Source organism: Otolemur garnettii, unplaced genomic scaffold (assembly GCF_000181295.1).
Source record: "Otolemur garnettii isolate 467f Iridium unplaced genomic scaffold, OtoGar3 scaffold00122, whole genome shotgun sequence".
Classification (NCBI taxonomy): domain Eukaryota; kingdom Metazoa; phylum Chordata; class Mammalia; order Primates; family Galagidae; genus Otolemur; species Otolemur garnettii.
In genome coordinates, this window is record NW_003852517.1 from 3123995 (window position 1) to 3176456 (window position 52462).

General features: G+C 39.3%; 1 protein-coding gene across 1 annotated transcript; it reads right to left on the reverse strand.

The window, feature by feature from the left end:
* Positions 1-16361: 16361 nt before the first annotated feature.
* On the reverse strand, positions 16362-38721 carry USF3 (upstream transcription factor family member 3). The gene is made up of 6 exons (XM_023517863.1): positions 38690-38721; positions 36973-37037; positions 35981-36009; positions 33444-33526; positions 26157-26253; positions 16362-23176 (listed from the first exon to the last, which is right to left on the reverse strand). Exons 2-6 carry the CDS (start codon positions 37017-37019, stop codon positions 16728-16730), a joined length of 6705 nt encoding a protein of 2234 aa, XP_023373631.1. The 5' UTR covers positions 37020-37037; positions 38690-38721; the 3' UTR covers positions 16362-16727.
* Positions 38722-52462: the final 13741 nt, after the last annotated feature.

Consider the following 52462-nt stretch of genomic DNA (forward strand, 5'->3'; position numbering starts at 1 on the left):
TCGAGAACTGCTTATCAAAGTTTGCATTGTTGTCAGGCCCTGCCCTGCCCGTCCCCTGCCCCACCCCCCGCCCCGCCCCCGTGGCCTGTGGTCCCGCCTTACTGATGTTAAAATCTGGTCACCCTATCCAAAACTGCCCTGAACACTCGTCTGTGCCGGCCCAATTCATCAGCCAGAATCTGCAGTTCTCACAATGGTCGGACCATCTTTGTTCCCGGTCACTGGGCCAAGCTTTCTCCTCCTAAAAGGTAGTACTTTCATCCCAGCCAAATTTAGGTAGAGGAACTAGTTACATTGGGCTGGAATATTTCTTCATTCAAGGTACAATGATAATAATGATGAATATCTGTAAGTTTATTCAGAAATAAGACCAAACAAAAGAAAAAAGAAAAACAATGACTTGGTTGGGAATACTTACATGCTAACGAATTCTCATCTGTACTAAGCTGTCTGTTGGGCTTTTTTCTTTTTAGATATTTAACACGAATTTGCACATTCACCCTGTAGCAGCATTCAAAAAGTGGGATTTAACCTAACTGAATCATGAATTCCCAGAAAACTTCGCAAAGCAATTAAGTTCTTCACAACTACAATTTGGCTACAGCCTCCGTCTAAACCACAGATCTGAACGTGATTAAGCAATGTAAGAAAACACCAACAACAACTAGAACAGCACACCACAAACTTGGTTAAAAGCTGAATTTTCACGTCTTCCACCAAATCTGTAGCTTACTTAATCGTATGACAAATTAAGCAGCACACTGATACTGTTTAACCAAGCTACCTGACTCTGGAGCTTATCTAAGAAGCACATTAGCATCCTCATCTTTGTTTCTCATAGGAAGAAAAAAAGGGCAGAGGAGCTGTTGACAATGACCGAATAAATACAGCAGAGGCTGCGTTTCAGTCTCATTGTAGGGGGGGGTGGAAATGAGGGCAGTCATGGAAAAGAAATACAGAACCTCATTTGTCTTTTCCAACAACCCTGTGATAGAGGAACCACAAGTCACAATAACAATGAACAGGTAAGAACAACAAACTGAGACACATAGAAGTTGTGTCATTTGTCCAAAGTCAAAGCCTGGTGACAGAGTGTGTGTGTCGGGGGCAATTACTATTTTGTGCAATGGCCTTTTATTTTTCTAAAGAATGACAGTAAAATATCTTTTGGATACTATTGCCTGAAGGGAAATTTATGGAGAGATAACTACTATCTCTTCAAACTTCCAGAGGTAATTTTTTTTTAACATTTTTGTTTAGGTATAAAATACACAAGATAATGGATAAAAGGTACACTAATCTGAAGTGTATTAAGATTGGTGACTTTTTTCATGTGTATGTACCTACGTATATGCTCAGGGGCACATTCACCAATGTGACCACCATTAAGATGCAAAACATTCCAGCATTCTATGCACGGTTCAAGTCGATCCCTCCCCTCAAGATAACCACTCTTCTGACTCTCCTCTCCACAGATTAATTCTGCCTGGTCTCGAACTTTATGTAAGAGAATTATGTGGATGTACTCTGTTTTGTCTGCTTCTTCATTTGACATAATGTCTGTGAGATTTCTCTGTATCTGTAAGTAGCTTCACTTGGTGAATATATGACATTTATCATTTCTCCTATTGATGGACATTGGTGCTATTTCCAATTTTTGTCTATTGTAAAGAAAGCAGCTATTTACATTCTTACACATGTCTTTTGGTGAACTGTTTCCAGGGTATATACTCAGTACTATGCAATTCCTGAGTTATGAGGGAGTATGTCTATATTATCAAAAGATACTACCAAGAGTTTTCCAAAGTGGTTAGATAAATTTATACTCCTATCAGAAAGTCCCAATCATTTCATATCTTTGCCAGTACCTGATATCTGTCAGGTCTTTAAAGTTTAAGTGAAAATTAAGTGGTGTCTCATTGTATTTTAGGTTGCATTTTTCTGATGCATAGACTTCTTGGCCATTTGTATGAAGGATTTCTTCAAGTTCTTTGTTCATTTTAAAAACCAGTTTATGAGTGCGTTTCTTTCTGACATATAAAATCTTTGACACTCCATGACTTGATGAAGAGAAATTCTTAATTTTAATGAAGCCTAATCTAACAATTTTTTCTTCTATGATTATAATCAGTCAGAGACAGATACTTCCTATGGTTACCTTTAAAACACTAGCTCTCAAATCTTTTGGTCTCAGGGCCTGTTTATTCTCTTAAAAATTATTGAGGACTCCAAAAACATTTTGTTTATGGGGGTTATACACATATCTGCTAATATTTACTATATTACAAAAAAATCAAAGATTTAGAAATATTTATTAATTTATTTAAAGATAAATTCATTACATAACACAAATCCCATTTTATGAAAAATAGCTATATTTTCCAAAACAAACAAAAATTGTAGGAAAAAGTGGTATTGTTTTGCATTTTCCTTTTTTTTTTTTTTTTTGGCCAGGGCCAGGTTTGAACAGGCCACCTCCGGTATGTGGGACCGGTGCCCTACTCCTTGAGCCACAGGAGCCACCCCACTTCTTTTATATTTTTGTAATCTATTTAATGTCTGACAATATATAATAGTTGGAGTCTCCTATGGGTTTCTGCATTTATTCTGCTGTAGTATATGTTTTGCCTGAAGTACAGTCATGTCATTTAATGACAGGGATACTGAGAAAGGCGTCATTAGGCAATATTGTCATTGTCAAACCTAGATGACTTAGCCTACTACATCCCTAGGCTGTGTGGTAGAGACTATTGCTCCCAGGCTATAAACCTGGGCAGGATGCCGTACTGTAGGCAACTGTAACACAATGGGAAGTATTTGTGTGTATAGACATATCTAAACAGAAAAGGCACAGTAAAAATTACAGTATAAGAGATAAAAATGGGCACCTGTATAGGGCACTTACTATGAATGAAGTTTGCAGAACTGGAAGTTGCTCTAGGAGAGTCAGTGAGTGGATGGTGAGTGTTGTGAAGGCCTCGGACACTGCTGTGCACTACTGTGGACTTTATAAACGCTGTACACTTAGGCTACACTGAATTTATAGATTTTCTTTCTTTCTTTGACAATAAATTAATTTTAGCCTAGAAACTTTTTAATTTTTAAACATTTTGACTCATTCATAATAACAGCTTAAAACACAACAATGTGCAGCTGTATGAAAATTCTTTATATCCTTGTTCTGGAAGCTTTTTTCTATTTTTTAAAATTTTTTGTTTTTCCTTTTACTTTTTAAAACTTTTAGTTAAAAATGAAGGCACACATACATTAGCCAAAGCCTACACAAGGTCAGGATTGTCATTATCACTGTCTTCCACCTCCACCCATTGTCCCACTGGGAGGTCTTCAGAGGCAGTCAGATGCACGAAGCTGCTATCTCCTATGACAACAACGCTTTCTTCTGGAATACCTCCTAAGGGAACTGCTGAAGGCTGTTTCACAGTTTATGTTTTTTATATAAGTAGAAATAATCTAAAATAATATCTCATCAATACGGGGGAGGGTAATACAAATAAAAGAAGATAATGATAAAAAGTATGGTATAGTAAATACAGAAACCTGCAACATAATTATTGATTATCATTATCAAGTATTATGTAGTATTATACTTGTATGTGCTATAGGGTTGTTTTTTTTTTTTCTGCCATAAACATGTGACTAACGAGTTGAGCTAGGACATTGCCACAGTTACAATATCACTAGGCAATAGGAATTTTTCAGTGCCATTATAATTTTACAGGACCACCATTGTGGATATGCAGGCTACTGTTGACCGAATAGCATTATGCAATACATGGTTATATATGAAGAAAATTTAACTTCACAGGAACAAATAGTTGGAAAGAGAGGAACGTTTTAGTAGCCCTTTTAGATAATTGTATATATTCTCCTTTGATACCATCCCAAGACTCTACAAAATGGTATTTCTCCAAGATTAGTTGCAATGTGGAATTTGAAACCATATGAGTGAACTTTTCATATTTTGTTTCTTTGAAATCCATTGGTCTATCTTGCACTTGAATGGATTTTGTTTTTTTAACCTATGCATGACTGTGTTACAGTATGTCTTGTCCGTTTGGAAAATATTGGTTGACTGAATTATACAAACATTCCAAACATTGACACATTTTATTATATATATTACTAATAAAATATGCATATACTATTTGCTAATATCACCACTAATTTCATCAGAGAAGTCTTACTGGGAAACTGTCAAACTCACAGTGATATATACTCTAATGGGTTCATTTTATTCATTTTTGGGAAAATGTCTGCCAAATACCCCAATTCTGAATCACCATAGGTTTTAGTCATTCTTTCAGCTAAAAATAGAATCCCATGAAAAAAAGCCACTATTTCCTTCCAGAAGTCAGACGATTGCACTAGTGCTTTTCCTGGCGCTCACCATTACACTTTGGTTTACCATCAAAGTGCTTGGTGTCTGCTTCCCATGTGGGCACAGGATACAAAATATTAATGCAGTGTTTAAAAAGAATATTAAAAGTATATTTAGAGAGGTCATGATGGGCAGCAATAGGACATCTGCCAGCAGGATCACCCAGATAGTCAAGCCACACACTTCATTAATAAGATTTCATGACAGAAGAGACAATCCTAAACCTAACACATCAGAAGCTTTGAGATCAGCAGAGCAACCATCTCACTCTTCTTCAATTCCCAGATTCTAAGGGAAGTAAATCATGAGATTCACTGATCTATCAGGGTCCACCAGACACTGCAAAAATAATACATTACCTCAGAAATACAGAAGGGAGAGCATGGTGGCTTACACCTGTAATCCCAACACTCTGAGAGGCCAAAGTGAATGGATTGCCTGAACTCAGGAGTTTAGACCAGCCTGACCAAGCGTGAGATCCTCTGTCTAAAACTAGCTGGGCATTGGGGCAGGCACCTGTCATCCCAGCTACTTGGGAGGCTGAGGCACGAGGATCACTTGAGCCCAAGAGTTTGAGGTTGATGTGAGCTATGGCACCGTGGCACTTTACCCAGGATGACAAAGTGAGACTCTGTCTCAAAAAAAAAAAAAAAGAAAGAAAGAAATACAGAAGGTAACTTGTGTCTCAAGAAGAAGTTGAATATACGTACCATGGAGGTTCAGAGTAATCACTGTGGCTGCTGTTTGTCATCAGACAAAAGAACTATCTTTACAGTAATATGACTTCTAAAATGAAAAATGAGAAATTGTGTATTAAATGACTTTCATAAATATTCTATAAAAAAATGAGATACAGAAAATTCAGATGGACCCTTGTTATGTCCTAATTTATGTATCTTGGTCAACTTCTCCATAAGCTTACCTGATTATTTATATACTTTATCCTTATGAAAGTATACATTTATTTTAAAAAGTGTATTTGAGTCAGGATTTAATAAAATTAATAAATTTTATTACTTTATCAAGGAAATTCTGAAGTGAATTGGCTTTTCTGTTTACCAGGAGTTGACAATGATTGAGTCACTCTTACTTAGCACAGTCGTGGTGCCACTGCCTTGATTCATACTTAAGACCAGAAGTTTTACTTGCTATTGTTTTTGCACCAATATATGAGTTGACACTTGCTCCGGCACATCTTAGTACTATCATAAAAATACTTTTGACCTTATAGACTCACTAAATGGGTCTCAGAAAACCCCAGAAATTCTGGGGACCACATTTAAGAATTACAATTTGAGATGCTTTAGTGTTTTACCTTTCACAATTAAGTCTCTGGTCCATCTTTTTTTTTTTTTTCTTGACACAGAATCTCACTCTGTTGCCCACATGACAGTGCAGTAGCATCAATCTAGCTAATAGCACCTTCAATACCCTGGGCTCAAGTGATCCTCCTGCCTCAGCCTCCCAAGTAACTGGGATCACAGATGTCCACCACAATGTCCAGGTCTGGCACAGGCTGATTACAAACTCCTGAGCTCAAGGGATCCTCCCACCTGGCCTCCTAGAGTGCTAGGATTGTAGGTGTGAGCCATGCCCCCAGACCCTATGATCCATCTTAAGCTAATTCTTGTATGTGGTTTAAAGTAGGGGTCTAGGTCCCCTTCCTCATGGATATCCAGTTGTTCCAGCACAATTTATTGAAAAGACCATGTTTTATTCCCAGAAATGCAATTAGAACCTTTGTCACTAATCAAGTGACCCTGTAGGGTAATCCATTTCTGAAACCTGTTTCCTTCCATTGGTCTGCTATCATTGTGCCAATATCACACTGTTTTAATTATCAAATTTTACACTTAATTTTTGGTAGTTTAAGTTTTCCAAATCTATTCTTCAAGATGGTCTAGGCTATTCAATGATCTTTATAGTAATGTAATTATTATATTCAATATTACATACATTTTAGAATAAGCCTTGCTCAAAAAAGATGTGCAGTAACAAGAAGATACCTTGGGATAAAGACTCCCTACTCAATAAATAGTGCTGAGAGAACTGGATATCCACATGTAAAAGAATGAAACTGGACCCACACTTTTCTCCACTCACAAAAATTGATTCAAGATGGATAAAGGACTTAAATTGAAGACATGAAACAATAAAAATCCTCAAAGAAAGCACAGGAAAAACACTGGAAGATATTGGCCTGGGGAAAGACTTCATGAAGAAGACTGCCATTGCAGTTGCAACAACAAAAATAAACAAATGCTACTTAATTAAACTGAAACGTTTCTGTACAGCTAAGGAGACAACAGCCAAAGCAAATAGACAACCTACACAATGGGAAAGGATATTTGCATATTTTGAATCAGACAAAAGCTTGATAACTAGGATCTATAGAGAACTCAAGTTACTCCACATGAAAAAAGCCAACAATCCCATATATAAATGGGCAAGAGACATGAATAGAACCTTCTCTAAAGAAGACAGACAAATGGCTAACAAACATATGAAAAAATGCTCATCATCCCTAATTATTTTAAGAAATGCAAATCAAAACTACCCAGAGATACCATCTAACCCCAGCAAGAATGGCCCACATCACAAAATCTCAAAACTGCACATGTTGGCGTGGATGTGGAGAGAAGGGAACACTTTTACACTGCTGGTGGGACTGCAAAGTAATGCAACCTTTTTGGAAGGACGTATGGAGAACCCTCAAAGAACTCAAGCTAGACTTCTCATCTGATCTTGCAATCCCATTACTGGGCATCTACCCAGAAAGAAGAGAATTCTTTTATCATAAGGACACTTGCACTAGACTGTTTATCACAGCTCAATTTACAATTGTCAAAATGTGGAAACAGCCAAATGCCCACCAACCCAGGAATGGATTAAAAAGCTGTGGTATATGTACACCAAGGAATACTGTTCAGCCATTTAAAAAAATGGAGACTTTATAGCCTTTGTATTAACCTGGATGGAAGTAGAACACATTATTCTTAGTAAAGCATCACAAGAATGGAAAAGCATGGATCCTATGTACTCAATTTTGATATGAGGACAATTAATGACCATTAATAAGACAGTGGGGGAAGGGGAGAGCAGAGAGAGAAAGAATGAGGAAGGGGTGGGGAAAGGAAGAGAAGAGAGGGAAGGGAGGATGGGGTCTTGGTGTGTGCCACACCTTTTGGGGGCAAGACACAATTGTAAGAGGAACTTTACCTAACAAAAGCCATTAGTGAAACCTGGTTTCTTGTGTCCTCAATGAATCCCCAATAATAATAATAATAATAAAGACCTGCGATGATTTAAGTTGCAACTGTGTGAATCCATTAAGTTGCAACTGTGTGAATCCATAAATGTTTCAAGAGAATTAGCACCTTAATGACATTGTGTCATTTCAGCTTTTTTTTTTTTAAGTCTTCTTTAATTTCAGCAACATTTTATACTTTTGGGTGGGAAGCTTTATTCTTTGGTAATACACTAGCAGGAAATACAACTATAATGTCAAACAGATTGGTAGTAATGATCGTCTTTGTCCTGTTTCCAACTTTAGGGGGATATTATTAAAGTATTAGCTGTAGGTTTTTGTGGGTTTGTGGGGTTTTTTATAGATATGCTTTATAAGATTGACAGTGCTCCTTAACTTCCTATTTTGTTTAGAGTCTTTTACCATAAATGCATACTGAGTTTTATCAACTGTTTGAATCACCATATTTTTCCTTTATTCTATTTATACAATGAATTGTATAAATCAATTTTAAAGTATTAAAAACAACCTCAAGGCTCAGCACCTGTAGCTCAAGCAGCTAAGGTGCCAGCCAGATACACCAGAGCTGACGAGTTCGAATCCAGCCCAGGCCTGCCAAACAACGACAACTACAACCAAAAATAGCTGGGCCTTGTGGTGGGTGCCTATAGTCCCAGCTACTTGGGAGGCTGAGGCAAGAGAATCGCTTAAGCCACGAGTTGGAGGTTGCTATGAGCTGTGATGCCACGGTGCTCTACCCAGGGCAACAGCTTGAGGCTGTCAAAAAAAAAAAAAAAATCCTCAAATTCCTGAAAAACATTTGCTTATGATGTACTATTCTTTGCTGTGCCCTAGATTCACCTTTTTAACATTTTGTTTAGAATTTTCATATTTATGTGTTTTGGGGATATTGATCTATAATTTTCTCTCACTGTAATGTCATAACAGGTTTCTGTTTTTGTTTTTTTGAGACAGAAGCTCAAGCTGTCCCCCTGGGTAGAGTGCTGTGGCATCACAGCTTACAGCAATCTCCAACTCTTGGGCTTAAGCGATTCTCTTGCCTCAGCCTCCCAAGTCGCTGGGACTACAGGTGCCCACCACAATGCCTGGCTATTTTTTGGTTGTAGTTGTCATTGTTCTTTGGCAGGCTCAGTCTGGATTCAAACCCACCAGCTTAGTGTATGTGGCTGCTGTCTTAGCCACTTGAGCTACCGGCGCCAAGGCGTCATAACAGGTTTTGATAACAAGGTTATCTTAACTTTCCAAAACAAGTTTAGAAGTGTTCCCTTTTTCTTTTTTCATGAACTGGGGTAGCTTGCTCTTACTTCTTCCTTTGGTATTTAGAGGAATTTGCCACTGAAACCCCCTAGGCTTAGAGTCTTCTTTGCAGTAAGACTAATTTACCTTTTCCTTCTAGTTATTGCAGTGTGATTGACACCTATGGCTAGTGGCTCTCGACTACCTTAAAGTGAAAATTCTCTGGATAGGTTTCTAAAGAGATATCTAAGTTATTAAAATCCATTTACCTCAAATACCTAACTGGAAAGCTAATAAAATTGCACAACATCATAGCTGCTATAACTTGCACATTCCTCTTAGAGATACTGCATGTACGTAGAGTGTTTGCATTTTTATGGTTTATCATATCCTTTATGACACAGAATGGCTTCTTGTTTGATCAAAATGTATCCTACATCTATAACATCTGGATGGGAGGTGGTGTGCAATAGTAGAGAGAACACTTCACCCCTGGCAGGCAAAATTATGAGTTTTAATTTGACCTCCCCAGAAGCCAGATCAAGGAAGACATAGTGAGCTGTAAGTTCCTGCAGTACATATGCAAGTAAATGATTTCTAAGGTCCTCGTTTTACCTTTTAAAATATTCAGGTATATTTTATACATTTGTAAGACAAAGACTTCAGGCACAAATGAGACCAACACCTAAATATATCTGGTACCCAGTACAATAGGACATGCCAATACTTTTAAAGTGCTCCTCCTTGACACCACCTCCTTCATCCTTTTGTAAGAAGTATCCATTATCCTGAAATTTGGGTTTATCATTTTCTTACCATTTTTGCCACATCTGTAGTCCATCCCTAAAGAATTGTTTGATATTCAGGCACTTAGTTTTATACTGCACAAGTTTCTCTGCAATTTTTCCCCTTGAATCGCACATTTGTGCGTTTTGACTAGTTGATATGGGTAGCAGCAGTGAAAGAACTTGTCTCAAAGTTCTGTGCTTCAGTTTCCTCCACTATAAAATATGCAGGGAGAGTTTAAACTGGATAATCTCTAAATACTAGCCCAGATCTGAAATTCTAGTTTTATTTTTTTAGAATGAGTACAGAGACATTAATATATACTTTGTTCTAACAGCGTAGCTCTGGTCATAATTATGGGTTGAGGTTGACTGATCAGGCACAATCCATTATGGCATTATTTCCAGACACATTAGAAAAATTTTAAAATTACTTGAATATATAAAAATGAAAATGTAAAAAACAGGAAAAAAGATTACTTGAATATAATACTTCAGTATGCAAGACAAGTCATTTTAATAGAGGTTTGAAGTGGCACATACGATGATCAGAAAAGACAGAATTCACAATGCAAAAATGCAAAGTTTATTTTCTTAAATAAAATACTATATTCATATCTATACAAATAATTATTACAACCATTAAAATGTTACATTTAACAATAAAAATTTCAAAACTTTAAACAAGAGCATGGTTCAGAATATTCACACCCTAATACAATGCATTTGTAAAAAGATGTCAAAATAAACAGGACCTATTCTTATTTACAACTGTAGGACAATCCTAATCGTATTATACATATCTGTTTTCCATTACAAAACAAATTAGTTTCCATTAGAATTATAAACCAGATGATTTACAGGAATAGGACACAGTGCACAGCAGACACTGCTGCCATGGTAATAGATACAAATATTACACTACGGAAAGCACTAAAATTAGTTGGAGTTTTTCTGTTATTGGTTTTTGTTTTGTTTTTTGGTGACTGCCCTACAGTAAGCTTCTCACCCAGTGTATCTATAAATAATTTGTGAAGGTAACTATGTTCTCCTCAGATTTTTCAACTTTTTTTTACCAAAATGAAAATATATATATGTGTGTGTATATACATATATATGGCCTGCTGAAAGTGGAAGCGAATCTTTTCTTCACAGTAACACAACTGCAGCATCTTTAAGCAACACTGTCTGGTCCCTTTCTTCCTGGAAGAGCAACAGTTCAACGCCCCTTAAAGGTTACCACTATAGTCAAGTCCAGTGCCTCAGTGACCTCACAGATGAAAAATGATTTTAAGACTTAAGGAGTGGGAGGACAGAGGAGTCTCAGAAAAGTGAAGAAGAGATTTGATGGATCAAACCTTAAGCGCCTATGACATAGTATGGTGTATAGCTATACACACAATTAAGAAAAAAATTATAGATCATCTTTCTTAAAAAATGTTAAATTACAAATGAAGAGTGATCTTGTTTCATGCAGACATCCTATATAACACCAATTTGGATACTATGCCCAATATTTGCAACCCAAGTTGGTTCATATTTATGAAGCATCTGACCACTTATAGGTGCCAGAAAAAGATTACAGTTGATACAATTTGTGTAAATCTAGAAATAAGGATGTTGAATGACCACCACATATAAGCTCTGAGTTTAAAAGGAGTTTTGCTACTTACTAGTAAAGTGTTTTTTACAAGATCAGCATCAAAGATGGCTCAGAAAATGATAAGGCAACAGTGAGAAACATCATCTGTACTTGTCTTCTAGGTGTTTGATTACACAGCATGTACCATCCCAGCTGGTCCTGCGCTACAGCAGAGGAGTGGGTGAGTGATATGTTCCAATAGCTGGTCTAAGGACCAGAGGCACAGTTTCAGATAAAGTGCAGTACCAGGGTAGAGGCATGTGGACAGATGTAGAAGCTCTATGTCCATCAAGGTCCTGGGGCTTCTCACCAGCATATCTGGACTATCTCAATCTAAACTTCATGTCCCCTGCACACCCCCTACTCTAGTAGAAACACTCTCTAGGTTTCACTCCAGTAGAAACCTATACAAAAGAGTAGAATGCAGAGAAAATGAAGTCTAAAAAAGGGACTCTTTTCTGTCAACTCTGGGGAAGGAAAAATGGCAACATCCCATCCAAAAAGGACATCTTGAGAAGAAACTAATTTCTGCCTTTCCTCTGTGTATCAGTATCACTGTCCCTCAGATTAACTTCACATTAGACGACCTGTTTTTGGTTATTGCCCTCAGGATGTACACAGCCATAGGCACATTACCTCGAGGCAAAGACCACATTTATACAGATGACAGAATTACAACACTAAGTTCAAGAGTCTTCAAGATACCAGCCCATAGTCCTTCATTTTGGTACCACTTTTGCCCTTTCTTCATTCCGCCACAGGCAAGAACAAGTCCACCAAATCAAGAGACAGAGCTATATGGCACACTGAAATATTTTAAATCAATTTTAAACTAATTTTTATTTTCAAGAAATTATTGTTCCCCTTTAAGAGATTAGGTGGCATAGAAGTTCCCAAAGGCATGAATTGAGAATCACTGATTTGGGAGTATGATTCACCACCATCTAAGAGATGGTGGGCCCAGTGAAATGTTTCAAGGCAAAGGAGTAAGCATTCTAAGGGAATGACCAGGCTTTCTGCTCCCTATTTGAAATGGAGTAGATGGCAAATAATAAGAGCCTAAGTACCTATGTAGTGAGGATAAAGATGACATATATATATTAATATATTTTACCCTTTCTCAAAATTTAAAAATTTTACTCCCATTAAAATGTTTTTTCACATTTTCTAGAGTATAAGTTTTAGCCTCTCCAAGACATTGCTAATGTTAGATGGCAAGAAAAAGGCAAATTAATTATCTTTAAAATATTTAAATCATTTTGTATTTTAGGAAGGTTAATTTTTAAAACTTGATCTTTGTTGCAGTTCAACACAACCCTGATATGTGACTGGAAATTGCTGCAAAAGAACAATTCCTCCCGTTTCTTTCACAGTTCTGATATATTAAATTTTATGAAATATGATCACTGTGGAATTCCCACACCTTACTCAGAAAAAAGGTACCATCTCTGATACCCAAAAAGGTCTGACAATAAAATAAAAATAAATTCGCTGAAGTGGTATAAAAGAACATATAAGCCATCTCAAACTAACTTGTATTTTATACATATACACACACATACACATACATACACACATAACATCAAACTGGATTTCTTTCATCTATGACTGACTCATTAAAAAGCTTATACACAGGTGCGGTGCCCATAGCACAGTGGTTACGGCACCAGCCACATACACCGAGGGTGGCGGGTTCAAAGCGGGCCCGGGCCAGCTAAAAACAACAACAACTGCAACAAAAAATAGCCAGGCATTGTGGTGGGCATCTGTGGTCCCAGCTGCTTGGGAGACTGAGGCAAGAGAATCACTTAAGCCCAAGAGTTTGAGGTTGCTGTGAGCAGTGATGCCACAGCACTCTACTGAGGGCAACATGGTAAGATTCTGTCTCAACAACAACAAAAAAAGCTTAGACATGGGCCAGATGTGGTACCTCAGACCTGTACTACTATCAACTTCGGGAGGCCAAGACAGGAAGATTGCTTGGGGTCAAGAGTTCAAGACTAGCTGGGCAAGAGTGAGACTCTATCTCTACAAAAAATAAGAAAAATTAGCTAGGCATGTTTCACCTGTAGTTCTACCTACTGGGGAAGCTGAGGCAGGAGGATCAAGTAAGCCCAGGAGTTTGAGGTTACAGTGAGCTATGATGTGGACATTGCACTCCAGCCTGGGTGACAGAGTAATAAGACCCTCTCTCAAAAAAAAAAAAAAAAAAGAACAGAAAAGAAATTTTAGAAGCTTATACATGAAGTGAAGTCTGAAATTTTTCACTTCATTAGAAGTTACTGTTAAGTGTTGAGAGGAATCAACCAGTTTCTATGACTGATTAGATGAGATTAGTAATGCTAAAAAAGAGAAAAAGATGCCATCAATGACTTTCACTTATGACTCAGACATAACATTGTGTATTTCCACAAGTTCCAAAATTATTTGTGGAACTGATTTTACTTTCTATAGTTATATGTTAGTAAGCTATGGATGATACTACTTGTATTATAACCACAATTGACATTTTCTGCCATTCCTTTACCAAAATTATATCCAGATACCTCTATATATTATACAACAAATATCCTCTCGGAAATTATGTAGCTCTAATTATTAAACATTTAATACTGCCAGTAAATCTCATATATTTGTGCTTTTAAATCAAATAGTAGGCCTATAGTCTGAACATTTTCAGAATTGAGCCTATATGTGAAATGAACTCTTACATATGCATACACATGTATAAAATAATTAGAGCTACAAGGAAGCAAGAGCCCACTTATTTGCAGATGGTCACATCTTTCTTCAGATGGTCAACTAAGCTTTACAGAAACTCAATCAAAATCCAAATGTTACACTGTTGGAATGAAAGCTCTGAGAAACCCAAATGCTGTCTCTGAGCACAGCTGAGCAGGAAAATACAGTCAATGCAACAGAAATATCTGGAAGTAACAGGCTTTGAGTCCTTTGCATTACAATGTTCAAATTGAGCTTCTCCTTAACCTACTGCCTTAATTCCAATTATATCTAGCAGTCCCCAGTCCAGTGTGGGAGTGTGGGCAGAGTCAGGGAGAGGGGAGCAGGGAGAGAAATGAGAGAGGGAGCGAAGGGGAACAGCCAAACACAGAAAACTGCCCTTCTTGAAACTGGCAGATTAGCCTTTCAAGAACAAAGAAAAACTTGAATGTTAAAGCTTAAAATTCAGTTAACAGAGTTGAAAATCAAGTCATAAATGCCACATTTTCCACAATAAAAAGTTTTGACTACCATGTTTTACCTGTTGTCCTAAGTTCATGAAGCTCTCCTGTGCTACCCCAAGACCATTAAGAACAAAGAAAATACAGGTTTTTCTTGTTTACAATTTTCATTTTATTTTATTTTATTTTATTTTATTTACCTGCAGGAGGCTGCTTTAGCAGCAAAAAAATATAGGAAAGTTTGGTAAGAACAGTTAAAGAGGCACAACTGACCCTTTTGCTGAGTCTTTAGAAGAGGTATTCACTGGAGTTAACTGCTCTGACCAGGATTTAGGAGACTTTTTTTGGCTAAAAAAAAAATAATGATGCTAGTCCTTGGGTTCACTTTGTTAATAAAGCAGACAGAACAATTTGTATGCATCTTTCCCACTTCATCCTATTTTTTTGGCAGAATATAACAATAAGAAGTAATTAATGAACTTAATGGGTTTAAGAAAGTGAGTGCATATTGTTTTTTCTTAGATTTTTTAAGTATTCAAAATTAAATATATATGTTTTAAAATTTATCCTTAATCTCAGTGGCTCTTTTAAAAACTCCTCCCTACATGAAGTTTTTCTATACTTTATCAGGTCTCAGGTGTCAATTTTGCATTTTCAGATAGCAGGCCTATCTTTAAAGGGCCAGTTTATAATTTAAAAATCTGTGTGCACACATGCGCACGCACACACACACTCTCACATACACATATGGACATATATAAAGACTATTTTTTGAAGCACCATTTCACATATACCAACAAGAAAAATAATGAACAAATTCATTTTCTTCTTATAATTCCATAATGAATAATGCAATATACAATGTTATATTAAAAATATAAATACCATCAGTAAATTAAAATACTGACAGAGCTTAAAACTCTATTCAGAAATATTTTTTAAAGTAAGGCTCAAATATGTAGATTCCAAACACATTATTTACTGATTGATCCTAATATTTAAATGAATGCAGAAGAATTCATTTCAAGATCAAATAAACAGAATGAAGAGAGAATATTAAATCAAAGCTGAATTGATGAAACACCAATCACTAACTGAATCCATTGCAAGACTCCACAATATAACTGCTTTTATCCTTATGGCCTGATGCAAAATTCAAGTACAAAATGGAGAACATTTATGTACTTCACTTGGTTATCTTTCTGTTTTTAAGGCTAATTGTCTAAGGAAGACCTTTGTTTTAAAGGATCTTGGCACATCAAAGAATTTAAAGAACAAGACAAAAAACTGAGATAATTTACAGATTGTTACAAGAAAGACACCTCCACCTAAACCAAACCTTGGGAATAAAGGCTAATTAAACAATTCATTTATTTGTTAACTACTTGATTTTAACTATAGACTTTCAATTCAGCATCAATTGAACACCTGCCATGGGTAAGAAACTGTTTTAGAGGTTGACATTTGCTAGCCTTTGGTGAGCCACTGTTTTACCAAGTTGCCTATGTTTTTGGATAGCCATTCAACTATCTATTCTATAAATTATCAACAATTAAGTTTAGAATCTAGGCTCCTGGCTCGACGGCCATAGCACAGTGGTTACAGTGCCAGCCACATACACCGAGGGTGGTGGGTTCGAACCTGGCCCAGGCCAGCTAAACAACTGCAACAAAAAATTATCAGGGAGTTGTGGTGGGCGCCTATAGCCCCAGCAGCTTGGGAGGCTGAGGCAAGAGAATCGCTTAAGCCCAAGAGTTTGAGGTTGCTGTGAGCTGTGATGCCACAGCACTCTACTAAGGGTGACATAGTGAGACTCTGTCTCAAAAAAAAAAAAAAAAAAAATCTAGGCTCCTGCCTACTACCCAGCACATGCCAAGGTGATCCCCCAACTTCCAGGTGACTGGTATTTAGAGAATATAAGATCACAAATCAAACTTGGAATGCAAATGTGCTTGGAAAATAAAAAATCATGCCATGTAGTTAAAAACGAAAGACAGCTTGTTTTTGACAACTCAGTATTTGTATCATCTCTGTCATGGCTTCCCTACATTCAGAAGATAATCAAGAATTTTGTTGTTGTTTTTACTGAGAATTGATTATACAAACACAAAGACACACACACATAGCCCCTCTCCTCGTGTGTATGTATGTGTGCATGGACACACAAATACATTTGTAATCTCACTGATTACCTTTATGTTTAGTTAATTGGTATTCAAACAGCTGAACTACAATCATGCCCCAGAATATGGCTTATATTGTGGGCAGGTCTGTTCGAGGACTGCTTGGAAGAGTCAGAGGCAGAGGAGTTTGCTATTGTAAGCAAAGGTGACATTGCTGAGCCATCAGGAAGAGCTGTAGCTATTTCTGGAAACAAAGATGTCATATTAAAATTGGATAAGTGAGAGTTGGTCATGTGCATTGGTGGCATCTCAGTAAGAAGAGGAAAACTTGGTTGAGCAAAGCCAACAGGTCTGGGAGGAGATAAAATTGATCCAAATCGGTTATTCAAACTTCCACTGTTTACCTTCTCTGTGCTAGGATTTGAGAACATTTGGTTAGAAAAATAGGGAATTGAGATATCATTAGACAGTGTAGGATGGGCAGGAGAGTATGGGGGATAGAAAGAAGGGAGGGTATTCTGGGGATCTACTGGGATAAGGGCTGGTGCTCGAGTGGCACTAGGCTGAGTAACCTGTGGAATGAAAGAAGTATTAGCATTTATTGGTGGATTCATGCCACCCTCAGGAATAAAGGGAAAACCAAAATTCTGTGACAGTGTATGCTGATCAGGACCTGAATTATCATTAGGTACTTGTGGGCTATCAGGCATGAAACGAACAATACTTCCTCTCTTCTCTGCAGCAGGTTGTTGACGTCCCAGAATCATGCTGCCACTGGTAGAGAGAGGAAGATGGGGAAGACTTGGATCAAAGACATTACTATGTCTTTGGTTTCCAGAACGATTCCTTTCAGGCTGACGAATTTTGGAACCACTGCTGTCTTGCAAGGGATGCCTTGATCTCTGGGGAACTGAAGAATTCGCTTGACGTACAGGAGGCCCTTGATCAGCATTTCCATGAGACACGGATGGGTGAGGCAAAGCTGGCCTTGCAACTCCATGCATGTTGGTTGTGACTGGAGGGTTCATATGGCCCTTGGTCCCATGACTGTCAGTAATCCTCATGGGATTGGATTTCTGTACAGAAACATTGGGACTTGTGTTTCGACCTTGAATATCTCCTGAGGAAGAGGAACTTGAAAAGGGAATATTCAAGGTGCTGTTCCTGGTGTTAATTGCACCTAGAGACATGTCACAACTTTCCCTGTTCTGATTCTCACTCTCTCTTCTAATGTGGACACTTTCATGAGCTGGAGGACAGTTGTACTCAATTGCTGAGGACGGACCACACTGTGTATTCCTCTGATGTTCTGAGAGTGGTCTCTGGCTCCCAATGACCTGATCACCAAGGTGAGGAGCAAGTAAACTCTGCATGAAGCTTTGATGACATGCGTTTTCACTGTCCCTTGGTGGAACAGCATTTCCTGTTGGGATGCCCTGAACTGGTGGGTAAGTCAATCTCTTTTGACGGTCAATTGGTGGTGGGCCAGTGTTCTGACTGACTCGAAAAGCCTGGGACTGCATACTCCTCAGTGAGGGTACAGGGTTACCTATCTCATTATTTCTTGAAGATTGTACTTCAAAATTACTCTGGGGCTGTTGACTGGCTCCACTTGGTTTAAATGTCTGACATTCAGAAAGGCGGATATCTGAGGCTACAGTATGGTCCACACGACCCTGCATGTTATGAATAGCCAAACTCTTATTTCTAGGAACATCAAGATAGTTTCTCATTTCAAGCTGATCTGAAACTCTGGAACCCTGAATAGATATACCCATTCTCTGCTCTGAATTAGAAGATGTCTTTCCAATGAGTGCCTCCGCAGAATAACTGGAAACTCTATTTCTCTCCGGCCTGTGTGGAGTACAGGTCATGTCGGAAGGTCTAGTCACGATGCTCGGTTGGGACACCATTTGCTGCTCTAAGCCTCTTGATGTCAAAAGCCTCTGCATTGGATTATGCCCAGATACATGTTCAGAAGAAACCCCTGAGCCTTGCTGTCTGCTTCCAACATCCTGCTGTTGGTGCATAATATCTTGATTGAGATGGTTCTGGGGATGACTATGGTGGTTCCGGCTGGCTGAAGGGTTTTCACAGCTCTTCTCTGGCTGGGAACTTCCAAAGTGTTGCTGCATTTGCTGCTGCATCTGTTGATGGTGAGGATGCGGCTGCCCACTCTTGGGTCGGGACTGGTCAGTTGCGTGGTGCTTCGGTTGTAAGGAAAGCTGAGAGGCCTGAGTGGCCTGAACAAGATTCCTCTTTTTCTGCATCTGGACTTCCTGCTGTAGAGTCCTCTGTTGGTGAACGTTATGGGGCTGAGAGTGGACAGAGCTATCTGCATGAGGTACATGATGCTGCAGTTGATACAAGTGATGCCTCTCTCTTAACTGGCCTGCCTGCTGTTGCTGCTGCTGCTTTATGTAGAGATGGTTACTGTGAAGGTGAGATACCCCTTGAACTGGAACATGCTGTTGCAGGGCCTGTAGATGTTGGCTTGCCTGGGTTTGCTGCTGCTCAGCAACTGAAGGCTGAGAACTACACTGAACTTCAGTTTGCCTCAATGCCGGGGCTACGAAGTTGTTACCAGATGGAAACAGTCGTGCAAGGCCTTCTCCGTGTGCTGGGTTGCTAACAGGTACAACAGAATTTGAAGAGTTGGGGGGAATCTGACCGACCATCATTTGAGTTTGATCAGAAATGCTGTCTGGAGTTCTACTCATCAAGGACATACTTTCAAGCCTGAGCGGGGCTGGCTGGCAATGCTTTTGACGTTTAGCTGAAGACAGTAAAAGGTCATCTTGGACAGCACGCTTGGCAGAATCCTTACGGCTTTCATGACTTGGCTTTAAGAGTGGCTCTTGAATCTGTGAATTTGGTATGTTACTAGTCATAGTATTTAGCTGTTCTTGGGAATATTCAGTCATCAGAGGTGGTCCAGGAGGCTGATTACCATATGAGCTAGATGAAACAGTCAGATTAACTGTTGTAGGAACAGTTGTTTGCTCTGAAGTTTGGGATAAACCCACACAGCTAACCAGAGGATGGCTGATGCTGTTCTGATGAATAAGATTATTCACACTTAGACTAGTGATGCTTGGTGGCTGAGATGTTGAGGCCTGTAAAGAGGCATTTGATGTTTTAATTCCTAGAGAACAACTTGGTTTCTCAAGGGGCCTATCCACAGCTGCTTCAACTGAATCCTGAGAATGAAATTCATCTGATGTTACTTCTGCCTGTCCGGTACCCTTCTCTTTAGGTGTCTGTGATTTGAAAGGTGGATCTCCCTCTAATGATGATGCTTCAGAAGGCTTTGAAGTAACTTCCCTTACATCAGCCTGGAGACCAACTCTTGCCTTTTCAAGGTTCTCTTGATCAAAAATAGCTCTTGCTGCAAGCGCTACTATATCAGTTTGCTCTACAAAGGTACAGCTGTCACACGTATTAGTTGTTGTGCTGCTGGTCACATCCTCTCTCGTTGTCTCAGGAAGCATGGATGCAACTGAGAAACTACGACTACTGCCAGAGCTGGTCGACATGGGAGAGTCAGTCTGCCTGCTGGGCATCAGAGACCCATTGATGACCTCCTGATCAGGGAGGCAGGAGTGATGCTGTGCTGGATCTCTATCGTCACTGCCCATCAGTAACAGTTCCTGCTTATGCTGTAAATTAACACTGGAATCAACTATTTTAGAATTTTCTGAAGAAAAGTCAGGATGACTCATTTGATCTGAAAGAGATGATTTCTGAGGGTCTTTTTCTTTAGCAAGATCAGAGAGCAATGTAGTTAAACCTTGCCCCTTTAAGAGACCTGTGGTTTGCATCGTATCTGATGAATCTTGCTCAACTCTGCAAGGTTCAGCAATGATTTCTACCTCAGAAACACAGTCAGTACTTGTAGTACTTGTGGTAGATGACAAACCAGAAACCTGAGAAACCAAAATGTGAGGATCATTTGGAGATGGAATCAACACACTGTCTGAAGGGCAGGATTTGGCAGCATCTGACAATGCTAAACTAGTTGGTTTATCCTGAGATGTCTCTCGTTGCAAATTGGGGGTACAATCTTTGGATTTTGCTGGGGCCATTGCAAAATGTTCACTTGTTACAGATTCTTGGGAGGGTGAGCCAGACTCTTCTGCTGACTTACATTTGGATACAGACTCAGGGGTTACTGATTCAGAATTTAGACCATCCAGAGAATGTGAAGCAGAAACACTTACACAATTTGCTTGGGACACAGGGACAGATGGTAATACGACAGGGAGGCTTTCCAGCAGTCTGTCACTACAGGATGGCTCTGCTGAGCTTCCAGCACTGGGGCAGTCTAACTTGCTCACATCTCTGACTGGATTTAGGGGACATGCTGACTTGTTTGCTGCTAAGTGTTTCTTGGCACCTGGTTTCTTATTCAACCTTTTTGACTTCACGTTAGGTGGCAAACAAGCAACAGTGTTCACTGAAGGAGTAGTTACTAGATTATAAGTGCTGGGTAGTGAGGCTGAATTATCTGTTGTTGTGAGAGGTGCGACGGTGGTTAACGAAACACAGTTAGCTGAGGGGGGTTGACTATTTGCAGCAGTTTGAGGATTGGCAGGCTGACTGATAGACAACTGTACACAGCTTTGCCCTGCCATCTGTGATATGCTTTGATTGAGACTGGCCAAAGCGCCAAATGTATTCAGGGCAACATTGGTATTTGGATCTTCGCTGGTGGTGGGTTGAATAATTTGCATAGGGGTTTGATTTGTAGTTCCTGATGAAGACATCACAGGCTGTAAAGCAAAGAGCTGCCCATTTAAAGAAATGGTTTGAGGCTGTTGTTGGTTTGACATAGTAACAGAAAAAGTTGGTGTTGAATTAGATGTAGATAAAGATGAAGGTCTTGGTAATATGTGGACAAGATGCTTTCCTCCAAAAGTCTGTGGGGTTGAAACATTTTGCGCTGAGTTATTAGAACCTATTATCGCATTGGCTCCATTGACAGGGAGTCGAACAGAACCAGGAGGTGGAGCAGAGAGGAGTGGCAAAGGATTCTGATTAGCTGCCTGTATGATTACTATCTGCTGCCCTACTGTTTGGTTGGGAACCTCTGCCCTCATCACTGTTGGGCATGGGGTGGTGCTGGGTGGCTGAAGAATGATAACGTTTTGATTAGCTGGAGCTGCATTCACAGTTGGCCCAACTGGCTGAGCCATATGAATCACTTGCATTGCTGAATTCAGTGGAAGGATATTTTTGGGGGGCTGAGATTTAACTTGCGGCTGGGCAATTAGTGGCTGCAAAGGTAGAGATGGGCAAGAAGGCAAAGTTACAACTACTTGCTCAACTGGCTGCCCGTCTGCTGGGAAAGAATTATTCAAGTTGATGCCTGCAGCCACATGTCTGTTGTGGTTGCTTATGGTGGTGTTAGTACCAGACTCATTTAATACTGGAGTCACAGCAGAAGATGGGGTCTGGCTTAAGGGCTGAATAGTATTTCCCGCCAATTGCAAAGTAGTCCATGTTGTCTGTGTGTTTCCAGCTGAAGAAATTCGAGTAAGGCTATTAATGTTTTTCAAATCTGAAGCACTAACGCTTGAAGAAGGCAAAGAACAAGAAAGAATCCAACCACTGTCCAAAGAGTTTGCAGAAAGAGAGCTTACAGGAGTAGTGGTCCTCCCCACTCCAGGGGCAGATGGTGCCACCACTGTGGTTGCACTTGTCAAGCTTGCAGTCTTGCTAATGCTCACTGGAGAAGAATTACCTGCAGATCTAGGAGCCTGGGAGCAGACTGTGGTGGAAACTGAGACAACAAAGGTGTTTTGAAAATCACCCCTGAAGTCCTGTATGCTCAAGCAGGACTTGTTTCCATGGTGCACTTCAGTAGCAACTGCTGAAGAACCGGGGGGAATGCTTGTAGAACAAGAGGTTGTTTTCTTCAATAATTTGGGGCTCTCTTGTCTATTCTTATTTTCAGAAGAATTTTGATCATTTAAACATGTGTGCAAGGAACGATGTTGATGAAGTTCAGGTCCAAGTGGAACAGCAATCAGTGAGCTGGTAGTGGCACCATGCACACTCGATTCACTTTCAGACGTGGAAAGCTCAAGAATATTCTGAGCAGAAATGGTAGCAGGAAGACAAAGAGGAACAGGCTGGTTGGTAGCTAATGCAGAAACCGTGGTCTGATGCCATGGCTTGTTTTCAGAAGGGTAGACTCTAGAAATAGACACAGGAGTCACAAGATTGCAAGTCCTCTGCACTGGCACCACATTGGCAGTTTGCTTTTGTAAATTATGACCAACATTAAACGTTATCCCCTGAACAGCTGCTCCCTGGTTGTTTCCACCAGGCTGACTCCCACTGGAGTAAACAATGATATTTTTTTGAACCTGGTCACTAGGAATAACAACAGAGACCTTTGAGTTTTTGAGATTTCCTTTCCAGTGGATTGTAGGGTCATCGTATAAACATATGTCATTTGCTTTCAGCAATTCAATATATCGGCCATTTTCTTTTTGGATTTCTTCGAGTTGTTTCCGTAGCTTTTTAATTTCTTCAGCTATAATATTAAAAATAAAAATACTGATAAGTGTCTTATTTATAATAACTTGGGAAAGCACTGTGCACTAAACTATTGAATTCTAATTCTAGCATTCTAAATACCTCAGCTGAGAATCTTCAGCTCTTTTTGAACTTCTTTCTTCATTTTTAGAATGGTATCTCAAACTCCTATCCCTTCCTTTTAAGAGTGTAAATCTTTAAACATCAACAACTAAAAATTCACTCATAATGTATAAATCTCCCACAGGGCAGCTACATACGTAAAGCAAGAGAAGACATATTGATAATTGGCTTGGTGCCTATTGCACAGTGGTTACGGCGCCAGGCACGTAACACTGAGGGTGGCAGGTTCAAACCCGGCCCAGGCCACCTAAACAAATGCAAAAAACTGACTAAATAAATAATAGGCAGGCTTTGTGGCAGGTGCCTGTAGTCCCAGTTACTTGGGAGGCTCAGGCAAAAGAGTCACTTAAGCCCAAGAGTTGAAGATTGCTGTGAGCTGTGACACCACAACACTCTACCCAGGGTGACAAAGTGAGGCTCTATCTCAAAAAAAAAGAAGGCATATTGATATCATAACATGCTAGAAAAATAACTGAATATCACTATAAGACCTTTTAAATGCTACAACAGCTAATGTTACTTGTGGCAGTAATAGTCTCTTTTATAAATACCTTTAGTTTCTATTTTACCCTTTGAAATCATGGAGACTGAAAGAAACAAGAACACATAAGAAGCACAGTGGTAGAGCAGCAAAGAAAGCTTCCTCTGCTGTGGCAGGACCAACACGGATATGCTACCAAGCAGTGAAGCCGTCTGTCACGGTCCTCCTCCTTTTGAAGGGAGACAGCTGCAGCCACAAATGGGCCTTACCAGTGGGGCAGACTTGTCCTCTGTGGCCCATACATTCCCATCTTCTGGGCATAGTGGTAGGTATTCTAATCCATTACCCACCAAAAGCAGCCAAACCTCAAGGCTAATGTCCTGTGAGATAGCCTGAAATGAAAAGTTCCATTCCAACAAGGATGAGCTGAGACTAGCAGATTATTTTCCCTGATATTTAAACTAAAGGACAAAAGAAAGATGCCAGTATGCCATGGACATTATGGACCAAGTAACAGTGACCAATGTTCTCACTTATTGCACATTTACTGCTTGGCCCTTTTCATTCATTGCCTCATTTAATAATAACAATAAGAATAACAATGATGATCATGACAGCTAATGTTTATCAAGCATTTACTGAGTGCTAGGCTTTAGTTTAAGTGCTTTACTTGTATTATCTTTTTTAATCCCAATAAGAACCCTAAGATGGAAACTATTATTATTACCATTTTTAGATATGAGAAATGGAGTCAGAGTAGTTATATAATTATCATAAACTCACTCAAGTAGACACTAAGATCATTCTTAAGATTGTTTTTGGAAATGGAGACTTAGAGAGGTTAAGTAACTGGCCAAAGGATACTGAGTGAGTAAATGAAGCTGAGACTCAAACCCAGGTAGACCTGACTCCAAGGCCATTGCTTCAACCCCCGTGCTCGTGAATAATGAGTATGCAGAGGAAGCTGCTAGGAGGAAAAAAGACGATAGAGCAGATAGCGCAGACACACACACAAAAGAACCAGAGAACAATCATGACAGAGATGAAAAATAACTAGATTTAAGCTGTCTCAGATGCTGCCCCTAACCCCCCTAGCCTAGCTGGTCAGCTTTTTATGAGTCCCACACAACTTGTATTTTTCAATAGTTTCCCTTTTCAGCCTTTCTGTGAAATGAAAGCCACCTTCATTAGAAAAATCTACTCATTTGCAGTGTACCTCTGAAGAGCAGAGTATCTAACCATCTGACAGGATTGCAAAAAAGGACCTGGAGGATAAAAGACAGCTGACTTAGGTGGTAAGTGGCTATTTCAATAAAAGTAAACAACAAGAATTCTGAATGCTGACTTCCTGAACATGCTTTCCAATATCCTTCCCCCATCACAATAAACACAGCCCAGTACTGTCCTTTCCTCAGCAAATTCTGCCCTTTTTTCTCTCCTTTTATGGTAGCCTACTGATGCCCTTGTCAGAGCCATAAATTAAAACTGGCCTTCTACCCTGAGCTTTACACTTGCCTGGGATATTTTTCTTTTCAGCTGCTATAAGGAAATCTGCTCTCCAAAACTGGTGGAAAAAGAGAACTCACTAGACAACATTTAAAAAGTCACCTTGGCTCGGCGCCTGTAGCTCAACCGGCTAAGGCGCCAGCCACATACACCTAAGGTGGCGGGTTCGAATCCCCAGCCCGGACCTGCCAAACAACAATGACGGCTGCAACCAAAAAATAGCCGGGCGTTGTGGCGGGCGCCTGTGGTCCCAGCTACTTGGGAGGCAGAGGCAGGAGACTCGCTTAAGCCCAGGAGTTGGAGGTTGCTGTGAGCTGTAATGCCATGGCACTCTACCCAGGGGGACAGCTTGAGGCTCTGTCTCAAAAAAAAAAAAAAAAAAAAAAAAAGTCACCTTTATCTAAAAGTTGAATATCATTAAATGATCAGGCAGTTTGAAGCACACGTTACACATAACATGAACAACTATAAACTGACTGTTTTGGCCTTTTTAGTTAATACAGACTTAAGTCTTGGCACAGGTATATCCTAATCTTGTTTTTAAATTGCACAAAATAGAACTCTCTCTAGCTGCAGGATCAAACTGGAATAAAGGAGATAGAGTATTCTTAATATCATGAGTTAGGCAAATATGAATTCTCAAAAGAATCTAAAATCAAAATTATGTGTACCTGCAAGATTAGTGGTGCTCACAGAGGAAGGAAAAGAGTTAAAATAAAATCAATGCATTCCAGACCCACTGAATGCAAGGTCTTAATAATGTTTTGGGGGAAGAATAGGCTTCTATATCCTAATGTAAATTTTACTGAGATATAAAGGACTAAACATTTAAAAAAACAATAAAAAGCAAGAATTTACAAATCCTTACCTTGTTCATTGTTTCCTCCATTAAGCAAGAGTTCATCATTTTGCCTTTTCAATTCTGTTATATATTTAAAGGCTTGGTCCAGGATCATATTCTTGCTCTGCCAAAGAAAATTAACCATTTAAAAGTTTCACTGATGGGCAAGAAACTTGCCAGAAGAAATGTAAAGCTTTGTCTGTATCATCTATGTATCTTTTCAACATTTAAAACAGGTACCATATTTGAAAGCTTCCACTGTTCATTTTTCATTTATTAAATATTTACTGGGCACTTCCTATGTGTCAGGCTCTATTCTAGGCACTAGGGATATAATAGTAAAACAGACAAAGTCTCCGCCCTTGAAAAATACATACACAGATATGAAATAATCAGGTAGTGATAAGATTACATGTGCATACACAAATGAAGAAAATAAAGCAGGTTAAGGAGGGGGCTACAGTGATGATGGAGGTTACTCTGCACAATGGACTAAATGTTTGCATCCCATTAAAAATCATATATTGAAACCTTTATCCCCAGTGTGATCATATTTGGAAGTAGAGCCTTTGGGAGGTAATTAGGAAATGATCGTGGAGTGCTCATGATTGGATTTGTGCCCTTACAAGAAGAGACAAAAAGATCTCTCTCCACCTCCTGAGGACACAACCAGGAAGGAGGCCCTCACTAGGAGCAGAGGGCTGGTGTCTTTATCTTAGACTTTCCAGCCTCCAGAACCATAAGAAATAAAATTTCTGTTATTTAATTCACCCTGTTTATGGTATTTCTGTTATAGCAGCCTAAACTTAGACACTCTGCTACAGTGTTTTGTTTTTTTTTTTTTTGTTCTTTTTTTGAGACAGAGTCTCACTATGTCACCCTTGGTAGAGTGCCATGCTGTCACAGCTCACAGCAACCTCCAACTCCTGGGCTTAAGCAATTCTCTTGCCTTAGCCTCCCAAGTAAATGGGACTCCAGGTGCCTGCCACAACACCTGGCTATTTTTCTCTTGTTGTTGCAGCTGTCATTGTTGTTTAGCTGGCCCAGGCTGAGTTCAAACCCACCAGCCTCAGTGTATGTGGCCAGTGTTGTAACCACTGTGCTACGGGTGTTTTTAATATGGAATCTAAGGAAAGAACCCTCAGCAAAAACTAAAGGAAGTGAAAGGAAGCATGCCCCGTGGATATCTGAAGAAAGAGACTCCACATATAAAGATCAGAAAGGCATAGGGCCTCAGAGAGGGAATGGAATCTTTGAGGAACAGTAAGGAGATGAGTGGGGTTAAAGTGAAGTATACAGGGAAAGACTGGTAGAGGAGGATGAGAGTGCATTTAAGACCATGTAAAGATTTTGGGTCCTTTTGTTTTGTTTTGTTTTGGAGACAGAGTCTCATTTTGTCACCCTTGGTAGAGTGCTGTGGTGTCACAGCTTATATAGCAACCTCAAGCTCTTGGGCTTAAGCAATTCTCTTGCCTCAGCCTCCCCAGTAGCTAGGACTACAGGTGCCCACCACAATGCCCAGCTATTCTTTTGTTGCAATTGTCATTGTTGTTCAAAGACAGTTCAAACCTGCCAGCCCTGGTGTATGTGGCCAGTGCCCTAGCCACTGAGCTATGAGCACCGAGCCCATGTAAAGATTTTGGATTTTCATGCTATTCTTTGCTCTATTAACCACAACTACAAATTATTCTAAATAATAAGTCATGGAAGAAATGTTACTTGATTGCATTTGGTGTCATCCTCCCAGTATAGTCTACTCCTAAGCTTTTTCAGAAAGATTATATTTTATGATTATATGAATCAACAAATTTTAGAATCAAAACAATACCCATATGGCAAAAATATATAAATTTTATTAAGGACTATATATCAAAAAGCACTATTCTTTTTTGCTTTAGTTCTCCAGACCCTGTTGCAGAGGTAACTACCATAAAGGGACTTGCATATCCTTCCAGAAATGCCCTATGCTAATCCATGCTTAAACAGATCTTAAAAACAAAAAGACAGAGAAAAGGATGTTATAAACAATATGTTGCATTTTTTAATTTAAAAATATATCTTAGGCTCGGCGCCTATAGCTCAACCAGCTAAGGCGCCAGCCACGTACACCTAACGTGGCGGGTCCGAATCCCCAGCCCGGACCTGCCAAACAACAATGACGGCTGCAACCAAAAAATAGCCAGGCGTTGTGCGGGCGCCTGTGGTCCCAGCTACTTGGGAGGCGGAGGCAGGAGACTCGCTTGAGCCCAGGAGTTGGAGACTGCTGTGAGCTGTAATGCCACGGCACTCTACCCAGGGGGACAGCTAGAGGCTCTGTCTCAAAAAATATATATATATATATCTTAGAGATACTTTCACACAGCATTTAGATATCTATCTTATTATTTTTAATGACTTTTTTTTTTTTTGAGACAGCCTCTCACTCTGTGATCTGGGGTTGAGTGCTATGGCATCATAGCTCACAACAATCTCAAACTTTTGGGTCAAGTGATCCTCTTGCCTCAGTCACCCAAGTAGCTGGGACTACAGGTGTCCGCCACAATGCCCGGCTATTTTTTGGAGACAAGGTCTCACTCTTGCTCAGGCTGGTCTGAAGTCCTGAGTTCAGGTAACCTGCCCGCCTCTAGCACAGAGTGCTAGGATTACAGGCATGAGCCACCGTGCCTGACCCTGCCATTTTATTATTGATTAAATATTAAAGTCACTTAACAATCATTCCGGTTTTATTCTCTAACTATTAAAAATGCTACAGTGACTATTTAACTTCTACTCCAGTATCTTTATTATTAAACATCTCCAATGCTCTGCAGATAGCACTATCCATCTAGGAATCATTGTGATTTATAGCATCTTATTAACCAAGTCATAGTTCTGGGTTCCTTACACTGAGTCCCAACAAAGACCTAATACATAAACCTAGAAATTCTTTACTTTTAAGAGAAAAAAAAAACTGTCATTTTCTAAAACAAGAATCTAAACAAAGGCAGAAGCTGATGATGTCCAGCCACCCACCCCTCTACTGGAGACAGGCAGAGCACGTAAAAATAGGAAGAGAGTCTTAGGCTGTTCTGCTCTGCGAGCCAAATACGGACTCCTTTGTGCATTCTAGGGCACCATGCAGTGAAATGGTTAGGGTTCTCTTTCTTCAGGGAAACTTAGAGAAACAAAGCCAAGAGCAGGAAAATAAGATTTTACTGGGCAAAACACAAATCAGAAGACATAGTGTGCCATTATGTTAGGAAACAAAAAGTACGTTTTTAAAAGACTGAAAAACACATTTATGGAAGTCTAAGTCCACTCTGTAGGGGAGAGAGAAAAGAAACTGAGGTGTAAGGGCGATAATGCTGAGAAGCACCAGCAACTACAGTAGGTAGGGTAAGAGAAGAGGTTAAAATTGAGAGGACTCATTGAAAGACTCTTAATAAAGCAGCACCAGCAACTACAGTAGGTAGGGTGAGAGAAGAGGTTAAAATTGAGGCTCGGCGCCTATAGCTCAACCGGCTAAGGCGCCAGCCACGTACACCTAAGGTGGCGGGTTCGAACCCCCAGCCCGGACCCGCCAAACAACAATGACGGCTGCAACCAAAAAACAGCCGGGCGTTGTGGCGGGCGCCTGTGGTCCCAGCTACTTGGGAGGCAGAGGCAAGAGACTCGCTTGAGCCCAGGAGTTGGAGGTTGCTGTGAGCTGTAATGCCACGGCACTCTACCCAGGGCAACAGCTTGAGGCTCTGTCTCAAAAAAAAAGAGGTTAAAATTGAGAGGACTCATTGAAAGACTCTTAATAAAGCAATGATAAGAACTACCCTGCAATACATGTACATATCCTATGCAGCTGGATGATTTTCCTTTCCTGTCCCAACTGTAGGAGACACATTTATTTTCTGTGAAATCTGAACCAGAGACTTCCAGCTTCAGGAAGAACTGGCATAAAAGTAGACAAAATAAGGCTCTTGAATGAAAACAGGGAGTCACGTAAAACTCTTAACTACTGAAGCATGAGGCTCTCTAGCCCCCATCCCTAACCAGCCCCCAGAATAATAGCAACCAGGCTTATACTCCTGCTCCCACTACCCCCACTCTGAGATAGGAGATGGATAGATTCTACTCTGGAAAAAAAATTATTTACCCCCCCAAAGAAAAAAACTATAAATTCTGATATTTTTAAGTTCCTTAACAAAACCAGCACACCATCTAATCCTGCAACACTGAGAGCCACCAAGAGCTAAGGCAATTCAATTATCTGTAAAGCCTCATTCTCAAGTATGAAGAAACAGCCACGTCACTAAACACATAAGGAAAACCTCCAAAAAGAAAGACAAAACATCACAACAAAAGGAGGGGAAAGGAAATCAGAGGAAACAAAAACAGAAAATTGAAGAAAACTTTAGGAAAAAACCTAAATAACAATCAGAGATGAGAAAATTATATCCATAAACATACAAAGAGTCAGAAACAGAGAATAAGAAAAAAAGACTCTTGGAAATTAAAGATATGAAAGCTGAAATTAAAAACAGAAGAGTCAGAAGAGACCAAGCAGTTGAGATTTGAAAGGAGGACAGTTGTTTTCAGAAGTAAAGTCTCAAAGGAAAAAAAGGGAAAATGGAAAGGACATGGTACATTTAGCCACATAGAAAACTGCACTAAGAGACTGTTGGAAATGTGGGAAGAATTAAAGATAAGTATGTAGAAAATTAAGCAAATGAAAAACTATGTGGCAATTATTTACCCCCAAAACCCAAAAGTTACGAATGAAATAATATACTCTTTGGTTTAACCATAAATAATATTTACAGAATCTTAACAACATAAAAGTTGAGTGCCAATTTTAACCAAAAGCTGTGATAGAATTGGATTGGAAGGATCAAAGAAGGGGAAGCCAGGAGAAAAGCATAATAGGAAATTGGTAGATAATACCTAAAATGGGAAAATTGCCATTGTGTTAGGAAACAAAAAGTACATTTTTAAAAGTAAGCATAGTAGCCCACCCCTATAATTCCAGAAGTTCAGGAGACCAAAGCAGGAAAATTACTTGAAACCAGGAGTTTGAGACCAGCCTGAGCAACAGGGCAAGACCACAGCTTTAACAAAAATATTCAAAAGAATAAAAATTAGGCTAGGTGTCGTGGCTCATACCTGTAATCCTACCACTCTGCAAGCCTGAGGCAGCTAGACTGCTTGAGCTTAGGAGTTCAAGATCAGCCTAAGCAAGAGTAAGACCCATCTCTACTAAAAATAGAAAAACTAACCAAGCATCATGGAAGGTGCCTGTAGTCCCAGCTACCCTGGAGGCTAAGGGAGGAGGATCTCTTGAGCCCAAGAGTTTGAGGTTGCTGTGAGCTACGATGATGCTATGGCACTTACCCAGGGTGACAGTGAGACTCTATCTCAAAAAAAAAAAAAGAAAGAATAAAAATTAGCCAGGTATGTGGTAAATGCCTGTAGCTGCTCAGGAGACTGCACCAGATTGCTTGAGCATAGGAATTCAAGGTTACAGTGAGCTGTGATCATGACAATGATCATAACAAATAAATAATAAAATGGAAAAATTATGATACAGCAAGGTAAGTATGTTATTTAGAAAGTGACAGTAAAAATCAAAAGAAATTGGAGAATGTTGCCTTTGGCAGGCAGGTAGGAGATTAATGTTTGTTGTTCTAACTTTTTTGTGCTGTTTTCTATATGCAATATTAATTTTTGCATATATTAATCAAAATTTAACAAAAAAGATTATTACAAATTATGATATCCCATTACACTGGAATACATATTAGATAACCATTTAAAAAAATAAGCTATATGAGGAGTGGAATCTACAACCAAATGTTCACTGTGTACAGAGTGAAAGCGACAATCAGGTTATAAAACAGCACTGGATATACATATCCAGTATAGAGTATATCCATGTATTTATACTCACACTCACACATGAAGATTCATAAAGCAATGCCTGAAGAGATGTGCAACCAAGTGGTTATGACTTGGGAATTATAAACCATCTGACTTTGTTATCCTTGATAGAGTGCCATGGCATCATAGCTTACAGCTCAAGTGGTCCTTTTGCCTCAGCCTCCTGAGTAGCCGGGGCTATAGCCACCTGCCACAACGCTTGGCATGGCCTTCCAGAGTACTAGGATTATAGGAGTGAGCCACCACGCCCAGCCTTAAAAATTATTTTTTAATGTTTTTATGTCTTCCATATTGTTTCAATTTTTTCTTTTGTTTCGTTTTCAGTGAGTGTGCTTTATCCTCATTATCAAAAAAACATAAAAAGCTATCTTCATTGGGGAAAACCTTCACACTTGAAGCTGAGATTTTAAGTACTAGATGAGGCTGATAGGGCACACAGAATAAATTAAAGAAGTTATCCTTCGAAGATTCTAATTAAGAATTTAAAAGTGAATAAAGAAATGCCTGATAAAGTGGCATATATATAAACATAATCCTGGGATTAATTTAGCAATTGAAGAGAAAATTCAACTTAAGAGACTAGAAATTACATGGCACATTTAACCAGGTAGAACCTGTACTAGAGGCCAGGTGCAGTGGCTCACACCTATAATCCTAGCACTCCGGGAGGCTGAGGCCAATGAATTGTCTGAGCTCACCAGTTCGAGACAAGCCTGAGCAAGAATGAGACCCCCTCATCTCTAAAAACAGAGATCCACGTAGTCGGGTGCATTTAGTCAAAGCTCTTGGGAAGCTGAGGCAAGAGAATCACTTGAACCTAAGAGTTTGAGGTTGCTGTGAGCAATGATACCACAGCACTCTATAAGGGGCGACACTGTGAGACTCTGTCTCAAAAAAACAAAAGAAACCGTACTAGAGATTATTGGAAACATGGGAAAAATTAAAACAGGTATATAGAAAATGAAGCAGGCCAGGCATGGTAGCTCATGCCTATAATTCTAGCACTCTGGAAGGCCAAGGTGGGAAGATCCCTTGAGCTCAGGGTTCAAGCCCTGCCTAAGCAAGAGTGAGACCCCATCTCTATTAAAAACAGAAAAATTAGCTGGGGATTGTGGTGGGTCCCTGTAGTCCCAACTACTCAGGAGGCTAAGGGAGGGGGATTGCTTAAGCCTAGGAGTTTGAGGTTGCTATAAGCTAGGCTGATGCCAGAGCACTTTAGGCTGGGCAACAGTGTCTCAAAAATGAAGAAGAAGAAAAAAGAAAATGAAGCAAATGATAAAGAAGGCAATTAGTAACTGCAAAAAAACTATAAAGGGCAGGAAACAAAAGTAATCATTTTCAGTACCAAAACAACTTAGAGATTGTCTGTTCACAACTAATTAATAAAAATATGAATGGACTTCTTACCTGCTTCAGGGCAGGAGAACATGGGATCAGCTCTCCTATTCTGTTTATCCCAGCATTGATTTTCTTCTTTCTGTGCCTCTCCACTAGACAGGGGTAAAATCCATTTATCAAACTTTATACTACTGTGCAAAAATGCCTCATTCTCTCTTGGTAAAAAAATTTTAGGTATCCAATATTATCTAAAGACAAATAACTATAACAAGTAAATAAGATTTCTAAAAATGTTATCTTTTAAGTCTAGTGTTACACAAAGCAATATAAGCAAATACATGTATTAGCATTTCAAACGATTGATAATAATTAAATTCAAATTATAAACAAACAGGAATTGCTAATATTGCATTAGGCCATCATTTTATTATAGTTTAAGTATTTACTAGAGATTGTAATGATAGCCAGATTTAAAGAACCCACTAACAAGCTAAACTATTAAAAAGCTACTGTTTATGGCAAATGGACAACTGAGACCTACCTAGGTAGATTAAAGAACCTTAAAACACTTTTAGGATGACTAGAAGGACTTTATGGAATTGAAACAGCTTTTAGTTATGACTTAAAATAGACAAGAAAAGGGATTGGTTGGTTTTCTCCATAGGCTATGGGCTCTCTACTTCGGCTACATAGGATCTTTCCCATCTAAGAAACTGGGTACTTGACAACTTCTCAATCAACTGCCAAATGTTCCAGGCTTAAATGCCACAACTTTAGAAGGGGTAAAAGGATACAAGAGATTATATAAATAATTTCTATATAACAAGAGTCTTACCTATTTTCTGTTAGAAAGTTTTCTAGGGCTCACACCTGTAATCCTAGCAGTCTTGGGAGGCCAAGGAGGGAAAATCTCTTGAGCTCGGGAGTTCAACTAGCCTGAACAAGAGACCCCATGTCTAGTAAAAATAAAAAAAAACTAGCCAGGTGTTACGTCAGGTACCTGAAGTCCCAGCTATTTGGGAGGCTGAGGCAGGAGAATGGTTTAAACCCAGGAGTTTGAGGTTGCTGTGAGCTAGGCTTATGCCAGGGCACTCTAGTCTGAGGTAAGAATGAGACTCTGTCCCGGAAAAAAAAAAAAAAGTAAATTTTCTAAAACCTTCCTTTTTAACAAAGGATCCCAGTGTTTCTAAAAAGATGATCTTTCAGATTACAGCATGAGTAGAAACTGCTTTGAAAAATGTATATTTTTTTGCTTCATGACCTAGCAACAAGGACAACCTTTTTAATGACATCTAATTACTCTCTGTTAGTAAGTTATAGTAAGGACATACCTATGGCACCATGTGATGGGTGATTCTAATAAAAAAGATTTAGCTCTTTGCCAAAAAACATCAGATTTAATTTATACATTCAAGGAAAGCAAAGCAACAAACTGTGGCTTACCTTTCCTCTGAATTCTCTAACAATAACGTGTTATCTAAGAGCAGATTTTTTTTTTTCTTGAGACAGAGTCTCACTCAGTTGTTCTGGGTAGAGTTCCACATAAGAGCAGATTTTTTAATGTGTAGAGGTTTAAAAAACAAGTCAGCTTTTTACCCCTAGTGATAAATGAGTTCCAAAGGCAATAAATTCCTCATTCTGGAAAACATCAAATCCCACCAGCATTCAACATATCAGTTTATTTTATTTATTTTTATTTATTTATTTTTGAGACAGAGTCTCAAATTGTTGCCCTGGATAGAGTATTGTGACATCATAGCTCACATCAACCTCCAACTCTTGGGCTCAAGTGATCCTCTTGCCTCAGTTTTTCTATTTCTAGTAGAGACAAGGTCTCGCTTTTTGTTCAGGCTGATCTCGAACCTGTGAGCTTTAAGCTATCCACCAGCCTCAGGCTCCCAGAGTACTAGGATTATAGGTGTGAGCCACTGAGCCCAGCCAACACATCTGTCTGTAAATAAAATTTTTCCAAGAACCCTTTCCTTAGAGAAAGGAAGATATCATTTATAGAGCTATAGAAATTAACACCTAAAGTAATTTTTTAGATCTGAATGTAGTTCTTGACGGAAAATAAAATATTAAACCATATGCCAAATTAAAAATACATGCACAATTATTTCTATATATGTTTATTTGCTTTTAAGCTATAATTTCAGTACTGGAGATAAAATCAAATATTTATTTCCTATATTTCTTCCTATCCTCTAGAACTCCACAACTTAAGACCTGCTGTTCACCTCTTACCTATACCAGATGCAACCAGCCCCCCTCTGGAATTTCTGCAAAGACACATATCCTTCATTCTATTCAGGAGTACTAGATCTGGACTACTGTAGTGAATGAAATCAGGTAAAACGCTAGCTCCAGAAATATATTAATCTCTTATTATCTACATAGACTACAAATCAGAAGTTGATAAGCAAACAAGCCATTTATTTTCATCAGACTCAGGGAGTAATCTGTCAAAAACAGATAAAAGAACATTTTCCTAAAACATAACAAATAATGGTTCTATGCTTATAACAAAACTTACATAGTCAACTGCAGTATAATTTCATTTTGAATTTTAAAAAAATGCTAACAAGTAAAATTTAAATTGTTTCTACCTGCATTGTGTGTCTCCCGGTTTTTCTTCCTGAAAGAAAAAGTGTAGATAAAAGGTAGCACAAAAATAATGGGAAAGCATGCTCACCACTTTATATTTTCTTCCACACCTAGAGTTGTAGGTTAGGAAGTGAAGCAGTCACTGAAAACTTTATTTGGCAATGTAATTTAACTGCTAGTAAGTTCACAAAGTGATATGCCAAGTAGGTGACTTCTGATGTTTGTCCTGGATGTGGGTGTATAGGAGAGAAAAGCAACAGCAGAGAGTAGTAATTCCCAGGGAGGAAAATCTGGCAGCAAACAGCACCCATTCACTGACAGTGGGCTGAGCTGTCCTGTACATTTTTGTACCTTAGACTGTATAAATTCTTAAATTTTCATAAAAGCCAATATACTAAAAACATTGATTTTTTTTCCCTTTCATGAATAATTACCCAATACATTGGTATTCTCTAATAGCTATTTGATAAGAAAAGAGAATAGTGATTTTAATATTAGAAAAAGCATTGGCTGTGCAAATCTAAGCAGATACATTACCCAAACGCTGGAAGAGAGTTTATACAAAGAACCAATAGCAATATTGTGCTGGTAGGCATATTGGTATTAATGGATTGTAATGTCACAAAATGTCCATTCATTTAGGCTGACTACAGCCTAAATGAACTTAGGATATCCAAAACTAATACCATAATATAAGTAAAACTGTCATTAAAAACTAAACATTTAGCATAGATTTGGAAATACCAAATAATTAAGCTGCTGATTGTCATTTTTACTTGTTATATTGCTAGCAGAATAAGGAAGACAGGTACATTTTAGCCTTATACCCCTTCTAGTAAATATTTTTATATTTATCCACACATATTTCTGAAGAGTAATCATTTTCTAGGCATACACATGAATGTTCCCTAAGGACCACCTATTTAGCAAAATAGGAACTAATTATGTTTCTTATTTGCTCAGAATACATTAACTTTGGACTATGCATACATACCTGTGCTGCTTTTTTGTAGGAGTCTCATTCTCTGTCATTTCTGGCATGGTTACAGTGATAGGAACCTATAAAAAGATGGAAAGTCACACCAAGAAGTTTAGTTATCCTAGAATCTTACAAAAATTGATCAATAGCAATTTGATTTGAATGCCAAAATGCAAAAAAAAAAAAAAAATGACATTGATAAAGCACTGAGTTAGAGGTGAGGGAGAAAGAGGCATAAGAAAACAGGACAAAAATATTATAACCAGCAAACATAGAACATGGTGAATGTAAAATATGAGGTCTAGCCAGAAAGAGCTCAAGAAGATTGGAGCAGAGAAAGATCACTGCAGGCTTAAAAGTCAAGAAAAGCTCAAAGGGAATGTAAACTTGAGCAAGACCTGGAAAAACAGGTAGAACATACTTGAGCTGGGAAAGTGTGTTCTTTGTTCATGATAGTGAAGTGTTCTACAAAATTTGAACTAGAACAATGGTTCCCCCTCTCTGAACACAGAAAAATAACCAGAGATGACAAGTGCAAAACATGTAATATTCCATACATGAAAAAAAAATTCATTTATTCACTCATGTATTGGGATTTCTTTAACTTCAAACTACTAGAAGGCTCATGTTACCCTTTGAGAATCATTAAAATCTGGGCATGAAAATCTTATTTGTATTTAAAAGGTCAGGATATGAAAAAAATATATGTACTTTTGGGAAATATACACATTATATGGAAAAAGCCTGAAAACAAACACATTTATATATTAATGATAGTTATGTAAGATCAACAATGTTATAGGTAATTTCTTTCTCATCTCTGATTTTCAAAAATTTCATAATTAAAACTATAATGCTTTTAAATCCCCAGGATTTACAATCTTTCAAAAAGAAGTCTGCCAAGTTAGAATACCTGGTCCAGTAAAGTAGAGGAGATACAAGTGTAGTTTCCCAATTTTTTCTCTTGAGGGAAAGAAGACACCAGTATGGAATCTGAAGTCGGAAAGCATGAGTTTAAAATCTGGTTCTGACATTTTCTACATGTCAGGTCTCAGACAAATTCTATAACCTCTCAGAACCTCAGATGGTTCGTCTACAGCACAGACCATAATAGCAGTATCTATAGTATTGGGTTGTTTGAGAAGTGAAATTATTTGCAGGGACAACATCGTACTACAGTACCTGGCTGTGGCAAGAACATAATGAATGTTAGCTATAGGTTTTTTTTTTTTTTTTTTTTGAGACAGAGCCTCAAGCTGTCCCCCTGGGTAGAGTGCCATGGCATCACAGCTCACAGCAACCTCCAACTCCTGGGCTCAAGCGAGTCTCCTGCCTCCGCCTCCCAAGCAGCTGGGACCACAGGCGCCCGCCACAACGCCCGGCTATTTTTTTTTGGTTGCAGCCGTCATTGTTGTTTGGCGGGTCCGGGCTGGGGATTCGAACCCGCCACCTTAGGTGTACGTGGCTGGCGCCTTAGCCGGTTGAGCTATAGGCGCCGAGCCTAGCTATAGGTTTTAATGAGGTATTTCAGGTTACCCTTAACCTTAGAAAGGAGGGGGAAGTGTCCTGGGAAATAAGTGGAAGTGAAAGCAGGCAAAGGGATTACAGAAAGTACTAACTCAAGCAGCCTGTGGTGAAATGTGGTCAAGACCCATTTCCAGCAACTTATTTCTATTCCACCTTCACACTACCACTAATGAAGGCACCTACTGGCTAAAAGCAATGGACTCACATTCAATGTCCATATAATGATGATGCAGGACATGTCATTAAATAAACAATTCCTGTCACCTTTCTCAGCCAAGAGCTTGCAGAGTTTCTTCACTTTTGATTCCTGGCTTCCAACACCTCCTGTTTCTGATCCAAATCTACCATCTTCTGCCAGAAGATGGTCTATAGGTTGTATTTTCTTCTTACTATAGGAGAGAAAAAGCAGTGAATGTTTATAGTCACTACATACCCATTAGCAGCACACTGGACAAAGGCTGGCAACCTGTAGCATGTGGACAGATTTTTAGTGGTATGTAAGATGGCCCTGAACTCTCCTCACCGCTTCAAAACAAATGGAAGGCTGGGCATAGTGGCTCACGCCTGTAATCCCAGCACTTGGAAGGCTGAGGCAGGTGGATTGCCTGAGTTCACAGGTCTGAAACCTGCCAGAGGCAGAGGGAGACCTCGTCTCTAAAAATAGCCAGGTGTGGTGGGCACATGTAGTCCCAGCTACTTGGGAGGCTGAGGCAAGAGAATCGCTTAAGCCCAGGAGTTTGAGGTTGTTATGAGCTAATGATGCTACAGCACTCTACCAAGGGTGACAAAGTGAGACTTTGTCCCAAAAAATAAAAAAAGAAAAGAAAAAGAAAAGACAATAAATGCAACAAATACTCTCCAAAGTCACTTTCTTGTTGGTTACTCATACTCCAGTCCCCTAAAGATGACTCTCTCCTTTCTCTTAAGCATACTCAATGCCCACTGATTACTCCAACTCATCCACCCAGATAGGTTCTCAATTCTAAAATTATTTTTCCTTTGATTTTGGTAATACATGGTGTAATAGACTTTGGAGACTCGGGGGGGGGGGAAGGCTGGGAAATGGTAAGGAATTAAAAATTATCCATTGGGTACAATGTACACAATTCACACCACAGGTATACTGAAAGGCCCAACTTCAGCACTGTATAATTCACTCATGCATCAAAAAACTACTTGTACCTCCTAAATCTATTGAAATTTTAAAAATGGAAAAATAAGTAAATAATATAAAATTATCCTTCCTTCATTCCAGACTTAACAAGTGACAAGTCTGGGAAGGGCCCAGGAATTTGGATTTTTAACAAAATTCCTTGGGTCATTTTTCTTTTCTTTTTTTGGTTACAAAAACTTTGACAAACTTAGCTCTACTTTAGGGCAATGCTTCCCAAACACCCCTGATGATGAGAATTACCCAGAAGCATTTGTTTAAAAATACAAATTCTTGCCCAACCCAGACCAAGTGAATCAGTCTCTCAGGGAGGAATTCTAATCTCAAAGAGAGGGGGCTAATGGGGACAGGACACAATCATAAGAAGGACTTTATCTAACAAATGCCATCAATGTAACCTAACTCTTTGTACCCTCAATGAATCCCAAACAATAAAAAAGAAAAAGGGGGGGGCTAAAATTGAATGAGTGAGGCGGCGCCTATGGCTCAGTGAGTGGGGCACCAGCCCCATATACTGAGAGTGGAGGGTTCAAATCCAGCCCCAGCCAAACTGCAACCAAAAATAGCCAGGCATTGTGGCGGCTGCCTATAGTCCCAGCTACTCGGGAGGCTGAGGCAAGAGAATCACCTAAGCCCAAGAGCTGGAGGTGGCTGTGAGCTGTGATGCCACAGCATTCTACCAAGGGCAACAAAGTGAGACTCTATCCTAAAAAAAAAAAAATAAATAAATAAATAAATAAAATAAAATTGAGTGAGTGTCTCAGATGACTCTTACAAGAAAAATTTGGGAACATGGGTAGGTATCCTTAATTGGTGAAATTTCAAACATCTGACTAATAACTTAGTTCCAGTCTTCCCCTTACAGCACTTTGAAAATCTGTAGATAATTAGATAATTTTGTTACAATAAAGATACGTAAAGTAAAAGTTCTAATAGTCTAACTATCTAGAATCTTAAAGTAAATGAACTAGAGACCTATCACATAAGTAAACACATTCATTGCACTTGGGTAAAAGCCAGGAATTTAACTGAAAAATGAATAAAACTGCAAATCAAAATCATCTACTTTGCCAAACACAACTATGAATAACCATATCAAACCACATTAAAAAAAAACCTGTTGAAACCACGTATAGGCTCGGCGCCTGTGGCTCAAATGGCTAACGTGCCAGCCACTAAGGTGGCGGGTCTGAATCCAGTCTGGGCCCACCAAACAACAAAGACGGCTGCAACCAAAAAATAGCCGGGCGTTGTGGCAGGGGCCTGTGGTCCCAGCTACTTGGGAGACTGAGGCAGGAGACTCGCTTGAGCCCAGGAGTTCAAGGTTGCTGTGAGCTGTGATGCCACGGCAGTCTCTACCCAGGGTGACAGCTTGAGGCTCTGTCTCAAAAGAAAAAAACCACATATAATGGCTCATGTCTGTAATCTGAGCACTCTGGGAGGCCAAGACAGGAGGATCCCTTGAGCTCAGGAGTTCAAGACCAGCCTTAGCTGGGTGCAGTAGCTCATGCCTATAATCCTAGCACTCTGGGAGAATAAGGTGGGTGGACCGCCTAAGCTCACAAGTTCGAGACCAGCCTGAGCTACAGCAAGACCTCATCTCTAAAAATAGTTGGGTGCTGTGGCAAGTACCTGTAGTCCCAGCTACTCGGGAGCCTGAGGCAAGAGAATTTCTTGAGCCCAAGAGTTTGAGGTTGCTGTGAGCTGTGATGCTATGGCACTCTACAGAGGGCAATGAAGTGAGGCTCTGTCTTAAAAAAAAAAAGAAAAAAATGACCAGCCTGAGCAAGAGTAAGACCTCCATCTCTATAAAACGTAGAAAAATTAGTGTTGGTCATGTTGGTGAATGCCTGTAGTCCCAGTTACTTAAGGGGCTGAAGCAAGAGGATTACTGGAGCCAGGAGTTTGAGGTTGCAGTGAGATATGGTGATACCACTACACTCTAGCCCTTGCAAAAAATTAATCTCAATTTTTCCAGAATGATAGTATATGGTACCATTTTGTACTCTGACCCACAAGGTAGGACAATTTTGATAGTTCCACATTCTCACTAGCATTTGTTATTGTCAGTCTATTTTGTTTTTTTTGTTTTTTTTTGAGACAGAGTCTCATTATATCACCCTTGGTGGAGTGCCACAGAGGCACAGCTCACAGCAACCTCCAACTCTTGGGCTTAAGCTATTCTCTTGCCTCAGCCTCCCAAGTAGCTGGGACTACAGGCGCCCACCACAATGCCAGCTATTTGTTGTTGTTGTAGCTGTCATTGTTGTTTAGCAGGCCCTGGGCAGGTTCGAACCCACCAGCCCCAGTGTATGTGGCCGGTGCCCTAACCAATGAGCTATAGGCACCGAACCATTGTTAGCCTATTAATTTTAGCCATTCTGGTATGTATATGGTGGCATCTCATAATTTAATTTGCATTTCTTAGATAACTAATGATATTGAATACTTTTTATATGCATATTGAGGCCATTTATACTCTTTTTTTCATATCTTTTGCTGATTGTTAATTGGGCTGTTTATCTTTTTATTGTAGATATATACACAGTTTTTATATATTCTGAGTTCTTTTTGTCTTCTAGATACCTGTCTTTTACCTATAATACTGAAATGTATTTTGTAAATGTTTTCTCCTATTATGGGAAAAAATGTGGCCTGCCTCTTCATTTTCTTTTTCTTTTTATTAGCCTGAACACAGGCGGAACCTATTCATTTTCTTAATGGTATCTATTGGTAGAAAAAATTATCAATTTTTTTCTTTTATAATTATTCTTTTCTGTATCCTATCCAAAAAACCTTTATCTATCCCCAAGATATTGTTTTATGATTGCCTCTAGTGGTTTACAGTTTAAACTATTATATTTAGGTCAACAATTCATATTACATATGGCAAGAAGTAGGGGTCTCAGTTAATTTTTTTCCCATAGGTATATTTAGTTATTCCAATACCATCAGTTGGAAAGATTTCTTTCTTTCTTTCTTTCTTTTTTTTTTTTTTTTTTTTTGAGATGGAGTCTTACTCTGTTGCCCTGGGTAGAGTGCTGTGATGTTATAGCTCACAACAACCTCAAACTCTTGGGCTCAGGTGATCCTCTTACCTCAGTCTCCCAAGTAGTTGGGACATAGGTGATCACCATAAAACTTGGTTAATTTTTCTCTTTCTAGTAGAGACAGGGTTGAATTCTTGCTCAGGCTGGTCTCAAACTCCTGAGCTCAAGCAATCCACCCTCCTTGGCCTCCCAGAATGCTAGAATTATAGGTATGAGCCACCAAAAATACGCATTTCTAACAAGCTCCCAGTTGATTATAATGCACCCTAAAGTCTGAGAAGTATTACATTACTTTAATTCTCCTTCCTCTAAAACTTAGAACAAGCTGAGGAGCTCACAAATTAAGGTTCATATAGAAAGACCTGTGAATTTAAAATTAGAAAATCTGGGCTCTAATTCTAGATTTGCTACTCAATAACTGGATATCATTTTATGTATGTATGTATGTATCTATCTATCTATCTATCTATCTACTTATTTAGAAACAAGGGTCTTACTATATTGCCCAGACTGGTCTTGAACTCCTGATTCAAGCAATCCTCCCACCTCAAATTCCTGAAAAGCTGAGACTACAGTGACATGCCACCACACCTAGTAGTATCATTTTATTATCTGGACCTAAGTTTCTCCATGTGTAAAATAAGAAGATAAAACGAGACTCAGTCATTCAAGTATAGATTAAGTGCACACATTGTCCTAGGAATTGCAGGTATAAAGATGAATAAGACATGTCTGCCCTCAATAAGAACACAGGCTAGATCAGAGCTAACCAAAAGAACTCTGTATGTAATAACAGAAATATCCTGTATCTGCACTGCTCAATATAGTCAACACTAGTGAAATGGGGTCTGAAATGTGGTGAAACCACAGAGCTAAACTTTTAATTGTATATAATTTTAAGTAATTTATGTTTCAACTTAAATAGCTACACATGATCAATGGCTATAGTGCCCTATACCAGGTCTAAGTGGGCCCAGCTTTGTTGCAACTATCTCTACATCATCCTCCCCAAGCTGGGGAGGGAGCAGGCAGTGGATGTTCTGGTGTGCCCCATGACTGGGAGCTGAATAACCCTCCCCTCTTTGGGGAATTTGAGCAGAACAAGTGCTACAGTACCACCTCAGAAGCCATATAATGACTACTCCTGGGAGACCTGTACAGGGGGATAGCCCTCATTACTGAGTAGCGCAGCCCCATGGCCAACCCCTGCCACCTCTAAGCTGCCACCTGCCCACAGCTTTACCCACAAGGTTCCTGTGCTGCCACTCAGCCTGTAGCTCAACCTCCATGGTCCCCAGTCTACTGTTCAACCTAGCAGCCCAACCCACATAGCTCTTGTGCTGCCTTCAGCCTGCAGCCCCAGAACCAAAGCTCCTACTTCCTTCACCCTGCTGGTAGCTTCACCCTTGAGGCCCCAGGGCTACAACCAGGCCTACAAGATCCGAACCCAAGATTCCAGCACTGCTGCAGGACCCCACAAAGATCTATCCCTGAAGCTCCGGCACTGCCACAGGGCCCCACAGTGCCAGCTCTGAGGCCTCACGGATCTGTCCCAGAGGCTCCAGCTCCACCCCTATGCATCATGGACCCGGCTCTGAGGCTCCCAGCTACTAGGAAGGCTGAAGTAAGAGAATCACTTAAGCCCAAGAGTTTGAGGTTGCTGTGAGCTGTGATGCCACAGCTCTCTACTGAGGCCGACATAATGAGACTCCATCTCAAAAATAAATAAATAAAGAGAGACAAACAGCCCACAAACATGAAGAAATGCTCAACATCAGTAATCATTAGGAAAATTAAAACCACAATGAGATGCTTTCCCTCTGTTAAAATGGCATGATTAAAAAGTGGAAAAAAACGGGGATGCCCATGGCTCAAAGGAGGGCACCAGCCCCATATACCAGAAGTGGTGGGTTCAAACCTGGCCCCTGCCAGAAAAAAAAACTGAAAAAACAACAGATGCTGGCATGTTTGCACAGAGAAAGAAATGCTTATATACTGTTGGTGGAACTACAAAGTAATACATTCTCTGTGCAAAACAGTGTGAAGATTCTTCAAAGAAATAAATGGAGACATAGTATTTGACCCAGCAATTTCCTTACTAGTTATCTACCCAAAGGAAAAAAAGTCATTTTATCAAAAAGATACCTGCACTTGAATGTTTACTGCAGCACAATTCACAATTGCAAAGATGTATAATCATCTAAGTGCCTATCAACTCATGATTAAGGAAATGTGGTATACAGCCAGGAGAGCTAGCTCATGCCTATAAACCTAACACTCTGGGAGGCCCAGGCATGTGGATTGCTTAAGTTCACGAATTCGAGACCAGCCCGAGCAAAGTTGAGACCCCCATCTCTAAATATTTTTAAAGATAGCCAGGTGTTATGGTGGGTTCCTATATTCCCAGGTACTTGGGAGGCTGGGGCAAGAGAATCACTTGAACTCAAGAGTTTGAAGTTGCTGTGAGCTATAACACTACAGAACTCTACTGAGAGTGACCAAAAAAAAAAAAAAATGTTTTTTACACTAAATTTTCCCAATAAAGACCACTATGAAATCATGAAAAAAAAAAGTGGTATATATACATCATGGAACACTACCCAGCCATAAAAAGGAATTAAATAATGTCTTTTGAAGTACCATAGATGGAACTGGAGACAATGATCCTAAGCAAAGTATCTCAGGAATAGAAAAACAAACATCACATGTACTGTCTAATAATGGGGAGCTAAATGATGGGGTACACAGGCACAAAGAGGTATAAAGGCATTGGAAATCAGGAAGGGAAGTGGGTGGGATTAAGGGGTAAACTTACCTATTCAGTACAGCAAACGCTATTCTGGTGATGGGCACACTATAAGCCTCAAATTAAGCATCATACAAGGTATCCATGTTACAAAAACATGTGTACCCCTTAGTATTTTGAAATTAAAAGAAAAAAGGAAATAAAAAAGGTGGAGTATTATGGCTCACACCTGTAATCCCATCACTTTGAGAGGCTGAGGCAGAATGATTGATTAAGACCAGGAGTTCAAGACTAGCCTGGGCAACTCAGCAAGACCCTGTCTCTATAAAATAAATAAATAAATACAATAAAATAAAATAAATTTTTAAAAGAATATGAAAAAATATAGGCTGGCGGCGCCTGTGGCTTGGGCGGTATCTGTGGCTCAAAGGATACCATATACCAGAGGTGGTGGGTTCAAACCCAGCCCCAGCCAAAAACTGAAAAAAAATCTATATCTATATCTATATCTATATATATACACACACACACATATACATATATATCTGATAGGAGAAAATTTTTACAAACATATATATTTAATAAGGAATTGTAAGTAGCATATATAAAGAACTTTCATAACTCAATAAAAGAAAGCAATTTAAAAATAGGCAAAGGATCTGAATGGGTACAAAGAAGATATACAAATGGCCAACAAGCACACAAAAAGATGTTCAACATCACTAGCCACTAGAAAAATGTAAATAAAAACCATGTGAGATACTACATATGACCTCACACCCACTAAGAAGGTTAATTTTTTTTTTTTTTTGAGACAGAGTTTCAAGCTGTTGCCCTTGGTACAGTGTCATGGCATCACAGCTCACAGCAACCTCAAACTCTTGGGCTTAAGCAATTCTCTTGCCTCAGGCTCCCGAGTAGCTGGGACTACAGGCACCCACCACAACGCCCAGCTACTTTTTTGTTGTAGTGTGGCTGGGGCCAGGTTTGAAGCCACCACCCTTGGTATATGGGGCCAGCGTCTTACCCACCGAGCCACAGGCACCACCCTGTGTTCTACTTCTTTATCAGTTAACCTTCAATCCTCCCCATCCAAAATGATTTATCCTAGAATATGATCTACTGAAATTATGTAACAACTAAGCCTAAATCCCTGGTCTGGGTCACAGCCACTATAGCTTTAGTTCATTTTACACTCTGTAACAAACTGAGATTTACTTATTTTGATCACTTTTCTTTAACAGTCTTTCCTTGTAATAAAAGTCAAATGTACCAAGAAAGCAAAGCAAAATAAAAAAAATTAAAACTACTCTCAATCACATCACTCAACAAGAATCCACAAAAATCACTGCAGGTTTTTAGGAATTTCCTTCTGGATTTTTATCTATATATACCTGATTTTTCACAAATGTTAAACCATATGCCTTTTTTATATGGTTTATTACTTAATATGAACATTTCTCCATCTTGTTGAATATTCAAAATCATGATTACAGCATTTATAATATCATACAGATACATATATACTCTAATTTCTATCATTTTATTTAAAGTTTTATGCACTTTTGCTCTCTGAATTTTGCTATATGAGCTAATAGTTTTCATTTCATATGAGCTGTTATTTGCAGTTTCTATTATTAGTTCTTTTTCTTTCTTTTTTTTTTTTTGAGATAGACTCTCACTATGTGACCCTTGGTAGAGTGCTGTAGTATCACAGCTCACAGCAACCTCCAAGTCTTAGGCATAAGCATTTCTCTTGCCTCAGCTTCCCAGGTAGCTGGGACTGTAGGCACCTGACAATGCCCAGCAATTTTTTTGTTGTTTAGCAGGCCCAGCCCAGGCTTGGTTCAAACCTGCCAGCCTGGGTGAATGTGGCTGGAGCCCTTCCCAAGGAGCTATGGGTGCCGCCAGTTTTGTTATTTCTGTTGTTACTGTTTTCTTGCATTATAATTGGAAATAAGTATCTACTTTTTGGAATTTGAGGTTTTCTTTATTTCCACTATACATGATATATTTTTGTTGAGTGTTGTATGAGTGTGTATTGATAGTCCTGAAGGTACAAAGGTTATATTGAATATTTTTTTTTTTTTTGAGACAGAGTCTTAAGCTGTCACCTTGGGTAGAGTGCTATGGCATCACAGCTCACAGCAACCTCAAACTCTTAGACTCTAGCGATACTCTTGCCTCAGCCTCCCAAGTAGCTGAGTCTACAGGCACCCACCATAACACCCAACTATTTTTTGGTTATAGTTGTCATTGTTTGACGGGTCCGGGCTGGATTTGAACCTTCCAGCTCCAGTGTATGTGGCTGGCCACTAGCCACTTGAGCTACAGGCACTGAGCCATATTGAATAATTTTAGAAATTAAATGATAGTTTTCTGGAATGAAATTTTGTCTAATATTATTATGCACTGTCTTTAACATTTGCCTGGAGTATGTATACATATGTATTTTTTAACCTTTCTGCCTTATTTTGTTTTGTATTTGTCTGATATAACACAAATCTTGAGTTTTACTTCCATACCATCTTAGACCTTTTTTTTTTTTTGAGACAGAGTCTCACTTTGCTGCCCTTGGTAGAATGCCATGGCATCATAGCTCACAACCTCAAACTCTTGGGCTGAAGCAATTCTCTAGCTTCAGTCTCCCAAGTTGCTAGGAGTACAGGCACCTACCACAGCATTTGGCCATTTTTAGAAATGGGATCTGGGGGTGGCACCTGTGGCTCAAGGAGTAGGGTGCTAGACCCATATGCTGGAGGTGGTGGGTTCAAACCCAATCCCAGCCAAAAACTGCATTAAAAAAAAAAAAAAGAAAAGAAATGGGATCTGGCTCTTGCTGAGGCTGGTCTTAAACACCTAAGCTCAGGCAATCCACCTGTCTTGGCCTCCCAGAGTGCTGGGATTACAGGCGTGAGTCACCACGCCTGGCTCCTTTTTTTTTTTTAATGAGGATTTATTCCACTCACACTTACTGTAATATTTGGTCATATTCTATTCACTCTCTCTCCTCACCTTTTTTTACTTTCACTTGTCTGTTAAATATTTTCTCTTTATTTTCCTCAACATCTTTTTTCCTTATATTTCTATTCCATGTGTGAATGTCTTTAACAATTTTAAGAAACATACTGCAGTGGATATACGTTAGCTAATTTTTTCTCTACATTTCATGAAATTTCCCAATTTTCACTTAGGTACCCTTTACCACCCACCCCTTACACTTTCAGCACTATCTCTTGCCAGGTCTTAAAAAATGACTTTTTTCCAGTCACAGCGATTGGTCTCATGTTGGTTAAATTATAGCAAACCTAGGACTTTTCTTTGAAGGTATGAGTAGTTGTTTCTCTCCCTGATTTAATGAGAAAGTATATAATTCCACATACTGAACTTCCAGACATACTGTAAGGAGGGAAGCTAGTCTGAGTATGAAACTGACACACGGTTGTGCCTAGTTCTACAAAGACCACACTGCCAAACAAGCCAAATTTACAGCAGAGTCCTTTTATTGAAAAGCCAGCCAGTTACTGCCTTAGTATCCCAACATATGGTTTCTGAGAGCAGCCCTGAGTCGGAGTTCTTAAGGGGTCAAGTTTTTAAGGCTTGGTCTGCATCTCGTTGGCACACAGGCTGTCCAGGTGCATCTGGGTAGGGTAGCAAGCAAGCAGTGTACAGAAGCAAAATTGTTCAGTTAATCAGTCATTCATTATACCTCTTTGTTTTAATATTTTCCCACCTGGTATTTCTTAAAGGTCAGTCTGGAGATAGTTGGTACTTCCCAGTCCATTTCTCAGGAGAATTATTCAAGCAAGAAGTTAGTGAGTACTTTCCCATCTATCTTGGGAGTGAACCAGACTTACTCCATTTTGTTGAGGGCTTGCAGCCCAGAAATTTGCCAGGAGTTAACTGGTATTTTTCTACTTTAGCCTAGGCCTAACAACACAATAAAAAGCAAAGCAGAGAGAACATCAGAAGAAAGACATTGCTTACCAATCAACTACACATTCATATATGTGTGTGTGTATGTATATATATATATATATATATACACTTTTTTTTTTTTTTTAGACAAGAGTTTCAGTCTGTCACTCTAGGTAGGTTCAGCCTGTCACCATAGCATTATAGCTCACAGCAACCTCACACTCACAGGCTCAAGTGATCCTCTTGCTTCAGTTTTTTATTTTTTTTTTTAGTAGAAATGGGATCTTGCTCTTGCTCAGACTGGTCTCAAACTCATGAGCTTAAGCAATCCATCTGCCTCAGCCTTCTAAAACTCTAGGATTACAGGTCTGTGCCACCAGTTGACTTATTTATTTATTTGACATGGAGTCTCACTTTGTCACCCTTGGTAGAGTGCCACAGCATCATAACTCACAGCAACCTTTAACTCTTAGGCTCAAAGCATCCTTTGCCTCAGCCTCCCAAGTAGGTGGGACTACAGGCACCCACCACAATGGCTGGCTATTTTTTAGAGACGGAGTCTTGATGTTGTTCAGTGTGGTGTCAGACTCCCAAGCTCAAGCAATCCACCTCCCAGAATGCCAGGAATACAGGCATGGGCCCACACCTGGCCCAGCAACCTTAATTCTAAAATTTCAACATATTTTCCTCCTATCATAAACTGTATTTATGGTCTCCTCCTCTCCTACTACAAGTTTTAACACTGTTTCTTACCTACTAACTGCCCACCAGCCACTTCTGTCAAGGACTTCCTGAAATTATCTAGAATCTTAGTACTAGAATATTAGTTCTTCTCCTAGCTCTATAATCCAAGTCTCCATATTTCATAATTTTCTTCTTCGTCCTTTTTCATCACATTTCAGAAGAATTTCTTGGTCTGTCTTCTAGTTCATTAATTTAGTCTTCTATTACAACCATCTTGCCATTCAGCCTGCTATTGAAGTTTCATTTCAGAAAACATGTTTTCAATGTCTAAAAATTTCTTGTTCTCATTTCTTTTTCATAGCAACCCACTCCTATTTTATGGAAATATTCTCTCAATTCTTTGAGGATTTTTTTCTTTTTTTTGAGACAGAGCCTCAAGCTGTCACCCTGGGTAGAGTGCCATGGCATCACAGTTCACAGCAACCTCCTACTCCTGGGCTCAAGCAAGTCTCCTGCCTCAGCCTCCCAAGTAGTTGGGACCACAGACGCCCGCCACGACGCCCGCCACAACGCCCGGATTTTTTTTGGTTGTAGCCGACATTGTTGTTTGGTGGGCCCAGGCTGGATTCGAACCCACCACCTTAGGTGTATGTGCCTGGCGCTTTAGCCACTTGAGCCACAGGTGCTGAGCCTCTTTGAGGATTTTTTGAACAAAAAAATATTAGCCTTGGGTGGCACCTGTGGCTTAAAGGAGTAGGGCACGGGCCCCATGTGCTGGAGGTGGCGGGTTCAAACCCAGCCCCGGCCAAAAATTGCAAAATATGTGTGTGTGTGTGTGTGTGTGTGTATTAGCCTTTGTCTAACACATTAGATTTATTTTCTCAAAGATTGATTCCTCTGTTTGGTCAGCTTGGTGTCCCTCTTTCATCCTGTTGATTTTCCTTAAATAATTTAGTGATTCTTGGTTAAACAAATTGGTAACTAAAGTTAGTTTTGTCAGAATAGTCGTTCTCAATCTGGATGCACTGTTTAAAAAGACAAAAAAAAAAACAAAAAAACCTCCCCAGGTGATTTTAATGTATATCTGCCACTAAGAATCACTACTTTAACATAAGTGAAAATCACTTCCTACAAGTTCTGGCTGTCAAGAGATTCATGTGTGAGTACCAGTGAGCAGCCAGGTGGGCAGAAGGAAGGAGCTCCACATTCACAGGGCAACCACAAGTTCTCTAAGGTTTAACCAAGATTCTCTCTCTGTCCCTATAGTTCAATGCGGATGTCCCAATTTATACAGATAATGTTCTAGCAGTTTAGCCTATAGGTAATTAACTATTCTAGTGTGTCTATTCTGACTTTTGAAGTCTCTGAGCTCTGAGATGTTCCAAAATTGTGTTTAGAAAACTCATTTTACCAGTGTTTTCCTTTTAACCTGTATTAGGTTGCAAATTTTTCCATACAGTAAGGTTTTGCCATCAATTTGAACCCATATGCTTTACAGTTTTCCTAAATTCCTCAATGTTTGTGATCTGTACACAGGCACCCTTCCTAGCTTTCAACATTAATTAGGATATATCCTCATTTTCTTATTATTTGTTACTTACGTAGGTTTTTTTCATTAAATAATAAAGATTTCTATTAAACTACTCAAGTCATACTGATGGATTTAAGTTGTAAAAAAAAGTACTCTTCCCCCCACCAATTTCCTCCTCAAATTTCCTATTAACAGTACACAAGTAATTATTGCTATATTACTGTTTTCCCCTTTTTATCCCCTGGTCTTTGGAAGTGAGTACTATATCTGGCCCACAGTCAAAGGGAGGGGAATTAATCTCTAACTCTTAGAAAAGAGATTTAAATATATTTTTTAGAATTCTTCTGGAGGAAGCTTTGTCCCTTCTCCCCGATTTATTCATTCAATCATTTATTTATATTGTATGGACTTGTGGATATTTATTTTTATTGTTTGGGTCATAATTCAATGCTAGAATTAACTTGTTGTTCAAATTATTTAGGCTTTGGCCACTGGGTTCTCCTCTGGATCGGCTGCCATGCCTTTTTCACATGCACTCCCTTTTCAGTACTTCGTTACTTTTTGGCACTACAAGATGCTCCAGGCTCATCTTACATTTTCTCTGCTGTGCTCCTAGAATCAGCTATTTCTCCAAGGAACTTTTGTTCCTTTTATTGGTGAATGAAATATAGAAACAAAGGTCTAGATGCTTCACATACTCATGGATACTGAGGTGTCAGCGCTTACAAGCCCTTTCAGCAGATAGAGCTAGCAAATAGACATAAATGTACGTCTAATGAATCGTGTATACACAAATATCTATACTCATATCTGTATCCATTGTATTTTTATTAAAATAGACATGCACTTGGGCAGCACCTATGGCTCAGTGGGTAAGG

Bases quoted from the DNA above. Each gene is read 5' to 3' on its own strand.
- USF3 (XM_023517863.1), bottom strand. From the start codon at position 37,019: ATGCCAGAAATGACAGAGAATGAGACTCCTACAAAAAAGCAGCACAG. The intron at 36,010-36,972 runs GTATGTATGCAT...TTTTTCTTTCAG, and splicing joins CCTACAAAAAAGCAGCACAG to GAAGAAAAACCGGGAGACAC. The intron at 26,254-33,443 runs GTAAGAAGTCCA...TTTCTTTGGCAG, and splicing joins GTTCTCCTGCCCTGAAGCAG to AGCAAGAATATGATCCTGGA.